This window comes from Solanum stenotomum, chromosome 9, assembly GCF_019186545.1.
Source record: "Solanum stenotomum isolate F172 chromosome 9, ASM1918654v1, whole genome shotgun sequence".
Lineage (NCBI taxonomy): Eukaryota > Viridiplantae > Streptophyta > Magnoliopsida > Solanales > Solanaceae > Solanum > Solanum stenotomum.
The window spans coordinates 13,765,615-13,837,703 of NC_064290.1; the positions used below are offsets into that span (position 1 = coordinate 13,765,615).

General features: G+C 34.3%; 4 protein-coding genes and 2 pseudogenes across 9 annotated transcripts; 3 read left to right on the forward strand and 3 right to left on the reverse strand.

Annotated features, from left to right (window-relative positions):
* The first annotated feature begins 17,271 nt into the window (after positions 1–17,271).
* LOC125876243 (UDP-glycosyltransferase 71K1-like) lies at positions 17,272–19,064 on the forward strand. The gene has a single exon (XM_049557375.1). It carries the CDS (start codon positions 17,441–17,443, stop codon positions 18,869–18,871), a length of 1,431 nt encoding a protein of 476 aa, XP_049413332.1. The 5' UTR covers positions 17,272–17,440; the 3' UTR covers positions 18,872–19,064.
* Positions 19,065–22,771: 3,707 nt separating this feature from the next.
* Positions 22,772–24,335, reverse strand: LOC125876239 (UDP-glycosyltransferase 71K1-like). The gene has a single exon (XM_049557372.1). It carries the CDS (start codon positions 24,318–24,320, stop codon positions 22,866–22,868), a length of 1,455 nt encoding a protein of 484 aa, XP_049413329.1. The 5' UTR covers positions 24,321–24,335; the 3' UTR covers positions 22,772–22,865.
* Positions 24,336–26,212: 1,877 nt separating this feature from the next.
* LOC125877293 (UDP-glycosyltransferase 71K1-like) lies at positions 26,213–27,074 on the reverse strand (annotated as a pseudogene).
* A 10,457-nt stretch (positions 27,075–37,531) lies between these two features.
* Positions 37,532–38,978, reverse strand: LOC125876245 (putative UDP-glucose flavonoid 3-O-glucosyltransferase 3; annotated as a pseudogene).
* Positions 38,979–52,196: 13,218 nt separating this feature from the next.
* On the forward strand, positions 52,197–54,331 carry LOC125876237 (36.4 kDa proline-rich protein-like). Of its 6 annotated transcripts, none has more exons than XM_049557368.1 (3): positions 52,197–53,124; positions 53,221–53,660; positions 54,009–54,331. In XM_049557368.1, exons 1-2 carry the CDS (start codon positions 52,197–52,199, stop codon positions 53,652–53,654), a joined length of 1,362 nt encoding a protein of 453 aa, XP_049413325.1. In that variant the 3' UTR covers positions 53,655–53,660; positions 54,009–54,331. The 6 variants fall into 6 exon arrangements, with proteins under 6 accessions (XP_049413325.1, XP_049413326.1, XP_049413327.1 ...); XM_049557369.1 differs by having other exon boundaries at positions 52,197–53,028; XM_049557370.1 differs by having other exon boundaries at positions 52,197–52,932.
* Positions 54,332–66,812: 12,481 nt separating this feature from the next.
* LOC125876248 (probably inactive leucine-rich repeat receptor-like protein kinase IMK2) lies at positions 66,813–68,440 on the forward strand. Its single transcript, XM_049557380.1, has one exon. It carries the CDS (start codon positions 67,070–67,072, stop codon positions 68,312–68,314), a length of 1,245 nt encoding a protein of 414 aa, XP_049413337.1. The 5' UTR covers positions 66,813–67,069; the 3' UTR covers positions 68,315–68,440.
* Positions 68,441–72,089: the final 3,649 nt, after the last annotated feature.

Consider the following 72,089-nt stretch of genomic DNA (forward strand, 5'->3'; position numbering starts at 1 on the left):
TTAAATAAATTATCAATTTTTTTTTAATATGCATGCTATCAAGATTATGTCGAAGAATATTATTCTTAATTCCAATATGGTAACTCCAATATATGCTTTGTTTTGTATAATTATGTGCAACACTGTATCCACCAAATTTGTACCGTTGTTCTTCTATATAACGTTTGTAAAGTGTTAAACACTCACAAATACCCTCTCCCAACGAGATGGTAGGTATACAATCTCGTTCAATTTTATTCTTTCTGAATGTATTTTTCATACACCTAAACTCATGATCTATTGGCAAGAATTGATAGTGACAATCAAATCGGTATTTTATCGGTCATGTTTTATAATAATTGATTTAATAGTTTTAATACAGTAAGGACAAGCTATTTTTTCAGTTGTCGTCCATTCAAACAATATAGTGTACACAAGTAAATCATTAATAGTCCACGTTAAGACATCCTACAAATTAAAATTGTGCGGCCTACCTTTGTGCATATTTATTTTGATTATATATTTTGGGTTGTGAGCTAATATTGTGTTATTACACTACTTTGCGTGGATGTTTGAGCTTGTGTTATTACACTGCTTTGCGTGGATGTTTGAGCTTGTGGCTCCTTTTATTTTAAATCTCTTATTTTAAATTGCAAAATGATTTTGACCCGTCCAAATTTTTTTGCCACCTCTTGTGTGTTGAATGTGGCTGTTCTTTTGCAAAATTAGAGTCTCGATTCCGATCAATATCGATGACTTGAATAATGCTCTCAATCGAACGAACATGAATGCATGGCTACGATAAGGCCAAATGAAGTTGCATAGACAATATGTGTAAATTGCAATTGATTATCAATGATCACCTTGCGGAAGATCTAGTGATTAATAAGGCTTTCCAAGTAGCTGCTATGATTGAGAAGTTACCTCATTTGTGGAAGGACTTCAAAAATTACTTAAAGCATAAAAGAAAGGAGATGTTCCTTGAAGATCTCATTGTAAGATTGAGAATTGAAGAGGACAATAAGGTTGCGGAGAAGAGGTCTCGTGGAAATTCAACAATATTAGGAGCCAATAGTGTTGAAGATGGAAGGTCAAAAAAGAGAAAGACAAACTCTTCATAACAAAGTAGTCAACCTAAGAAGAAATTCAAAGGTAGTTGCTTTAATTGTGGCAAAAATGGTCATGGGTTGCAGATTGTAAGGCTCCCAAGAAAGCAAAGAAGAAAGATCAAGCAAATGTTTCTGAATTTGAAAATGATGATCTATGTGCTATGCTTTCTGAATGCAATCTTGTTGGCAATCCAAGAGAGTGGTGGATAGATTCCGGTGCCACCCTCCATGTATGCGCCAACAAAGAACTTTTTGCATCGTATGAGTCCACTCAAGGTGATGAAATAATTTACATGGCAAACTCGGCAACTGCAAAGGTTGAAGGAACGAGCAAAGTTCTTTTGCAGATGACATCTGGCAAGGTGGTGACTCTCAAGAATGTGTTACATGTTCCAGAATTAAGAAAGAACTTAGTTTCTACTCCACTTCTTACTAAAAATGGATTCAAATGTGTATTTGTTTCTGACAAAGTTGTAATTAGTAAAAATGAAGTGTATGTTGGAAATGGCTACCTTTGCGAGGGCTTATTTAAGCTCAATGTAATAGCTATTGCTAATAATAAAAGTTCTTGTTCTGCTTACTTGCTTGAGTCGAGTGGTTTATGGCATAAACGTTTGAGACATGTCAATTATAAGACGTTGCGAAAACTGATTAGTTTTGAAGTATTGCCTAATTATAAAGGGCGAAACTGGTCGCTAGAAAACCCAAAAGTTGGTGGTTAAAGGCCCAAACTCTGGTCGCTAAAGAGGTGCACCAGATCTCAGCTTTGGCTAAATTCTTCAAAGTCTCCGACGGGGTGCTCGAAATTCGTTCAGAACCCGATAAAAATAAAACAGATTTGCTACCCTACTAAATACGACATTCCGGACTCAACGGGGTAGTCAAAATTTCCATCAAAGGTCATCTTGATAAAAAGTTGGTCCCACTTCCAAAAACCATTTTAACCAAAATCCACCGAGGGGCACATAATGAATTCAGAGGCCTTGGGAGTCAAACGAAAGGTCGTTCTAGCCCAAACTCAACATTTCGGAGCTAATCGAGCTGACAAAATTTTCATCCGAGCGCGTTTTTCAAGAAAGTTGACCAAAGTCAACCTTAAGCCAAATTCCAAAAGCTAAAACGCCTAATGATCCAAACTCATATCGAAGGCCTCGATACTCGTGCCAATTATGCTACTAGCCTAATTTGGCCATTTCGGAGCTGATGGAACCGTCAGAATTCTATTATGAGGTTGTCTTCTTGAAATTTTGAATGAAAATGATCGTTCAAGGTTCATAAGCTCCAAAACACTAAAACTCGCACCATAACCAAACGAACTACCAGGTGACCGAACTATCAGTCCCAACAAGTCATAAATAACTTGGGGTCGCTACAGGAACGCTCTAAACGACACACAGAAGGCAAGATGCAGAAATGACCAAGAGGGTCATTGCAATATCTACTACTAAAAATGACTTTCGTCCGCGAAAGAAAGGAAAAGGATATACCTGAGGGCTTAAATAAGCTGGGGAATTCCTCCCGCATCTCCTGCTCAGTCTTCCAGGTAGCCTCCTCGACTGAACGATGCCTCCAATGGACCTTAAGAACAGGAATGACTCTCGACCGCAACTGCCTGACATCTTTGGATAGAATGACAACCGGCTCCTCTATAAAAGCCAGATGATCATCCAACTCAACTGAATCATACTGGAGCACATGAGACTCATCTGGAACATACCGGTCCAACATCTCGATAAAAAATGGGTCCCACTTCCAGAAACCATTTTAACCAAAATCCACCGAGGGGCTCGAAATGAGTCTAGAGGCCTCAGGAGTCGAACGAAAGGTCGTTCTAGACCAAACTCAACATTTCGGAGCTAACCACGCTGACGAAATTTTCATCCGAGTGCATTTTCCAAGAATGTTGACCAAAGTCAACCTTAGGCCAAATTTCAAAGGCTAAAATGCCTAATGATCCAAACTCGTATCAAAGGCCTCGATACTTGTGTCAACTATGCTACTAACCTAATTTGGCCATTCCGGAGCTGATGGTATCATCATAATTCTATTATGAGGTCATCTTCTTGAACTTTTGATAAAAAATGATCGTTCAAGGTTCATAAGCTCCAAAACACTAAAACTCGCACCATAACCAAATGAATGACTAGGTGACCGAATTGTCAGTCCCAACAAGTCATAATGACTTGGGATCGCTACAGGAACGCTCTAAACAACACACAAAAGGCAAGATGCAAAAATGACTAAGAGGGTCATTACACTCTTTGGGTTGCTCTAACTCATAAGCTACATTACCAACCCTTTTGGATATTCTGTAAGGGCCAATATACCGGGGACTAAGCTTCCCTTCTTACCAAATCTCATAACACCCTTCTTGGGTGAAACTTTCAAGTATACCCAATCATCTACTTCAAACTCTAACTCCCTTCTCCTAACATCAATGTAGGATTTCTGACGACTCTGCGTTGTTTTCAAACTCTCTTGAATGACTTTTACTTTCTCCATAGCTTGATGAACTAAGTTTGGTCCTATCAACCCAATTTCACCAACTTCAAACCATCCAAAAAGAGATCTGCATCTTCTCCCATGAAGAGCTTCATAAGGAGCCATTTGGATGTTAGAGTGATAACTATTGCTATACGCAAACTCAATGAGAGGTAACTGATTATCCTAATTCCCCTTAAAATCAATCACACAGCCCCTCAACATATCTTCTAAAGTCTGAATAGTGCGCTCTGCTTGACCATCTGTCTGAGGGTGAAAAGCAATACTTAAGTTCATCTTTGAACCCAAGCCTTTCTGAAAAGATTTCCAAAACTGTGCAGTAAATTATGCACCTCTATCTGATATAATCTATACCGGAACCCCATGAAGTCTTACTACCTCTTGAATGTACAACTTGGCATAGTCCTATGTTGTACGGGTAGTGTTTACTGACAAAAAGTAGGTTGATTTCGTCATTCCATCGATAATCACCCAAATATAATCATGATGCCTGCGAGACCTTGGTAAACCTGTGATGAAATCCATATTGATCATCTCCCACTTCCATTCCTTAAGCTCTATATTCTAAGCCATACCACCGGGCTTTTGATGATCTACCTTAACTTGTTGGCAATTTAGACACTTAGCAACAAATTCTGCAATGCCCTTCTTCATACTACTCCACCAATAAACTTCTCTCAAATCACGGTACATCTTTGTGGAACCTGTATGAATGGAATATCTGGAGTTGTGAGCTTCCTCCATGATCCTCTATTGGAGTTTTTCCACCCTGAGTACACACAAACTACCTTGGTACCACAATACACCATCTCCCCCTTGTTCAAAAGCCAATACTTTTTGCTTATAAACATTTGCCTTCAATTCAAGTAAAATAGAGTCTTGGTCTTGTTTCTCTTTAACTTCAGACACCAATGATGATTTAGCCCCATTCATTACCACTACTCCTCCTTCTGTGAAATCCATTAGTCGAAGTCCCAATCGGGCAAGTCTATGCACATCTCTTGTTATCTCTTTCTTATCTTCCTCAAAATAGGCGGTACTACCCATAAACAACATGCTCAAGGCATCAGCAACAACATTAGCCTTACCTGAGTGGTAAATAATACTCATGTCATAATCCTTGAGTAATTCTAAACACCTTCATTGTCTAAGATTAAGCTCTTTTTGAGTAAACACATACTGAAGACTCTAGTGATTGGTGAACACATCCACATGGACACTATAAAGATAATGGCGTCATATTTTCAACGCAAATACTACGACAACCAATTCTAGATCATGGGTTAGGTAGTTCTTCTCATGAACTTTAAATTGTCTGTAGGCAAAAGCTACGACATTGTCATTCTGCATTAATACACAACCCAAACCAACTCTAGACTCATCATAATAGACCACAAAGCCTACGTACCTTCTGGTAAGGTCAACACTGGAGCAGTAGTCAACCTCTTTTTCAATTCCTGTAAGCTTTTCTCACAAGCTTCAGACCATTGAAACTTAATTGTCTTATGAGTCAACTTGGTCAAAGGGGATGAAATAGACGAGAACCCCTCTACGAACCTTCTATAATATCCAGCCAACCCTAAGAAACTCCTAATATCAGTTGGAGACGTAGGTCTAGGCCAATTCTACACTACCTCTATTTTCTGGGTATCAACTCTAATTCCATCACCGAAAACTATGTGGCCCAAGAATGCCACATACTTGAGCAAAAACTCACATTTAGAGAACTAAGCATATAACTCCTTATCTTTTAAAGTTTGGAGAACAATTTTGAGATAACTAGCTAGAATGATCTAACTCATTCCTAGAATAGATTAGAATGTCATCAATGAACACAATAACAAACATATCTAAATAAGGCTTGAATACTCTATTCATAAGGTCCATGAATGCTGCAGGCGCATTAGTTAAACCAAACAACATGACCAGAAACTCATAATGACCATAACGGGTCCTGAAAGATGTCTTTGGAATATCACATTCCCTTACTCTTAACTAATGGTAGCCAGATCTGAGGTCTATCTTAGAGAAACAAGTGGCACCCAGAATCTGACTAAATATATCATCAATTCTCGGAAGAGGGTACTTATTCTTGATGGTAACCTTGTTCAACTAACAGTAATCTATACACATCCTAATGGAACCATCTTTTTTCCTTACAAATAAGACCGAAGTTCCCCAAGGTGAGATACTTGGTCGAATGAAACCTTTCTCTAGGTTATCTTCCAACTACTCTTTTAACTTTTTTAACTATGTTGGAGCCATCCTATATGGCGGAATAGATATACGATGAGTATCTGGAAGAAGGTCTATATCGAAGTTTATTTCTCTCTCAGAAGGGACTCCGGGTAGGAAAGACTTCTGGAAACTCACTCATAACTAGAATTGACTCAATAAGAGGTGTCTTAAAACTAAAGTCATTAACTCGAACTAAGTGATAGACACAACCCTTGGAAACTAACTTTCTCGCCTTAAGGTACGAAATAAAATGACCCTTAGGCACTGCTGAACTGCTACTCCACTCTAAAACTGGCTCATTAGTGGAACCTAACAAATCGAGTTCTACAATTAATGGAGGCATAATAGACATGAAGTCAGTCCATACCTAGAATGCTATCAAAATCATGCTATCAAAATCCACCATGTCTAACTAATCAGCCATGGTGTTCTTGTGATTGATGGAAAGACACAATCACGATATACTCACTCAGCTAGAATAGACTCCCCAACAGGTGTAGAAATACAAAAGGGTTCACAAAGTTTCTCAGGAAGGATATCAAATTTCATTGCAACATAAGGAGTCACAAAAGATAAACTCGCTCCTGGGTCTAGGAAAGCATAAACATTAAGAGTAGAGACTTTGATCATACCAGTGACAGCATCTGGAGAGTTCTATTGCTTTTGACGACTAATGATCGTATAAAGGCGATTTGCTCCTCTGCTAGTACCGAAAGTAGCTCCTCTAGGTACAGCCCTGTCTAGTGGAGCAACTGATGAAGATTGGGTTTATTGCACTAATTCCCATTACCTTGCCGGTTCTTGGGGAACTCTTTCATAAAGTGACCCTCTTGTCCACACTTGAAACAACATGTGGAGCCATCGTGACACTTACTTGGGTGATTCTTACCACACTTAGCACATGCAGGAGCCCAGTAACCTCCTTGTGCCACACTACCCTGAGATTGGGCAGGTCTAGCCCTGAAGTGTTGGGAATATTGACTATTATACTCACCTTTGTTTCTGGGTACACGTGCACAAGCAGATGATGGAGTAGGTCCCTTTTGCTTCTACTGAAAGGACGAACGGTTCACATTATTTCTCTACTGCCAGGACTCATTCCCTGTTTTCGCTTTCTTGTTTCTAAACTCCTCCTTATCCATCATCTTCTCTTCCTCAACCTGCTGCACATAAACCATAAACCTTGATATATCTATATCACCTATTAGCATAGCAGCCTTACCTTTCTTACTCGACAAATGAGACATCCTAGCAAAAAACAAACTAATTCTACTATTCATAGCCGCAATCATCTCCGGAGCATATTAGGAAAGTTGGGTGAACTTCAAGCTATACTCATGAACACTAAGTGAATCCTGCTTAAAAGTAAGGAATTCTCGTACCTTGGCTTCTCTCAGTTCACAGGGGAAGAAACGCCCCAAGAAAGCCTCTTCAAACATTGCCCAAGTCAAAATTGGTGCACCCTCATCTCTACCCGTCTTCCACTTGTCAAACCAAGTCCTAGCAACATTCTTCGGTTAATATGCAGCTAGTTCAACTCGCTCAACATCGGCAACGTGCATGACCTCAAATATCTTTTGCGATTCCTCAACAAAGTTTTTCGAATCCTCAGTAGTGCTTGAACCAGTGAAACTTGGAGGATTCATCCTCAAGAACTCTCGGACCCTCGAAGTATCAACCTCTTCTTTTCGAGCTACTCTTTGCTTCCCAACTTGGTTGGTCACAACCTGACTTAGCATTCGGATTGCTTCGCGAAATTCAGCATTGATGACCTCTCCTTGAGCTTGCACTTCATGTGCATTTGGTACCCCTTGCTGCTTAATGTTACACCTAGCAGGACGACCTCTGACAGCTCTTCGTGGAGACATGATTATTGAAACACACGCGCAAGTACGAGTCAGAAAGAAACTTCATAGAGATTAACTCTAGCGTACGAAATGAATGTGAAAGAAGTGAAATAATTTTCTAAATGTTGCAGACTCCTAATTATAGATGTGGCGTGCTTCACACCAATAACTAGGACTCTACACACACGGCTTCATAGACTCCTGTCACAACCCAAGAGCACCCCCAAGTCGTAACATGCGTATTCGACCTCTCGGAGGTCTTATACAAGCCCTTAGTATTCATCATATTAGATATGTAAAATAATGCGGAATTAAGAACTCTTTAAAACAAAATCCATAAGACTCAAAGGTCATACTTTTTTTAAAGACATCTTTCAAAAGTACACAAGCGGAATACTAAGTCTCTTAGCCATCTTAGACATAAACCTGAAAACATACTAGGGATTAAAAGAAGTCTTGCCCTCGACATTAAATTAAAAGAAGTCTACTAAGTCTATTACAAGAACCTTATCATAAAACTAGAATAGAAAAGTCTTGCCCTCGACATATGAGGACATACCACAATATCTAGGAAGAACTTCAAATCCCAAGCTTACTATAAAACCCGCTCACTTGCCGGAACCTACACTTGTAGAAAAATAGAGAAAATATGGAATTAGCACAATTAAGTACTAAGTATGATGACCATGCAAAAACATGCTAAAACAGACATTTATTTGAGATATATGATTTCATGCCATTTTTGATAAAACCTTCATATCACAATTATAAGAGACACATTTCACGTCATCATCCACATATAAGACAATACCCACATAATAGACATACTCAACTAGTACCAATGTACAATACATGAACATAATCGACAAGTAAGCCTTTTCATCATTTCATGACCTCTATCTCAAGTTACCCAAAGCCACACTTAAGTGAAACATGAAGTGACCGCCCATACAATCTCTTTATATACACCTAAGTGTTCCTAAGGGTTACCATAGATAAGGAAAGTACCATTACAATATACATGCTAAGTCAAAATTCTTTAATGAACCACTTAGGAGACATTTAAGCATTCAGGGGACTTTCACATAATAGCCATTTAGACTTAGAGAACTCACTTTAGCATCTTTTAGGCCTACTCGTGCAATGTGTAGATAGCATCCCATACTACCACCTACACTTTGTAGAACCTATCCAATAACTAGAGTGCACATCCCGCATGATGGGAATAGGCATTAACCGACATAGACCATACTAGCTAGGCATGGAATCCGGAGTCTACCCTACTCCATGGAAGGTGTTCTACTTGCCAAAGGTAGAACTAATAAGCAACCTATGTAGGCACATGGTTTAGGGGATGTCCAAGGATGTTCATTGTGCCCTAGTCTCATACTTAAGTAGGGCCACCATCCTAACCACATCCACTCAGTGCTTAACCTTAGTTCCCATAGAGTAATTCATTCACATGTATGCACTAGAATGGACCCCATTTCTAAGTTCGGCCAACTCATAGTACTTCTACTAAGAAGGGCTCTATTTCTTAGTTCTAGCCAATCAAGGTTCATTCAAGGATAGCTCATTGACTTTCTTAGAGAGAGTTTGTTACCATTCCGGTCCACCATCTCTAAGTCTATCATTTTACACAAGAAGAAGGTCATTACCCCTAGGGTTCACCACTTCAAGGTTTAACATTCACATTTACGAGTCTAGACTTACTCATGAAAAGGGTACCATGCTAGGTCTAGCCTATTCAAGATATAATCTAGAAGTCCTCTTATCATTCATAGAAAGGGCAGCACCATGCTTAGGTCTACCGATCCTAGACATTCATTTATTCAAAGAGCTTTCAAGTAACAAGAAGGGACATCTAAGTCTACCAAGCAAGTCACAACATTTCCATATAGGAACTCTTCATAGTCCAACATCATCACATATGAACATTTCAAGAGAACATACTTTCAATTACACTACAATAACACTTTGTACAAGATCACCTTCTAACCATAAGAATACCTTCACATAGTACAATAACATTTAATAACTTGATAACACTTTAATTCAATAGATAATGCCTTCAAGTCCATGCTCATAATACATTCCATAATTAAACACCTCCACCATAAGTGGATCAAACTAAGAAAGAACAATTTTATCCATAATAAGAGATTAAGCAACTTACCATCCTCCAAAGCCATAATCAACAACACTCAAGTCCCAACCATTTTACTTACCACAAGAGAATTCATCCATAACTTGCCCATAAGGCCACAACTTTCAATTCATCCATTCATCATCAATTCATCATAGATAGATGTAGAAAATCATAAGAGTCACTAATACAATCCAATCCAAACACAATTTCATAAACTTTGAATCATAAGCAAAAGACCCAGTTCATAAGCAAATTTAGGAATTTAGGGAAAACACGGGTTCTTCAAGGAATTCCATACGAAATCATCTTAAAAACATTAATTCATCAATATAATGGCTTAGAAAATATTTTGCCAATGAACCCATGCTTAGATTAGAATTTGAGATTTTTGTTCTTTGAAACACTTTTGAAACCCTTTTGATTGGACTCCTTGAAAGAAAGATTGATCAAGGATCAAGGGTCACCATACCTCTAAGTTGAAAACCCACGAAAAATTGAAGAAGAAAGCACTCGAAATCTTCAACCCTAGCTCCAACTTGACCTTGGCCTTCAATGGTGTTCTAGAGAAAACCCTTTTTTTTTTTTTTTTTGAAAGAGGGGTTTTGATTTTTTTTTTTTTGAAGAATGAATTAAAACAATACCTTTTTAAAAGTTTTAATACCATATATAGAAATTAGAAATAATATAAAATGTACCCACTTCTTAATTTAACTAAAATTAATATTTACGAAAATGCCCCTTGCCCACATGGACTTACCAAATAAAACTAAGGCAACGTCCAATTTTTTTGGAAAATTTCATATCTCCAATTTATCCTTAAACTTTTAAAATTCATACATTAGGCTCTAGTTTCACCTATCAATTTTTAGGGTCGCTACAACTCCCTAGGACTCTTGAACGCAAGGATCTGATACCAAGTTTGTCACACCCTGAGCCTACACCCTGGGCGGGACTGGCACTCGAGAACCATTTCTGGCCCCAAGCGAACCATTGGTCTGGCTAGACTCTCAGCGGAAGACTTTAAGCATTATTACAAGGATCAAATGCATTTAATAAACATATGTCTCAAATTAAACTTAGAACATTTAAGGATAAAACATTCAAACTATCCATAGATGGCAACTTAAGTCTTATAGAAAAACATCTGAAATACAAGACTAAAGAACTCTGACTACTCATCTATGAAGCCTCTAAAACAAAAAGGAATGTCGGGACAAGACCACCGATAATCCTAACAACTGAAACTAAAGCAATGTAGAAGGAATCCTTCGAAAAGCAAAGAGGCTCACCAACTGACTCTGAGTGCTCAATTGGATCAACGAGGCACTGGATGCTAATCTTGGTTATCTATGTCTGCATCATAAAATGACGCAGGACAAATGGCATTGGTACATTGAATGTACGATTATGCGAGGGGAATACTAAATAAGACATAAGCTTGAAAGGAATCTGATAAGAACACTTACCTTGGCTTTACTCAACTCATGAATAACTCAACTCAAATGCAAAGTAAAAACAACAACAATGGTGCAGTTTATACAAAGCATTTAAAATAATAAGTGGTAACTCAATATATTAAAGAGATACAATAACAATTTAGTTTACTCATATAATAAAGTAATATAATACTGTGGGAGTTTCTCTAACTGACAAATCACTATGAGCCTAAGTGATGATACAACGTCTCGCCCACACTGCCAGAACTGTCTTATACTTTGCTGTCATATAGAACACCTCAACTAAGTGGATCCACTAGTCTATGCTAAAAAGCACTAAGGAGTCATCTAAAAAGTATGATCATTTTCACCCATGATAACTACATGGTTTATGAAGACTTGAGTTATTATGAACTCGTCCCTATTTTGGTGCTCAATACTACTCCCAAAATATACTCAACTCATATGTTTTAAAAACAAAACTCTTTCTTTGGTTTGAGATAATTACTCAAAAACTAGCTCAAAAGCTGTCTTGGAAATCAGTGTTCCTCTCTTGTTTAAATGTGAAAACATTTACTCTTTGGGAATACATAGTTCCCATATACTCTTTTTGAAGAAATGAACTTCATTTGTTATTCTTACTTAACTCAAAACTCAAGTCTTAAAACAAGATTAAAACATTTGTAAATGACTTCTTGGAAAGACTCTATGAACTTTCTAGACTTGGCTCTTAACTTTTCTTGAATTTGAATTTATGGATTCAAGGTTATGATTCAAGTTTATGAATGATTTCTAAGTGTTTAGAAGTCATTTAGAGTAGTTAGAATCAATAGGAAGTGTTAGCACACTTTAGAAGGACTTAAACGGGCTAAACGGCGATAAATGGGTGGGGGCAGATGACCCGGGCGAGTTTCTAGCGCGCCGCGCCAGCCTCTAAGTTATTGGGGCTCATTTCTGGTGCGCCGCCCCAGCCTTCCTGGCACTATGGGGGCGCGCCGCACCAGCACCTCCCCAGGCAAGCCGTACGAACTTTTCAACTCGTTTTCTAATCTAAATTCGACTAAACTCGATCCATTTTCTCAAATTCTCTTTAAAATCAGATACCTAAAATATATACACAAAACTCTAACTCAAACAACTCAAGGAATCAACATTTTAATCTCAAGAAACTCCTCAATCTCAACCCAAATTCAAGAACGAAAGCAATTCACGAACACTCATCAAGAACATTCAAACTTTCAATCTTTTTAGAACGAATTCTAGTTGAATTAAACATGTTTGGCACGTGGGTGAACGAACCCAAAGTTATGAAAGTCTCACACACCTCGTAGGATCAAATCCTTAATGAAATCCGCAATCAATTCCTTATGGAGACGACGAATCTTGATTTTCCTCTTCTCTTCTCTCTTGAGTTCTTCTCTCTAAAGCCCTAGTGTGAATTTTCAATTGTGCAAACTGAACCAATTCAGTTTTGACCCTAATTAATTCATTAAAAACGAATTAAATTAAGTGGGTATGGAAAAGACCAAAATACCCCTTAAAAATTCGGATTAGACTTTCCTTATTTGAACAACCCAACTTCAAATGGGCATATCTCACTCATACAAAATCGGAATCGTGCAAACTCGGCGGCGTTGGAAAGATAATTCCAAGATCTTTCCTATGGTATCTGGAAGCACACCTTAATGATCTAAGCTAGGAGTTATGATCGTTTGAAATTTACCCAAAAACTAAACTTAGCTTAACTTAACAAATTTCCAGATTTTTCATTCTTTTCTAAAATGACTCTTTCCAATTCTAAATCTTTCTAGTTCTTTCAAATAGAGAGATGTTACAGATATGGAATCATGATATGATATCATAATATGAAATCATGAGATGAAATTGAAGTTTTGTTTGGACGTGCTATATGAAATTTTTGTGTTGTATATTTTCTCATAAACATAAGAATCTCATAAGTTGTAAAACTATTAAAATAGCCCCAATTGTTTATTCATTCTTACCAAATAAACAAAAAAATTATAAAATTGCATTACAAAGCTATTTGTTCTCACTTAAGTAATTGTTTCATCTAACTTTAATTGATCAAACTTTAAGTCAATAAAAATAATTGAACATGAATTGTAGTGTACTAGTTTTTAATATATTCCACTACATAGTACAAACAATCTCCTCACGTTGAACTTGCATTTGTCGATCATATAACCGAGAAGACAAACCAACATTGTTACTTTGTGTCATTTGTTGGTCAACATCATTCACAACTATATTTTCATGTTCATAGACCATACATATTTCATCACTCCTTTGGTATTCTTACAAATAATTATGTAACATTGCACAAGTTATGACAATTTTTACTTGCGTGTCAATATCATAATAGTTCATGTCTTGTTTCACTTGTGCGCAATTACACATTTTTAGTGCATTAATTTCGTGCTAAAATTAAACATATTGGAAGTAGTGATTATCAAACATACATCACCAATTTTGTCATTTTTCATATTAAATTGCTTTAAACATTTTCATAAGTAGCCAAAAGAGAAGATTTTTTTAATTATGAAAAACAAAAAAATATTACTCCCTCCGTTCTTATTTATATTCACCAAATTAATTCCTACTTTATCATTTATATTCATCAAATTTAAAGTAATAATAAATTTTATGTTGGTGAGAATAATAAATTTTAAAAAGTAATGATGTGATTATAAATTTTATTTACATATGAAATAAATGGTTAGTAAATATAAATGTGGGTTGTTTTAACAAAATATAAACTTATGGATCAATTTTTGTATTTAAAAATCCTAAATCATGATATGGAATTTCCATATCATGGTTTTTGGAGAATATGGAATCACATCTCATGATATGAAATTATGAGATGGAATCAGCGTAAAATCGCATGTCCAAACGCTGATTCCATCTCACGATTTCATATCGTGATATGGTATCGCATGGCCAAACGCCTACTAAGTCTATAACCTTACTTAACAATGGATCCTACTTTAATTTAAAAATTAGAATACTAACAAAATTATGCTAATGAAAAATAAACATGGCATAAAAATTGATAATATGAAAAATTGCATGGAATCAGATAAAGTAAATGTTGAGAATGAGAAGGAAATAAAATATAAATAATATTAAATAAAAACAAATTTTTAGAATAATAATCAAAAAAAGAATTTAAAATAATAGAAATAAAAAATAAATTAAAACAAAAAAAATAAAAAGAAGAAATTCAAAAGGAATCAGCTTGTAATTACACCCTGTTATTAGCAACAATTCACAACCCCTCTCTAAGAATTAAAGAGTGTAATTACCTCATACCAATTAGACTCAATTATCTGTTGACCAAGTAAATACATGGTCATCCAAGCATACCACATAGTGTAATTGCACCCAATTACACCAAATCCAATTTTCAGGGTGACTTTCCAAATTGGCTCTTAAGGTTTAAACTTTAAAGAAACCCAAAAATTCCGCAGATGAATGAAAAATGGGTATATTATGAAAATATGCATGAAAAACTGTGTGATATATAATTAAGGATTAATCACATTTGGGTAAGTAGATTTTTCTTTGAATTCTCCATAGTGAACATACATTGAGTATACTTGGTCAGTTGGTTAATTAGATATATTTGAACCGTTGAACTTTAATGTATACCTCGATAACATATGTTACACAATCAACCCTTAATTGTTCTTGGTTCTCATTATTGTGTTTTTTTTTTCAACCATGAACATCGCCTGATTTTATAAGTGCCTTGAGAATATTAATTGACCTTACACTAATTCTGCTTGAACCTTACATTAATTCTGCGTGAGGCGGCTTACATCTCACACTCACATATATGATTTCTAAATGCATAATCCATAAATACATTGTTTGATCATGTCTAAACTTAAAAATTATTAAACATATCTTAATACTTCACCTTATTCCTGACCATTATCTTATCATAAGAATAGATTTAGTTTAGCGATATTCCTAACTCTGTTTGATACCTTGAACGTACATTTTAGGATCTCCAGTTAGTTATGTAGAATTATCATTATGATGACTTCTTTTTTGTCATAATCTCATTATATTTGATAATTTATCAATCACCTCTCTAGTTAGGCCTTTTGGAAGTCTATCCAACACATTTACTTTTGACTTTCCAAATCAATAAGAAAACTGAATCTGACAAAAGTACTCTTTCCGTTCATTTTTTCTTGTTCAGTATTTCAAAAATATATTTTTATTTTTACTTACTATTGTTAACCTATCAAGAAAGGATGGTTAACTTTTTCATTTTCTTTACCCTTAATATTAATTACTACTTATTTTCCAAATTATTTCTTAAAATGTAACAGTATACATCAATTAATATGAATATTATGAGGAAATATTTATACTAATTATTATTCTTAAGGGACATACAAAATTTAAAGTGTACAAGTAAGAGTCTGTTTGACATTACTGTTGGGAGGCCAAAAGTGCTTTTTTTGAGAAAAAACATTTGTTATTGAAAAATGAACCGGTTGACAAATCCTTAAAACTGTTTTTAAGTGGAAGCAAAAACAATTTTTTTTGTCGTTGGAAAGAAGTTAAAAATTTATGTTTCTTAAATAAAGCAGAAGCAAAAGCAAAAAATATTTTCTTGAAGACTAAAATATCTCTTCCATACATGGGAGTAGCTACATAGTCTTTAGGGTGTCCAATTGGACACCCTTTGTCGGAAAATTATAACGTACATACAAGTAAATAATATACAAAGTGGTTAAATAACATATTCTGGACATCCTTGACACAACAAGGTGTTGTAGCCTAGTGGTTTAAGGTGTCTTGAAAGAGCCAAGTCTTTAAGTGTTTGTGAGTTCGAATCGAACCTTGCTAGCAACAGCTTTAGGCTTCTTCTTTTTTTCAAATTTTTTCATGTATATTACGTACTTTTTTTCAAAAAAAATCATGTATATTACGTAAACATCCTTCGTGAAATTTCTATGCCACTACTTCATATATACATCCCTTATTAGTTAACTAACATATCTTATAAGTTTGGTTTAAGTTTCATTAAAGAATAATATTTTTTTTATATAATAATTTTTTTTTGCGTTTATATATAATTATTTTACATAATTAGAATTAAAGGTAACAACAATATTTTTGCAGGACTAAATTTTTTTTTATGTAGAATGATTTTAAAGAAAACAATATTATTTTTCATATGTAGTGATTTAATTTGTGGAATGATTTTAAATTTATTTTAATCGATATTTTTAGTTATATTTAAATCATCATGTAAATATTATATTAATATTTGATTTATTTGTTTATCTTTGTATAATATTGATTGAAAATTTCAGTATATTCATTTTAATCTAATTAAAACTTTTGTAATAGATATTTAAGTAGTTCTCTCTATAAAATCTAACCAATCTTGCTTAAAATCATATATGAATACTTTTCATTATTTGAAAAATCAAAATATTACCTATTGACAATTTTTAACCTTCACCTAATATTGTTGAGTGAATAGTAGACAAAAGGCAAACGACAAATTGCATTCCCTATCTTATACCGACACCCATACCCCATTCAATAAGGTAACAATCTAGTAAAAGATGAAACGTCTCTTTCCTAATTTCTGCTATATATCTACTTATTCATTTTTCCATTTATTATTCTCCTTAATTATTTGTCAATTTTGACAAATCAAGAAAGAATAAAAAAAAAATTTACCTATTATATCCTCAATTAATTACTTTGAAAAAGGTAGAACGTTTTGAAAATCTTAAATTTTTAATTCATGCACTTCATAATTAATAGGGGTAAAATGGTCACTATGTCAATAATTATTTTCTTAATAAGTGTGTCAATTTCAAAGTAGACAAGTAATTAGGAACGGAGTATCAGATAGCCAGCAGTCTTTAGTGGACAAGATTGAAGAACATTTTGGTATTCTATTTCTATATATATATATATATATATTTTTATATTTGCTAACAAATCAGATAAATAAATTGAAATAGGTAGGCTAATATCTTATCTTTCTCAATGTGTGGTCCAATTAATATCAGATCAGCCCATCATAAAAGGCAAAACGACCCCTACAAAAAACATCACACATCCATTCTTATAGCATCAAACATTTTCATCTTGTGATTGATTAATTAGGTAGTTCTAAAGATGAGCAAATTTGAGCTGGTATGTGTGCCTACCCCATCCATCGGTCACCTTGTTCCATTTTGCAAGTTTGCAGAGAAGTTGGTTGACAGAGATGAAAGGCTATATGTAACAATTCTCATTATAAGACCACCAACACCATGGGGTTCTACCATAGATGCCTTCATCAAACGAATCTCCTCTGCTCCCGAGGGCAATCGAATTAGATATATCACACTTGCTCAAATCGAACCGCCATCTTCAGAAGAACTAGCAAAGTCTGTTGAGAAATACATCTCTCTTTTGATAGCAAGCTATCGACCCATTGTTAAAGATGCAATTATCAGCAACAAGTCATGGCCTGATACTGATTCGAACCCAAAAATTATTGGACTAGTCATTGATATGTTTTGCACTTCAATGATTGATGTAGCAAATGAACTTGACATTCCTTCCTATCTTTTCTTCACTTCTGGTGCTGCTTTTCTTGGTTTCCTGCTTTATCTGTCCGTTTGGCATGACCGATTTGGGAGAGAATTTAATCGATCTGATGGCGATTTAAATATCGCAGCCTATGCTCATCCAGTACCCTCAAAAGTCTTGCCTACTTTTGCATCTGTCAAGGAAGGTTACGACTCATTCCGCAACCATGGGGTCAGGTTCAAAGAAACCAAAGGATTTCTCATCAATACAGTGGAGGAATTCGAAAGTTACGCTGTCAATAGCTTAGCATCTAATCCTGAATTACCTCCAGTTTACACAGTAGGATTTCTTCTTGACCTTGAGGCACAAAATGGTAAAGGGAATTCAAAGTCTGAAGATGAAGAAATCATGAAATGGCTAGACCAGCAACCATCTTCCTCTGTTCTTTTTCTGTGCTTTGGAAGCGCAGGTATTTTTGAGCCACCACAGCTTATCGAGATGTCAATTGCACTTGAACGAAGTGGGGTTAGGTTCTTATGGTCAATACGTCTGCCTGTGGATGCTGAAACAACAAAATTAGAGGAGATATTGCCGGAAGGGTTCTTGGAGAGGACAAAAAACAGAGGAATAGTATGTGGATGGGCACCCCAAGTCGATATCTTGGCACACAAAGCCACTGGAGCATTCGTATCTCATTGTGGATGGAATTCGACCATAGAGAGTCTATGGCATGGAGTACCAATTGTGACATGGCCCCTTTATGCAGAACAACACATTAATGCGTTTCAATTGGTGAAAGATCTCGAGATGGCAGTAAAACTGACATTGGATTACAGGATGCACGATAGTGATCATCGCGAAATTGTGAAGGCAGAGGAGATGGAGAAAGCAATAAGACACATAATGGACAGGGAAAACCCCCTGAGGAAGAGCGTCAAGGACATGGGAGAGGTTTGCAGGAATGCATTGATGGAAGGTGGATCTTCTTTCATTTCTCTAGGAAGATTCATTGAAACTATTCTTGATTCCTAGAATTTTTACATTCACTACTCTTTGTAGTAGCAGAGTCTTGTTTCACATCAGTATGCTACTGGATCAAATAAACGGTATTATTAAGGTATGGGATTACCTAGTTCATGATGCTTATGAGATGCATTACGATTTTGAATTAGGTGATCATGTTGAAGAAGCTCCTGCTGATGAATCTTGGATTTTCTTTGAACAATTAGAAGCTGCTAGTCTGTCTTTATATGAAGGGAGTCTGTACTTCTGCTTTTATATTGTTATTAGATTATTAAGTATCAAATTGGATTGGAATACTCCTCAAGGAGCAGTGGACTTTATGATTGACCTTATGCATGAATTAGTTGATCCAAATATAGAGATACCTGATAATTTTTATAAGGCAAAGAAGTTGGTGTTAAAGTTAGGACTATCGTCGATGAGAATTGATAGTTTTGGAAATGACTTCATGTTATACTATAAGGATTCCTTTTGTTGATCTAAAATTTAGTAAGTTTTGTGTAAGAGCTTTGTTTTAAGCAGGCTTCTAGCAGAAACAAAGTTATTGTTGGGGTGATGCATTACTTATATCTTTAATCTTATAACAAGGTTAAATAGGTTATACAGATCAAATAGCTCTGCTACTTATTTGAGATGACACCATGAAAATAGAAGACCACCTGAGTTATGTGTCATCCATCAGATGGAGAGGCTTGGAAGCATTTAATAGAACATATCCACAACTCACAGTTTTACCATCATGAAACATTAGATTGGATTCAACACTCCACATTCTGTTATTTGTTTGCACCATATTCTTGCTGGCCTATCTCATGTGCAAACAAATGAAGATGAGAACTTTTGTGCTAATTTATAGAAGGACTTCATCTAGCTCTTCACGAGTTGAGAAGAGAATCTCCCCTCGTGCCGCATCATTGCTTGCTCGGCTCAACTGGACTTTAGCAAATGACTTGATTGATAAATTTTATAGATAATTATTTTTTTTCATTTGTCACTTATTCATTTTCTTTTAACTGAAATTAATTTGTGTGAAATTATTTAATTAAAATTTTGGAGATACTTTTTCCAACCGGAACAACCACCTGTTTTCTTGAACAGGTATTCACACTTGATAGACTGTAAAGTTTTTAGAGGAATCTATGATGACCCATCACATTATCGCGCTACATAGGCTTCACATGGCATAAAGTTGTCTATGTAGAGGGTTTACATAGGAAAAATGCTAGTTTATAGTGGAAGGTTCTAGAGATATGTGGATAATTTCCTTGGAAGACCTTAGAATTTCATTGATTTACATGGAAGGTCCTTGAAATATTCTAGTTGCGTAGAGTATTCTAGAAATGTGACTTATTTGTAAATATGTAAAAAACTTGTTTAAGAATTATTATTTACATAATATATATTACATATTAGCTCCTAAGTGAGTAGTATAAATAAAGGGGCATCCATTTGTAAAATCATCATGAAAAATCAATCAAAAGTTCTCTACAACACGAATCTTCCTAGCAATTCTCTTGTGTTCTATCTATCATTCTCTTAGCGATTTCTAGTGACTTAGGCTGACTATGCAGAGCAAGATCGTGAGCAAGTTATCAAGTACCGCATGTGTACTTAGTAAAACACTAAGGGCGTGAAACGTAGTATTAGAGCAAGGTTGCAACAAGAGAATGACAAACGATAGAGAAATCAACACTACTAAAACCCAAACAAACATCACCTAGGATGCCGCTAGAAATAAGAGTTATAACAAAAAGGGGAATGTCGCCAATAAGAACCAGGATGTGCCACCCGATGTTGAGTCAAATGAATGGCTTATATCCCAAGAACTTTCTACCACTGAAGCAAGTGATGATAATGTAGAGGTCATGCCTGAGAATATTTTGTTGAGGACGTCTTGATTGGTAGAAAGTGGACTACGAAGATTAAGGCATGGATGGACTCAATCAAGATATTTGACCAACGCTCGGGAAAGGTAGAAGGCACTTTAAGCATACTTGAGGGACATACTCTTGAAGAAATCGAAAACATACGAAATGATTTGGATGGGCGTAGCAGTCTGAGATAAAGACGAGGTAGACCATCACTACATGAGAGTGTTGACTCATGGAGGCGTTGAGCACTATCGATGCCATGAAGGTAAAGATAGAGGCACTCAAAGGACAGGTTGATGTTGGCTTGACAGAGATCACTAGAAAGGTCATCGTGATGAGGGAGGCTAAAATCGAGGTTCCCAAATCACCAATGTTCAAAGGGGTTCGTGATGCACAAGAAGTAAAGAACTTTCTTTGGCACTAGGAGAATTATTTCCAATATGAAAATGTAAGGGTCGACGATGCCAAGATCAACACCATAATATTGTTCTTTTCAGAGACTGACATGACATGGTGGAGATGAAAATCGGTTGATGCTGAGAGAGGTTTGTGCACAATTAGCACGTGGGACCACTTTAAGCAGAAGTTCTTTCCAAATAATGTCTTGTACAAGGCAAGATGTAAACTTCGAGATTTGAAGAAGACATGAAACACATGGGATTATAACAAGCATACGACATTTCTTGAATGATTTCACCTTCCTTCATTATGAAGTTTTCGTACTCAGCTGAGAGCATGTCCACTTTGGATTCTTTGAGTTGACTCGTTACTTCGTGATCCATCATCAAAGTTACCCAAATCTCTTTAGCACATTCATACACTAAGATTCGGTTATACTCATTGAGTCCTATTTCGTAGACAAACAGATTTTTTGCTTTGTAGCTTTTTTCGATCTTCTTGCGATCGACTTCTAAGTACTCTCGTGTCTTTGGAACCAATCTAGTAATCTCTAATTTCTTGACTTCCTTCATGGTCACGTGAGGGTCCTTCCAATATGATGTCCCAGAGACTATCCTTCCATCATTATGAAGTCATGCATACGAGTCTTTCATCACCCATAGTACTTTCCATTGAACCTAGGGGGTCGGGTGGTTGACTGACCTTCTTCTAAATTCAGTGGAGCAGTCATATAAACATGATCCTCTCTAGGTATTAATTGTATGAGAGTACTCCCTCTTATATCAATTATTGGCTTGTATGAGTCCCCCACGAGTCAAGAGATCAGAGCCTTCAACAAAATCAGTTAACGGAGATATTTAAGACAGGAACGGAAGGTAAAAAACACAATATGTTTACATGGAATCCCCCTTGCTCGAAAATAAATTTGACTTGTCTTACAGGATTTTTCAAGGCTCCACTATCTCCAAGCAAAACGTAAATACAAACTCGAGTACTTACAATGGATTAAACTCTTAATTCTACACACCTTGTAATACCACTATTACAAGACACAAAACGATAACTCTATTCCCCACTATAGCAACTAACTCTAGTTGATATAGACTTCAATAAGACACCACGGTTAACTCTAGCCACACACTCAAATCTCAACAACGAGAGAATAAATGATGTACTTCCCTTTGTAACATAGGAGTAGATCTACACATAAGAGCACAAAACACTAAACTTAAAATACAACTAAAGACACTGCGACACTCGATTAGGTCCCTAGTTGAGTATAAGCAAAGTTCTTCTTTGAAATGACTTGCTTTGTCAATAATCTTGATTGCTGAAACTAGGTTTTTATCTTGTGAACATGTTATTTTATAAGAGAGACAAAACCTAGAAGCATTCCATTGATCGAGGACGACTGTCATTTCAACGCCTACATTGCAGTGCCCACCAACCACTACAGAAACTGCAACTTTACAGCTGCATACAGTTGACTTGTTCTGTCGTTCGGAAACTCTACGGACCAGTCCCTCTGCGCTATAGTTTGTTAAATCATCAAAACTCAAAATACAATATTTTTTAAACTATAATTTACTTTAATTTATGGTATATATATTATACACACACACCAACAAATACCCTCACACCTTAGAAACAACTCTTATTTGATTCAGTCACATACTGAAATGAAACAAAACCCTGCTACCATAAAGAGTACATAATGTAAGAAATTTCTTATCTCAATTACAGGAATCAAGAATAGTTTCAACAAACCGTCCTAGAGATATGAAAGAAGATCCACCCTCCGTCAACGCCTTCTTGCAGATCTCTCCCATGTCTTTGACTCTCTTCCTCAGGAGATTTTCGCTATCCATTATGCTTCTTATAACTTTCTCCATCTCCTCCGCCTTCACAATTTCGCGATGATCACTATCGTGCATCCTGTAATCCAATGTCAGTTTTACTGCCATCTCGAGATCTTTCACCAATTGAAACGCGTTAATGTGTTGTTCTGCATAAAGGGGCCATGTCACAATTGGTACTCCATGCCATAGACTCTCTATGGTCGAATTCCATCCACAATGAGATACGAATGCTCCAGTGGCTTTGTGAGCCAAAATATCGACTTGGGGTGCCCATCCACATACTATTCCTCTGTTTTTTGTCCTCTCCAAGAACCCTTCCGGCAATGTCTCCTCTAATTTTGTTGTTTCAGCATCCAAAGGCAGACGTATTGACCACAAGAACCTAACCCCACTTCGTTCAAGTGCAATTGCCATCTCGATAAGCTGTGGTGGCTCAAAAATACCCGCGCTTCCAAAGCACAGAAAAAGAACAGAGGAAGGTGGTTGCTGGTCTAGCCATTTCATGATTTCTGCATCTTCAGACTTGGAATTCCCTTTAGCATTTTGTGCCTCAATGTCAAGAAGAAATCCTACTGTGTAAACTGGAGGTAATTCAGGATCAGATGCTAAGCTATTGACAGCGTAACTTTCGAATTCCTCCACTGTATTGATGAGAAATCCTTTGGTTTCTTTGAACCTGACCCCATGGTTGCGGAATGAGTCGTAACCTTCCTTGACAGATGCAAAAGTAGGCAAGACTTTTGAGGGTACTGGATGAGCATAGGCTGCGATATTTAAATCGCCATCAGATCGATTAAATTCTCTCCCAAATTGGTCATGCCAAACGGACAGGTAAAGCAGGAAACCAAGAAAAGCAGCACCAGAAGTGAAGAAAAGATAGGAAGGAATGTCAAGTTCATTTGCTACATCAATCAATGAAGTGCAAAACATATCAATGACTAGTCCAATAATTTTTGGGTTCGAATCAGTACCAGGCCATGACTTGTTGCTGATAATTGCATCTTTAACAATGGGTCGATAACTTGCTATCAAAAGAGAGATGTAATTCTCAATAGACTTTGCTAGTTCTTCTGAAGATGGCGGTTCGATTTGAGCAAGTGTAATATATCTAATTCGACTGGCCCATACATCAAGGGAAGTTCCGCCAGAAGCAGAGGCGGAACATCGCTTGATGTAAGCATCTATTCTAGCATCCCATGGTGGTCTTATAATGAGAATTGTTACATATAGCCTTTCGTCTCTACTAACCAAATTCTCTGCAAACTTGCATATTGAAACAAGGTGACCAATGGATGGGACAGGCACAAATACCAGCTCTAATTTGCTCATCTTTTGAACTACCTTACTAATAAGAACATGAAAGTATGTTTAATGATATAAGAATGGATTTGTGATGTTTTTCTGGTGGTGGTTTAGTTGGAGTACACGTTATGAGATATTATAAGATATGATACTATTTTATTTATGTTTGGTATATTCTATTAGATATATAACATATAAACGGTCAATCTCTTTCTTTCTCCACCAACTTTGCTGGCTCAGAGTTGTTATCACGTTAACAAATGTCAATATATGATAGTTTAATTATGGGTAAAAATCAAATAATTGTATCTTTAACAAATGGTCGATAACTTGCTATCAAAAGAGAGATGTAGTTCTTAATAGATTTTATTCATTTCAGTTGTGTTAGTTTTCACGCAGTTCGGAGTCTTGTCCTGATAAATCATTTTATATAGTTTAGAGGCTTTCAAACTTTAGTATTTACTTGTAATAGACTTATTCTTGAACTTTATTTCAATTATGCTTTTGTTTATAGCTTCCGCTTCAGTTTTCATATGAAATATTTAAATATGCTATGTCAAAGATTAGCTTGGGATCACTTGTAATTCCAAGTATTGTGTCTTGACTGGGGTGTAGACCCAAGTCGTGACTTGTGATAGAGGCTTGAAGCTTTGATCCCTTGTTCTTGCCTTGAGAGAAGAAACTTTGATTTAGGAGAATTATTAGGAATGAGGAGTTAGGGTTTTTAAGCATCACTTAAACCCACTTAGAATAGGTCAAAACGACATAGTACAAAAATTAAAAGAGTGGAAAAAAACCAAATAATCCCTATTAAAATCTGTCGGAGGCCATCTACGGACCATAGAACAATCTACAAACCGTGAAATGATTTGTAGAAGACAGAGGGAAATTTCTAGGTTTCTGGAGTCAACTTGAACGGACCAGTCTACGGTACGTAAAACTTTCTACGACCCGTCCTGATCGTCCGTAGAAGTTAGGAAAGATTTGAATTCTGAGTACTTTGGTCTATGAGGCCTTTCCACGATCTGTGAAACATTGTAGGACTCGTAAACCTATTCGTCCTATTCAAGTCCCAAATTCCAACTTTCTTAAGTCTTATCTATGACCAAGTCCACGAACCGTAGAAAAGTTTATGGCTCGTAAAATCCAAACCAAAATATTTATCTCTAAAGCCTTATCTACGAGACTCATCTACGACTCGTACTTTCTTCTACGATCTGTGAATGGTGCCCGTGAAACACAAATTTTGCAGACTTCACATTTTTCTGCACTATCATGTCTGATTTTGAGCTAGGCACTTTTGAGGTGTTACACTTGTGTAACCTCTAGGTCACTTATTTATCTAATTTACTATTGCACATTCTTTCTATTCAATATAATAACAAAGAATTTCTCAGCTAAAAATAATGGTGTTTTTTTCCAATGTGAAGAGTATGCAATAAAGATGAGAATTGTGGAGAAATATTGTAGTAGTAAGGTTAGTGTAGTGAAAGAGAGATTTGAGACAAAGAAATTATTTTAAGTCTTCACTTAATTCACCGTTTAAAAAAGAGTAATTTTATATTGAAGAAAGTTTTTCTAATGGTGGAGTTTTGTTATCTTCAACTAATCCGAAGTTGTTTAAGTTGTATGACGTTATTGAGTGTGTGTATCCTGAAGAGTACATGTCAAGAGAAATACTGTTGGATCAGTGTAGATTATACACAGTAGACTTGAATTCCCTTAAAGAGCGAATTTTTCACGCCTCAACCTAAATATTTATTTATTCATTTTTTTGTCTTTTTTTTTTTTTTGTTTAAATTTATTCATTTTTGTCTCTCTCTTTTTTAACTATTATTTACTCTAATTTGTAGTATACACCAATAAATACACTCACACCTTAGAAACAACTCTTATTTGATTCAGTGGCATACTGATTATGAAACAAAACTCTGCTACATCTCAATTACAGTAATCAAGAATAGTTTCAATGAATCGTCCTAGAGAAATGTAAGAAGATCCACCCTCCATCAACGCCATCCTGAAAATCTCTCCCATGTCTTTGACCTTTTTCCTTGTAGGATTTTCACTGTACATTATGCATGTTATAGCTTTCTCCATCTCCTCTGCCTTCAAAATTTCGCGATGATCAATATGGTGCATCCTATAATTCAATGTTATCTCCACTGCCACTTCAATATCTCTCACCAATTGAAATGCATTAATGTGTTGTTCTGCATAAATGGGACATGTCACAATTGGTACTCCATGCCATAGACTCTCTAGGGTCGAATTCCATCCACAATGAAAAATGAATGCTCAAAAGTGGCTTTGTGAGCCAAGATATCGACTTGGGGTGCCCATCCACATACTATTCCCCTGTTTTTTGTCCTCTCCAAGAACCCTTCCGGCAATTTCTCCTCTAATTTTGTAGTTTCAGCGTCCACAGGCAGACGTATTGACCACAAGAACCTAACTCCACTTTGTTCCAGTCCAATTGCCATCTCGATAAGCTGTGATGGCTCAAAAAATACCCGCGCTTCCAAAGCACAGAAAAAGAACAGAGGAAGGTGGCTGCTGGTCTAGCCATTTCATGATTTCTTCATCTTCACTTCAGACTTTGAATTCCCTTTACCATTTCTTAATAATTGCATCTTTAACAATGGGTCGATAGTTTGCTATCGAAAGAGAAATGTAGTTCTCAACAGACTTTGCTAGTTCTTCTGAAGATGGCGGTTCGATTTTAGCAAGTGTGATAAATCTAATTCGACTGCCCTCTGGAGCAGAGGAGCTTCGCTCCATGTATGCATCTATTCTGGAATCCCATGTTGGTCTTATAATGAAAATTGTTACATATAGCCTTTCATTTCTATCAACTAACTTCTCTGCAAACTTGCAAAACGAAACAAGGTGACCGATGGATGGGGTAGGTACAAATATCAGTTCAAATTTGCTTATCTTTGAACTACCTAATTAATTAATCAGAAGATGAAATGTTTGATGCTATAAGAATGGAAGTGTGATATTTTTGTAGTGGACTGGTGGTTCTGCCTTTTTCGATGTTAATTGGAGTACACATCGAGAAGGATTATTAGATATTGCTCTTTCCGTTTCAATTTGTTTGTCTAATTTTAATATACGAGAACACCAAAATATTCTCTGTTCTCTTATGGAATGGGTATGGGTGCCTGCATAATTTGTCGTTTCCCTTTTGTTTCCGATTCACTCAACATGATTACACTACTTACCAAGCAATATTAGGTGAAGGTTAAAAATGTCAATAGGTAATATTTTGATTTTTCAACTAATGAAAATTATTCATAGTTGATTTTCAGCAAAATTGGTTAGTGACTGGACAGAAGTTGGACACAGCTTAATTAGGGAGCTTCGGAAATCAGAATCACATTTTAGAAAGGCATACTACGTAAATGTATCATTTAACTTATCTCTATTCACATTTATGTTCTCCTACTTTTGATGTGCACAAGTAGACATTTAAACTAATATAAAGTTGAACAAGTATACACACGAGTCCTATGTGGAATAATACACGTAGGACACCACAAAAGACTCAAATTATCATGTAAGATATCATGCAGGATGTGTGTGTCTATTTGTTCAATTTTATAAAAGCTTAAGGGTTTACTTAAGCACACCCGAAATTGGAAGACAAAAATGTGAGTTGAGGCCAAGCTAAAAGGGCATATTTATATATTATGTCTTTTAGAAACACATGCATTGAGAAGTAATTGAAGAAAGTTGGCAAATCTTTTGTTCACTTTGACTTGCACACTTTGAACTTTGCACGTACCTTTAGAATAATAATTAATATAAATATTTCTCCGCAACATTCATAGTAATTGATGTATAGTCTTAGATTTTATTAAATAATTTGAAACTTAAATAATTAATATGGAGGGTAAAACATGAAAAAGACAATCGTCTTTTCTTGATATGTTAATAGTAGCAAGTAACAGTAAAAAACTATTTTTGAAATACTGAACAAGAAAAAGTGAATAGAGAAAGTACTTCTGCCAGATTCAGTTTTCTTATTGATTTGGAAAGTAAAAAAAAATGTGTCGGATTCATTTAGAAAAGACCTAACTAGAGAGGTGGTTGATAAATTATCAAACATAATGAGATTATGATCGAGAAGAAGTCATCATAATGATATCTATACCTAATTGACTGGAGATCCTAAAATGTAGGTTCAAGGTATCAAAAAAAATTATGAATAACAGTTCAACATCATCACGCCTAAACTAAATCAAGTCTTATGATAAGACAATGTTCACGAATAAGGTAAATGTTATGCTCCGAGCCTACATCCTGAATGTGGCCGACATTCGAAAATCATTATTGGCTCCCAAGCAAACTCTCAGTCTGGTTGACTACTTAGCGGAAGATTTGACTCAAGCAAATTAAAAGCTTTAAAAAGAAAATATAACTCATTTGTCTCAAATACTCATTTACGCATAATATAATATTTGCAAAACACTTTAAAGAAAGAACAAGACCCTCGAAGCCAAAAAGTGAATACTGAAATGAAAATAGGGCCCTCTGAAATGCAAGGAGGACTCACCAAAATTCTCAAATAGGAAGTGCAAAGTGATCTCAACAAAGCAATGATTCTGAACACATGTATCTGCATCATAAAAAGATGCAGGACACATGACATTAGTACATTGAATGTACGAGTATGTAATATAGTCGAAGCGAAACGACTAAATGAAAGGACTGCAGTAGATATAAATATATACTCAACCGAATGTAAAGAAATAAAGGAGTGAAATCATTTAAACTTTACAAAGTACTTATTCATCTCTGAACTCAACATTTTAAGTGATATGATAAAAATACACTTTTAACTCTATTTGAGAGATTTTCTAACCGAAAATCATCACTATGTGCAACGTGATGATACAGCGTCTCGCCCACGCTTTCAGAACTGTCATATACCTTGCCGATATATAGAATATCTCAACTAAGTGGATCCACTAAAGTTCTGCTCAAAAGTAATAAGGAAACGTCTAAAAAGTATGATCATTTACTATGTTGACTACATGGTTTATGAGGAATGTGAGTTATCTGAACACATCTTCGTATCGGTGTTCAATACTAGTGCCAATAAATATATATACTCATGCTCAAATGTATAAATTAAACATATATTTGGTAATTTGAGGTAATTGATCAAAATCTTTTCTTAAAAGATGTAATTGCTCTGATATCTCTGAACTCATTAACTCATTTAAAAATCAAAATTTCTCTTTTCTCAATGTAAAAAGTGATACATTTGGAAATACTTAGTTCCCTTATACTCTTACTCAAATCATGTTAAAACTCTTTCTCAAAACTCATCTTTGCTTTATCAGAAAATTAGTTTAAGACAAAAATGTTTGATTTGAAAGATCTAAAAAATTCTAACTCAAAATAGGGTTCATGCTGAAATATAGACATGAACAAATCAACTCAAGGATCTCAATAATAATATAGAAAACTCAATACTCAGAAATCAAAAACTTCGAACTCAACGATACTACTCGTCTCAAGAATACTTAAAATTCGGGATAAAACCATAGATTACTCTTTTACTAAATTTAGATAGATGTAGGGCGTGAGGAAAAACTTAGTCCATCACTATGATAGCCTTACATACCTGGAAGAATAAAGTTTTTGGCGAAACTGGAAGAACTCTTGAATACTCTAGTTTTCTCCTCTTGGATCCTTGCTCTATGACTTGAAAGCATTAATGAACACAAAAAGATTGATTAAAATTGTTTTAACTCTTAACTATGTATAAAAACATCATGGTTTAGGCTTAAAAGAGGTGGGAAAAGTTTGTACTAGCCCTCTTAAAAGCTGACTAAAACCTATATGTGTCCATCTACAGTTCATGATTTATTCTATGGACTGTAGATCCCATCTGTGAAATTCAGATTATATCTTAAGGCTCCAAAATTTCATTCTACGGCTCCAAACTATGAACCATAAAAGTTTCTACGAACCGTAGATCCAATCCGTAGAATTCATATTGAATTTTAAGGTTCAAAGGTTTATTATACGAGTCCAAACTACAATCTGTATAAGTTTGCACGACCTGTAGATGGATCCGTAGGAATGGGACCCCAATTTTTGACTTCTTGAAGTTTTCTACGAGTTGACAGTACGGGTCGTAGAAATTTTTATGGTCAGTAGAAATGATTCGTAGGAACTGACTCAGGAAACTCTGTTGCATTAGTCTCTGGTAAAATGGTCATAACCTTTTACTCTCAACTCAAAATGAGGCAAACTTGGTGGCACTAGAAAGAAGACTCATAAACCTTCAATTTTATAGGTTATGGGTCACCTAATGTATTTTATGCTGAGAGATATGATTGTTTAGAGTAAACGGTAAGGAAGCTTTCAACTCAACTTTGTTCTAGGGGTTCTGTGATCTTAATTCATATTCAAATGCATTCCCACCCTAAAGAGTTAACATTTACTCATAAGATCAATTAAGGAATCACTCGATGCGACCTTACATGTAAATAAAGAATTGTTTGGACCTTAGCTTAGAAATTTTGGGGGGTTATAGTAAAGTATTGGGATTTTTTTAATGATTTTTAAGTTTATCATGACATAATCAAACAGTGTTTCTATGGGTTACACATTTAGAAATCACATATATAAGTGTGAGGTGTAAGTCGCCTCAAGTAGAGTTAGTGTAAGGTCAATTCTCTATGCACTCATGACATCAAGCGGTGTTCGTGATTGAATCGAACACAATGAAGAGAACCAAGAACAATTAAGGTTAATTGTGTGACATATGTTGTCGAGGTAACATTAAAGCTCGACGGTTCAAAGATAACAAATTAACCAGTTGACCAAGTATACCCGATGATGTTTACTATGGAGAATTTTTATAAAAAAAACTACTTACCCAAATGCGATTAATCTTTATTTACATGCATAATACATAAATATGTCATTTAACTTGGCCTCATTTCACATTGATGCCCTCCAACTTTGAGTGTGTACAAGTAGACATTTAAACTTGTATAAAGTTAAATAAAAAAATAAACATACACGTCCTACATGGCATCCTACATGGAAATTTGCATCCTACGTGGTATCCTACGTGTATTATGCCGCATAAGACTCATGTGCGTACTTATTTAACTTTGTACAAGTTTAAGTGTCTACTGGTGCACACCTAAAGTTGAAGGGCATAAAATATGAAATGAGACCAAGTTAAATTGCACATTTATGTATTATATCACTACATAATTTTTTCATGCATATTTATATAATATAGCCATTTTTCATTTATCTGGGGGATTTTTGAGTTTCTTTAAAGATTAATCCTTAAATGATAAGGTGTAATATGAATTGAAAATGAAGGAAAAATAAATTTTGAAGAACGTTCATTTCTCCCTCATTGGTAATAAAGATGAGAACTTTTGTGCTAGTATATATAAGCACTTCTTTTAGCTCTTCACAAGTTGACAAGAGAATCTCCCCTCGCGTCATTATCATCGCTCATTTGGCTCAACTCAACTTTAGAAAATGATTTGATTGATAAGCATTTTCGATAAAAACAATTCATTTTCCACTTATTCATTTTCTTTTAACTAAAATTAATTTGCATGAAATTATTTAATTAAAATCTGGGAATTACTCTTTCCAACAGAAACAATCACCTGATCATTTCTCAAATACGCACTAGTTAGTGGCTGTAAAATTTTTTGAGGCTTCTAAGATTACCCGCCAAGTCATCATGCCACATAGGTGCCACATGACATAAAATTGTCTATGTGGAAGACTTACATAGTAGAAGACTAGTACATAGTGGAAGGTTCTAGAGATATGTGGGGAATTCTATTGAAAGACCTTCGAATATCATGGATATATATGGAAGATCCTTGGAATATTCTAATTGTGTAGAGTATTCTAGAAAAGTGTACTTGTAAATTTGTATAACCTTGTTTAAGAATTATTATTTACATATTATCCCATAAGTGAGTAGTACAAATAGAGGGGCGTCCATTTGTAAAATCATCAAGCAAAATCAATCTAAGTTCTCTACAACACAAATCTTCCTAGCAATTCTCTTGTGTTCTCTCTACCATTATCTTAGCAATTTCTAGTGTCTTAGACTCACTTGGCATAGAAAATCGTGAGCAAGTGGTGCAAGAACGTGAGCAAGTTGTCAAGTGTTGCGCGTGTGCTCAGTAGAAGACAGAGAAATCAACTATGCTAACACCCAAGCCAACCTCACCCAGGATGCCATTGAAAAGAAGGGCCATAAAAAAAAAAGAATGTCGCCAACAAGAACTAGGAAGCGTCGCCCGAGGTTGAGTTAAACAAAGGTCTTATATCCCAAGAACCTTCTACCACTGAGGCGAGCAAGGATAATGTAAAGGTCCTTCCTGAGGACATCTTGCTCGGTAGAGAGTGGGTTACAATGGTTAATGCAGAGATGGACGTAGTTGAGATATAATTTGGCCAATGCTTGGAGAAGGTAGAAGGCACATTTAGCGTTCTTGAGGGAAATACTCTTGAAGAGATCAAAAGCATCCAAAATGATTTGGATGGGTGTATTCAGACTGATATAGACACGAGGCAGACCATCACTGCATTAGAGTGTCAGCTCATAGAGCCGTTAAGCACTATCGATGCCATGAAGGAAAAGATATAAGCACTCGAGGGATAGGTCGATGTTGGCTTGATAAAGATCGCTAGGAATGTCGTTGTGATGAGGGAGGCTAAAATAGAGGCTCCCAAACCACTTGTGTTTAAAGGGATTCGTGATGTACAAGAAGTATAGAACTTTCTTTGGAACTTGGAGATCTATTTCTGACATGGAAATGTAAGGGACGATGAGGCCAAGATCAGCACCAAAGTGATGTACTTGTCAGAGACTACCATGCTATGGTGGAAACAAAAATTGTTTGATGTTGAGAGAGGTAAAAATAGGGGTTGAACATGGGGGCTCTGTGCACAATTAACACGTTGGACCAGTTCAAGGCCAAGTTAAAGAGGTGGTTATTTCTAAATAATGCCTTGCATGAGGTAAGACGTAAAATTTTGAGATTTGAAGCAGACATGAAGCATACGGGTCTATATCAAGCATACGACATTTCTCAAATAGTTTCACCTTCCTTCATTGTGAAGTTTTCGTACGGAGTTGTGAGCATGTCCACTTTGAATTCTTTGACTTGACTCGTTCCTTTTTTATCTGTCATCAAACTTTCCAAGATCTATTTAGAGGATTTACACACCGAGATTCGATTGTACTCGTCAGAATCTTTTCTACAGACAAGCAACTTCTTTGTTTTGTATCTTTATTCGATCTTCTTACATTCGACTTCATTGTACTCCCTTCGCGCCTTTGGAACCAATCTGGTAGTCTCTCATTCTTGACTTCCTTCATGGTCACATGTGGTTCATCTAAGATGATGTCCCACAAACTATCCCCCACCATTATGAAGTCATGCATACGAGTCTTCCACCACCCATAGTATTATCCGTTGAAGCGAGAGGGTTTGGTGGTTGAATGACCTTCTTCTAAATTTGGTAGACCGGCCATCTAAACATGATCCTCTCTAGGGGTTAACTGTATGAGAGTACTCACTTCAATTTCAATAATTGGTTTGTATGAGTCGTGATACAAATTATTGGCTTGTATGGGTCCACCACGAGTCAAGAGATCATGTCCCTTGACAAAATCAGTGAACAAAGATATTGAAGATAACAACGAAAGGTAAAGAACACAATATGTTTATGTGGAAACCCCTTGCTCAAGGGAGGAAAAATCTACGACTTGTCTCACAGAATTTCTCAAGGCTGCACTATCTTCAAGCAAAACTTAAATACAAATTTGAGTACTTACGATGGATTTAACTTTTAATCCTGCACACCTTGTAACACCTCTATTACAAGACACGGAGAAGTAGCTCTATTTCCCACTATATCAAATAATTCTAGCTGATATAGACTTCAACAATACACCACGGCTAACTCTAACCACACACTAAAATTTAAACAACAAGAGAAGAAATGATCTACTGTCCTTTGTAACATAGGAGTAGTTATACATATAAGAGCACAAGACACTAAACTCAAAATACAATTAAAGGCATTTCAAAACATGATTAGGTCTCTTGAGTATAAGCAAAGTTTTTCTTTGAAATGGCTTTTGCTTTTGTGAATAATCTTGATCATCAAAACTATGTTTTGATCTTGTCGAGATGTTTTTTTATTTTATAAGAGATACAAAACCTAGTATCATACCATTAGTCGAGGGCGGGTGTCATTTCAACGCTCTGATGCAATGCCCAACAACCAAAATAGAAATTGCAGTTTTATAGCTGCATAGAGTTGACTTGTCCTGTAGGTTGAAAACTGGGCCACGTCCTTCTGTGCTATAGTTCGTTAAATCATCAAAACTCAAAATACAAAATTTTTACTTTAATTTATGGTATAAACACCAACAAATACACTCACACCTTAGAAACAACTCTTATTTGATTCAGTCACATATTGATATGAAACAAAACTCTACTACTTTCAGAGTGTGACACCCCGCAACTAGAAAGAGTTAGAATTAGAAAGAGTCATTTTTGGAAAGAATGAAAATTTTTGGAAAGTTTGACAAAGTTAAGTGAAGTATGAGTTTTTTGTCACCTTCAAACGATCATAACTCCTAGATCAGGATGACTTAAGTGTGCTACAAGATACCTTATGAAATATATTTGAATTAAATTTCCAACGCCACCGAGTTTGATCAGTTTCGAGTTCATATGAGGGAGATATACCCATTTGAAGTTGGGCTGTCAAGATAAGGAAAGTCAAAACCGGATTTTTAAAGGGTATTATGGTCTTTTTACTGCCCAATTAATTAATTTCATTTTTGATAATTAAGTTGGGGTCTAAACTGATTGGATTCAGTTTACGCTTTATCAAAACAAGTTAGGGTTTGAGAGTAGAGAAAAGAAGAGGAGAAGGAGCAAGGAATCACCAAGTTCTTGAAGAATTGCTTGTGGATTTCGTCAAGGGGTGATCCCTACGAGGTATGTGAGATCATATAGCGTTGGGTTAGTTCACCCACGCGCCAAACATGATTTATTTCAGCGAATTTAGATTCTTGAAGGTTTAGAAATTGAGTTCTTAATGGATTTGTTTGAAGTTCTATTGGGTTCTTGATTGTTGAAGTTGTTGAGGAGTTCTTGATTTTGATTCATGAAATTAGGTGTCGTTTTGAGTAGATTTTTGCATATTTTGATTATGTAGTCAAATCTAAGTATTTGGGGAAAGACCCAATTGAGCTTAGAGGGTTTAGAGTTGAAAAACGAGCAAGAAAAATCGTCAAACACCTGGGCAGAGGGGTGGGGCGCCGCGCCACTCAGAGCGCCCCACAAAATTCTCTGAAGTTTTGACCCTGGGGCGTAGTACCAGCCAGCGCGCCCCAACTTCAGTTCTGAAGTTTTGAGTCTAGCGCCCCGCGCCATTCAGAGCACCAGGGACGCCAGGTCTTCTACTTCTTCCCACTTCTTTCCGTATGAGTTTCCTTGAAACATACCTATGTTTGCTAGTTGATTCCTACACTCTAAGGTACGTCTAAACAACATGAAATCATCAATACCATGAGATCATGAACCTTGAATCCATAATTCAATTCAAGGAAAGTTAAGAGTCAAGTCAAGAGAAGTTAAGAATCAAGTCAAGAGAAGTTCTTAGAGTCTTCCAAAAGTCTTTTACAAACGTTTCAACTTTGTTTTAAGACTTGAGTTTTGAGTTGAGTAAAGAGTAAAGAGTAAAGTTCATTTCTTCAAAGAGTATATGGGGACTATGTATTCCCAAATAGTTTAAAATGTTTTCACATTTAAATAAGAAAGGAAACTGAGATTTCCAAAGAGCCTTTGAACTAGTTTTCAGAAAAGAATAAATGCTTTCACAATTAAGTATGAGAGGAAACTTTGATCTCCAAGAGGAGCCTTTGAGCTAAGTTTTGAGCAATTATCTCAAACCACAGAAAGAAGTATGTTTTTAAACATAAGAGCTAGTATTATATTTTGGGAGTAGTATTGAGCACCGATATGGGAGAAAGTTTAGACAACTCCCAGCCCCCATAAACCATGTAGCCACCATGGGTAGAAAAGGGTCATACTTTTTAGATGATTCCTTAGTGCTTTTAAGCATAGACTAGTGGATCCATTTAGTAGTCAAGTTCTATACCCTCGGCAAGTATGAGACAGCTCTGGCAGCGTGAGGCAAACCGTTGTATTATCACAATAGCTCTTATGTAATGGTTGTCGGTTAGAGAAACTCCCACAACATTATTTTATATTTTTATATACATTTCAGAGTTTATATTGTACCTTTTCATACACAAAGAGTATTATTGTATTTCTAAATACACAGAGTTGGCATCCATGATTTAAAAGTTTTTCTTTATATTGCATTTATATTATTGTTTTATATTGAAATGAGTTCAGTTCAATTGAGTTAAGACCAGGTTTGGTCTTTCAGTTCCTTTCAAGCTTATGTTTTGTTTTAAAATTCCCCTCGCATACTCGTACATTCAATGTACTGATGACATTTGGCCTGCATCTTTTAATGATGCAGATACATGTAACCAGGATCAGCACCTAGCGCATCGTTGATTCTAGTTGAGCTTCAGAGTTTGTTGGTGCCCCTCCTTGCTTCCGGAGGATCCCCTTTTTTTCGCTTTCAGTATGTTTAGTTCTTTAGGATGTCGTGGGTCTTGTCCCAACGTCCATCTTAGATATTTAGAGGTTTCATAGACAGTTAGTGATGTTAGTTCTTGAGACTTTCTATTCCCTGTTTTGATGGTTGAGACTTGAGTTGCCACATTGGCCAGTGAATGTTATTTTAATACATTCTAAGTTTTCTATTGAGCAGTTCAGTTTACTTTTTAAAGTATTTATATCATAAGTAAGTCTTCCGTGGAGTAAGTAAGCCAGGACAAGGGTTCGTTTGGGGCCAGCAATGGTTCTCGAGTGTCAGTCCTGCCCAGGGTGTAGGCTTGGGGCGTGGCACAGAGCCTCTGCTGCAGCGCCCACCAACCACTGCAGAAACTGCAGCTTTACAGTTGAATACAGTTGACTTGTCATGTAGGTCAAAAACTTTGTCGATCAGGTCCTTCTGCGTGTTATTTCATCAAAACTCAAAATACAACAATTTTTTAACTTTAATTTATGATACATACACACCAACAAATACACTCCCGCGGTCACACCTTAGAAACATTATTTGATTCAGTCGCATACTGATATGAAACAAAACTCCACTACCATAAAGAGTACATAATGTAAGAAATTTCTCATCTCAATTACAAGAATCAAGAAAAGTTGCAACGAATCGTCCTAGAGAAATGAAAGAAGATCCACCTTCCATCAATGACTTCCTGGAAATCTCTCCCATGTCCTTGACTCTCTTCCTCGGGGGATTTTCATTGTTCATTATGCATCTTATAGCTTTCTCCATCTCCTCTGCCTTCACAATGTCATGGTGATCGCTATTGTGCATCCTGTAATCCAATGCCAGCTCCACTGCCACCTCAAGATCTCTCACCAATTGAAATGCATTCATGCGTTGTTCTGCATACAGGGGCCATGTCACAATTGGAACTCCATGCCATAGACTCTCTATGGTCGAATTCCATCCACAATGAGATATGAATGCTCTAGTGGCTTTGTGAGCCAAGATATTGACTTGGGGTGCCCATTCACATACTATTCCTCTGTTTTTTGTCCTTCCCAAGAACTCTTCCGGTAATATCTCTTCTAATTTTGTAGTTTCAGCGTCCACAGGTCGATGTATTGACCACAAGAACCTAACACCACTTCGTCCAAGTCTAGTTGCCATCTCGATAAGCTGTGGTGGCTCAAAACTACCCGCGCTTCCAAAGCACAGAAAATGAACAGAGGAAGGTGGCTGCTGGTCTAGCCATTTCATGATTTCTTCATCTTCAGACTTGGAATCCCCTTTACCATCAAGAAGAAATCCTACTGTGTAAACTGGAGGTAATTTAGGATCAGATACTAAGCTTTTGACAGCGTGACTTTCGAATTGTGTTGATGAGAATTCCTTTGGTTTCTTTGAACCTGACACCATGGTTGCGGAATAGAGTCGTAACCTTCCTTGACGAATGCAAACTTAGGCAAGACTTTTGAAGGTACTGCATGAGCATAGACTGCTATATTTAAATCGCCATCAGATGGGTTAAATTCTCTCCCAACTTGATCATTCCAAACGGACAGGTATGTCAAGTTCATTTGATACATCAATCGTTGAAGTGCAAAACATATCAATGACAAGTCCAATATTTTTGGGGTTCGAATCAGGCCATTTTTTGCTTACAATTGCTTCCTTGACTATGGGTCGATAATTTGCTGTCAAAAGAGAGATGTAGTTCTCAAAAGACTTGGATAGTTCTTCTGAAGATGGCAGTTCGACTTGAGCAAGTGTGACATATCTTATTCGACTCCCCTCGGGAGCAGAGGCAGAGGCAGAGGCAGAGGCGAAACTTCGCTTGATGTAGGCATCTATGCAGGCATCCCATGGTGGGGGTGGCCTTATAATGAGAATTGTTACATATAGCCTTTCATCTCTGTTAACCAACTTCTCTGCAAATTTGCATATCGAAACAAGGTGACCGATGGATGGGGTAGGTACAAATACTAGCTCAAATTTGCTCATCTTTGGAACTACCTAATTAATCACAAGATGAAAATGTTGGATGCTATAAAAATGGATTTGTTATGTCTTTTGTAGGGGTGGTTTATAAGCTATAATCAAATTTTGATCATATTATAAGATTTGGTTGGAGCCACACGTTATAAGATATGATGAATTGATGATCATATTATAAGATTTGGTTGGAGCACAATATTCATTTGCCGCAGTGGCCATTATCTTTAAATAGCCGTTAGGCCATTATGACAGGTTGCCGTTATCTTTAAGTAGGAGTCAACACTCGTTAATTTTCTAGTTGTCATAATAATAACTGAGGCACCAACATGAGTTGTGGTGTAGTAATGCATAAAATTTTGTTGGAAACGTCATCTTCGAATAGACCTTGTAGTGCGCAATCTCAATTTAGTTGGGGTTCTAATGCGGGCTCCGAACACCTAATGAAAAACAAAAAAATTAACTACTCATTTCTATCAATTTTTTTGGTGTTGAGATCTAGAACATCTATTGTCGATTTTGATCCGTGAATCACCATTAAATCATCAGTAAACCAAATGATATATCAATTAGTCAAATAGGTATTTTGCTATTTTATGTGCATTCCTCTATCTATTTTCAAATTTATCGTTAGGATTTATTATATGAATTTGTTTTGCTCAATGTGGGTAGAGTGTCGTGAATTGGTTATGTCACTACAAATATTTCTAGCATATTGTAAATTCAAAAGTCATATTAGTACAATGATATATTAGTGTTTAATTTTGTTATTACAGATGTTCTAGAATATAGTACTATTGTAGACATTGAAATTTTATGGGATTCTACAAATTGTGTTCAATTCCTCAAAGAGACATCTCAAATATTCTGCAAATTCATGCTATATTTATAAAGAGATCAAATCCAAATCATCTTAATTCGAGAAATATGTCACTAACAGCCCTCGAATTATGAAGATCAAGTTCAAATCATCCTAGTTCGAGAAATACACCACTAACGACCCTCGAATTATGAAAATCAAGTTCAAATCATCCAAGTTCGAAAAATATGAAGATCAAGTCCAAATCATCCTAATTCTAGAAATACGCCACTAACTGCCCTCGAATTATGAAAATTAAGTTCAAATCATCCAAGTTCCGAAAATACACCACTAACGGCCCTCAGATCATGAATAAATCTTATGGGAGAAGAATCAAGGGAGAAACAGAATTGTACTCGATCAATAAAATTATGTTTCTTCATATTTTATTTGTGATTGCAATTTTTTATGTGTCACTTTAAAATTTGTTGCAAAAGGATATCTAAAAGGTATATTAGTATTTTAAATTATGAAGATCAAGTCCAAATCATCCTAATTTTAAATATTGATTTACGACTTGTATATATGTCCGAGAAAAATTATTTCATACGATTTCATTATTTATGATATCAAGAGTAAATATCAGTTTTTCATGTCCATTGGAGAATTTACGACTTGCGATTTTTTTATGAGTCTCACCTCACAGCATGCTACAGTAGAGGGAGTGTATATCGATAGATTCATTGGGCATTGAATCATAATGCATCATGATATTGTTGGTATATATATTATTAACCATATGTTTAGATATAATATTTATTATAAAATAAATATTTATTCAGTTTTAATAGATCATATATTCGTTTATGGCGTCTATTTATTTATATAGTAGATGATTTAGTGTATAGAGTTTTAGATTATACACAGAATATTAAATTATCGGTTCTTATAAGTATAAAAAATAATTTGTTCACAATCTAGGATGGAAATTGGACATGTCATCGGTACGATTGTAGCACAAGATTATATATAATTTATCTTGATTATGGAAATGGTATTATTCCAACTTCTTGTGCTAGTGCATTTTGTATGTATTGAACGGGACTGAGTAGAGATAGTTGTTTTAGACTGTCTTTCAAAAGCATATTCTCTAAACTGTAACTGTTGAATGGACATATATTCTTAATTCTAATATAACTATTATGATATGTATATATTAATTATCGTTTTGATTTATTAAAAGGTGAGATTCTGAGATAGGTCGATATGTCTGGTAGATTGGATGATAATAATATACATTGGTAAAATAATAAGTTAGTTGATAGAATCCATGTCTCGTTATAGAGATTTATTGATATGAATTTTTGAGAAGCTTATAAGTTTTCATCGTGTCAAACCTTGCAAGTGGATTTATGAATCCGACACATTAAATAAGTTAAGCAGTGCTCTAAAGGAAATTAATCATTCAATTAAATTCATTAGTAATTTAATTTATTGATTAGTATCTCTAATCTTAACATGGGGAATAACATAAGTGTTTAATGGGGAATTTCGAAATATAAATAGAGGAGTGCAAATTTCTAGTGGAATGATTTGTAATTTATTATGGTAAGAATAATTCAAATTATTTATTTGGAATTATTTCCATAATAGGAAGCTCAGTAATTAATTATGTGGTCCCTACAGTGCCCATATTTAACTAGAACGCAAAGTCCTATTTTCTAAGGGAGAAGGAGGAAAGTAAAGCGTTAGTTTTGTTAAAAGAAAACAAATGTATATTTTTCTTCTCTTTGTTGGAGTGGGAAGAAATCTCTATAAGTAGAGATTCTCCTAACCTAGAAAAAGATTGAAGGTTTCTATTCACATTTGTCCACCCAAATATTGAGAGAGTTCCGATGTGAACTTGGGATCTTTGTAGAAGACCATAGTTGTTGTCTATCTTGTGGATTCGCTTGAAGGTCTGTCTAATTCGCTTGAAGGTATCTGTTCACGCTTCGAAAGGTAATTCTTGAATTAAATTTCAGCGAGTTTATGTATTCTAGCATGACTATGTGTTCTAGCATAAACATTATTGGTTATATACTATTCATGTAAGCAGTATAATTTTGGGTATGCTTCCGCTATGGCATATAGTTTTTCTAACAGATACATATTCATACTTTTTTATGCATTTATCATGATATGTTGATATTAATTAATTATTGTTCGGATTTTTTCTCCGTGCAGAGTTAAAATTTAGCATTTTCTTATTCAATATTGAAAATCACCTCTTACACTGAGGAACGTGAAGAGGTGAGCTTCACCATCATATTATGACTTGTTTTGTAAAGCTAGATGTGAGTTTCTCTAAGAAGATGAGTTTGAGGATCAGTGAAAAGAAAAAATTGGATTAGACATCTCAACTTGTCTAGATCAAGATCTGTATGATGTTGAATGAGTAAAAGAATGAGACACACATATCAATATAATGTGATAATTATACTATAACATGTATGTTATACCACGTATGATTAGCGACTAGTGGGTTGATAGTATAAGTCCCTACTTTTCATTGTGTACAACCCCGAAAAAGTATATTAACTTTTTATTGAAATGCTTTTTGACCTTTAACTGTTTCTTGAAGTTTCAATTAGTGTGACCACTTTAACATGTCACTTATAGTCATGAGTGATTCGAAAATGCAATTAGAAAAGCAGTTGATCCGAAACAGATAAATTCGAATAGAAAGAAAAGACAATTATAATTAATAATTTAACTTGTATTCACCAATCGATCATTGCACTTACCATGTAAATATCAAGTGTAATTGTGGATAAAAAGAAATTTAAACTCGAGTCTAAAAGATTAGATAAGTAATTAATGAAGTAGTGATGATGTCTTGGTTATTGCAAGTAATAAGATCCTCAAGTTAGTAGTGAATTCTTCATGTATATGTGATTGAATTCCTACGAAGAGCTCTTGTAAAATCTTAAAGGTATATCTCTTAATACTCGCTGACGCACAAATTATTTATATATGTTATATTAGCATGGTACTATATATTTTAGGTCTAGCCCAAAATGAAGTAGAAGATATTGGATATGGAATTTGATTCATGAATCACTCATGTTGATTGACCCTATCTGACCAATGATGAAGTTGAAAGAGCTGGTTACTTGAAAATAATAAATATCATCCTAAGTTTTTTCAGTTTTCTGGGAAACTAACTCCCTCCCACGCACATAACTTCTCATGTTTTTAATTCTCTTTTCTATTAAAAGAGCAGAAGATCTTTTCTTCTAAAGTAAGTTTATGACATAACAAAGTTTATCTTCTCTTTTCTCACAAAAGAAAAATACACAAGAGTTTTATTTATATACAGAAAAACAAAAAGTTTACCAAAGGAATAATCTATTTTCTATTTACAGAAAAAATAGCCCAAAAGGGTCATAGTCTCAATAGAGCTCGGCCCAAGGCCATTAGTATTTTTCTGGGTAACAACACAAATCCTACTAGTTTAGGAGCTAATAACCTTCTTTCCTACGAGTTTGTAATATTAGCAAGCCTACCATAATTCGCACTTCAGATACATGTATCTAACGCGTCCAGATACGTGTATCTCGAATACATGCTAATCAGATAACATATAATTAATTGTATCTAAATAAGGAATGTAAATGATACATGTATCTCGAATACATGCTAATTAATCAGATACATATAATTAAATGTATTTGAATAAGAAATGTAACTTAAAGACATAAATTAAGGAGGAAATCACGCGTATAACATCTTTGGAGTATCTACAGGTCTTAAAAAAATATTTAAAAGTTTGAATTTTTGTGTATCTGATTTGTTCATTATATGTATCTAAACTATTCTTTTATGTGTCTGATGTTTCTACTATGTATCTGATATATAATTAATGATTAGATGTATTTGATCTGTTCATATGTCTAATTTCAGCGGCTATGAAATGACTCTCTTCTTCGACTTCCTCGATGCTGGAGAGCCTTAGATTTCTCCTGTATGGGAGCTGTTTAGACGGGGTAGCGTCAATGGGTATGTTGAGCTCATAGTTGGTAATGAAATCAACTATTTTATGTTAATTTTAATGAGTGATCGATCTCAATGTATTTTACTTCAAATCTGGTATTAAAAATCCTAGTTTTAAAGGATGTGCTTATTTGATTGTATCTTTAAAAATATAGGGTATAAAATATTAAAAGTGGTAATATATATAAAATTGTTTAAAAGTAGGGATAAAATTGATATATATGACAGTGATGTATGTCTAGTTAGGTAGTTTCTCCTATTATTTTAAAAAATATATATATATTTTGTTTGTTTTTTTCTGTGTTTTTTTTTTAAAATTAAAAAAAATATTTTTCATGTATCAATATTTTATTAATGGTGTAAAAACAAGTATATATGATGTACAAATAGTTATGTAGTGTATATGTAATGTATTTATATTTTACAAATAGTTATGTAGTGTATATGTAATGTATCAGTATTGTATAAATGTGAATCAATATTGTATAAATAATGTATAAACATGTATATGATGTACAAATAGTTATGTTGTATATATGTAATTTATCAATACTATATAAATAGATATGTAATGTATTGACATTATATAAATAACGTATAATGGTGTATCAATATTATATAAGCAATTATGTAATATATCGAATTCAGTATTTATTTGCCCATCATGCATTCCCAACTTAAAAAATAGAAAAATAAACAAAAATAATAAAACAACATAAATATTCATTTTTCCCACAAAAAGAGCGAAACAATTAGAAAAAGAAAACGTTTTTTAAAATAGTAAAAATAATAATAATAATAATAATAATAACACAGCAAAAATACCATAATTCTTTTTTGAAAAAGAAAATGACCAAACTAACGTGACCGTCAAATATGGCAATATGGCAATTTCCCACTCTCTTTTTTTTTTTGGAAATTAAACTGCCGAGTGGTAATATTTGGTTAAAAGCAATGGCCAATTGGCCATTTTAAACAAAAAAAAAACTAGACTATTTCTTGTGTAAACAATTTTCTCAATGAACATTTTACATAATTTTTCAAAAAAAATAAAAAAACATTCTTATAATTCGTGTGATTCTTCATGACATTATCAATAAAAGTACTAAAGATTAACCAAACAACATTAACATCAAAGATAAATTAAGATGATTGAGAGAGTCTCAAAAAATTGACTTGTAGTAATTATATAAATAAGAATAACCACTTTTTTAATTATAATATATATATTTAATAATAAAGTAATCAGTACATGTGACTATCATTGATTAGTCATAATAGTGTCTGGGAATTTTAGAGAGTATCCAACAGTAACTTCATCCCGTGATTGCACGAAATCCTAGAGATAGAATCATGCATGCACTTGTTTAATTAATTACTAGTAATATTTTATACTCTAGATAATGCAAAATATTGCAAGTTGAGAAATAAAATATCAACTTCTTGGCTTTTTTCTATCAGAAAAAATCAGATGAATCTGTCTGCATGACTCTACACCTTTTGTTCGTGTAATTTACCATAAATACAAATATATAATAAATTATAGTTAAAAATAAAATAATAAAAATGAATAAGCAATTTTTTAGATTGAGGCACAGATATCTCGCTCTCTTTAAAGAGATTCAAGCTCACTACGACATAATCTACACTGATCCAGCAGTATCACTCTTGACTTATCCCCTTCAGGATACAACAGTCCAACAACGTCATACAACTCAAGCAACTACAGATTAGTTGAAGAGTTCAAAGCTCCACAAAAAGAACACCTTCTTCAACATATAATTACTCTCTTTTAAATAGTGAATATAGTTGAAGACTTAGAATATTTTCTTTGTCTCAACTCTCTCTTTCAGTACACTAACTCAATATACACAATATAATACTACTCATATTTTACCTTTATATTTTCTTTCATCTCTTATTCTCTACAACCCAAAGGAAGATCATCACTATTTATAGGAAAGGAAATCTTTCTTGTAATGAATAGGAAGATAATGGGAAAGTTAATAGGAATGACCTATAGGTTACAAGAATAAAGAGGTAAAATAATGAGTAAAATGAAGAGTTGGTGGTTACATAAATTACTATCAACTAATGATCACTTTCTTCCACAGTTGATGAGAGTAAAGAGACACAAATGTAATGTCCACCAGTGAACATAACATGATACATTATGTGACATATGATATATTTTTATTAATATTAAAATGTCACACTAACACCTTTATTTTCAAGAAAAAGTTTAATTGGATGATGAGTCATAATTTGAACTATTATTTAATTTTAAAATAACTAAGATTTTTAAGGTTGCTTGGATAGTCTACGAAAATGAATGTTGAATCCTTCTAAAGTCATCTATTTTGGAGGAGCACAATATATAGGTCAAGATCAATAAAAATCTACTTTACGCCTAATCAATAGATTTACTATATATTGGGTTACCAACGATCTGAATGACTCAAATTTCGAGTTACTTCAAGAAAGAAAACAGTGATTTGACCTTACATAAAAAAAGAATTAAAAAAAATAGATTTTGCTTCTTACTTATGTATTTTAAGCAAATGAGAGATTTTATTATTTAATATTATCTTTAAGGTTAACTAATTATATAAAGTGATAGTAAATAAATTTAGATTTTTAAAATATAATTAATAAAAATAATTTAATAAAACAGCTCTAATGAAATAAGATAATTACCAGCATTAATTGTGATGCAGTGATTGAGCTTTGGATATAGAGAAAATCATATATATTAGGAGTGTCACTCTCAAAATAGACTGTCAATATATGATCCAAATTTCATCGAAACTCCAATACAAACACCAAATATCTAATGAAAATAAATTTAAAGAAAGGTAACTAGTCCGGTAAAACAAAATGTAGGGAGTACATATTTGAGAAAGCCTTGCTATGACCAATGAAAACAGCAGCTTCTTACAATTAATTGCCAACAATCACAATAATATTAATTTTAAAGAATCTATATATTCTCTGCACGGCATGATTTTACTTGTCACATTTTTTATTTATAAAAGTGTTTTAACTAATTTGTTATTTATTACTCTATCTTTAATAATTTAAGATATCAATCATTGCTCAATAAATATTCTCTCTTTAACTCTATTTAATAAATAGAAAAAATGTTTAATTTAAGTAATCACAATATTGGAGTATGAGTATCTGTTCTTCACTTAGATTTTTCATGCTAAATACGACAAAATGAAAGTATGTACTCAATTATATTTTAATTTTTTTAAAATAACAATTATTTTAGACCATTCATTTTAATAAGTACAATAAATAAAATGATCCGGAATGAGTAATTTCCCGAGTAAAAAAGGAAAGCTATATTTGCCCAACGTTTCCCTAAAAAACGAATTAGTACCTTCAAAAGGGGGAAAAAACACAGGTAAAAGCCCAGAAAACTTTAAAAGTTGTCTGAAAACCCAGCTTCGTGCAATGTGATCTTTTAATTTAGGATAAATCACGTAATTAGATATACTCTACTATCATTATAATATATAATGTTATTGTTTATATTTTTAAAATATTACGTATTTTATCATTAATTAAGAGTTGTTTATTATATAATGAGAAAGATACATATAGATACATGTATTTGCTACCAAATACGCTAAAATAGGGAGAGAAACAACCCAGATGGGGAGACGAGCAAGATAGTCACGTATCATAGATATATGCGAATCACACTAGATACACACAAGATATATATATGTATGTATGTATTTGGTATGATTCGCATGTACTTGGGATACCAGTTGCATAAGAGAGTGGCGAGTGAGATGGAAGGAGGTGAAGAAGGCGACGAGATTTGTTATGTATCCAAGATGCCTACGAATTCACTTGGATACAGTGTGTCTAGAACAAATTACACCTAATTTTGACTTTATGTATCTGAATGCACCAAAATCTGATAAAATTTATCATATTACAAACTGAAGTATATCTAAGTAATAAATTTCTAAACTAGTGAAATTTACTAAGTTTCACTTTAATTTAATTAATACCATTATGTAACCTAAGCAAATTACTCCTTCGAATCAAAATATATTAGTGGTTTTAATTAGGGTTGTTCATAGTTATGATTAAAAATTCAAATCGAACCGCAATTCAAATCAAATCGGTTAAAAAATTGATATTTGGTTTGGTTTGATTAGGTTTGATTTTAAATTTTGAAAATCGATACTATTTGGTTTGGTTTTGATTTTACTAAAAAACAACAGCAAAAATAACCAAACCGAACTGATAAATTACATATATAAATTTTATAATTATATATATATTATTCATAATAAAATATAAATATTTTGTTAAATTTTAATTAACTTAAATCTTTAACTTTATCATTTTCACAAGTCCAACACTTTAGCCCAACTATAACAATCCTAAGTCCAAGTTCATCAAAATCTATTTTAGTCTTCACCTACCCTACTTCACATAAAATAGTCACACTTTCTCTTGATTGAATCACTTTGTTCATGTAATGATAACTTTAGTATTGCTTAATTGAACCGACAATAGTTTTTTTGTGGATTGTTCATGCACTAGGTGTTTGTGTCTATCGAGATACGCACGTCCTCAAAAAAATTATTTATTTCAAATTGAATAAATCAAAAAAACTGAACCAAACCGACGATTATTTTTTTCATTTAGTTTGGTTTTAGAAATTTAAAAAACCGACTTTTGATTTTAATCAATAACCGATCCAAAACAAATCACGAACACCCCTAGTTTTAATATACCAAAATTCATTTTAAAATATTTAATGTTCCAAAATAAGTCATTTTGTTACTTCTATTCCAAACTTATTGTTCCAATTAACAGAGTACGTATTAATTAAAACAGTTAAATAGAGGATAGAAAGTTATTTAGATATCTTATTCAGAAATAGTAAATAGGGAAAAGGGTCTGATATACTCCTCAACTTTGTTATTTGGAGTTGATATGCCCCTCGTTATGAAAGTGGCTCATATATACTTTTACCGTTATACAAACGGCTCACATATATCCCTACCGTTACAAAATGAGCTCACATATACCCTTTATTTAACGGGAGTGAAAAAATTAGTTTTAAATTTATATATTTAACCTTTCATTTTTTTTAAAATCATTTAGGGGTATATATGTTCCTTCTAGCAAAGTTCAAGGTATATTTTAATCTTTTCCATATATAAATTATTTTTTGACTTCTTTGATTATCATTATTTGAGTTTCTTATTCTTATTTTATTTTTTTCTTTTATTCCTTATTGTAAGAAAAAAATTTAAAACAATTTTTTTGTGGCTATATTATAATTTAAAACTATTTTTCGGCTATATTGTAATTTAGTTTTTGTATTTGGAAAAAAAAATTGGGTCATCTATAATAAATTTTACAAGAATATTAGTGAAACATAAATAAATTTGACCATCAAAATAATAAATCTAAATTAGTCATTGAAAAAAAAAGTCAAAACAATATATGTTTGAGTAGGATTAAGTATTCCCATATGGGATTATACTTTGTTTTAAAAAATTATTAAAAAATTAAACGAAAATTAATTTTTTCACTTCCGTTAGAGAAAAGGGTATATGTGAGCCATTTGTATAACAGTGGGATATATATGAGCCATTTTTATAATGAGGGGTATATCAGCTCTAATGACAAAGTGAATGGGTATATCAGACCCTTTTCCCTAGTAAATATAATAGATATAATAAAGTTTTATAGCTATAATTTTGATAATTTGCGCTTCATAGTTATGTTTGCTATGGAACTGTGATTTGTATATTGTATTTCTGCTCGTTGATATATTTGTGAATATACAAATAGAGTAAGTATATACAAATTTTGTATTTATACATTTAGGAATTTTTAGAACTCTGTTTGTATATTTCGCTTGTCAATATACAAACAAGATAATTTATAATATTTTTTTCATAAATCGTAAACAAATAACTAGGGTAAGCATATACAAAATTCTAGATTTATACAATCAAGACCGAATTATATGAATTATGAATTTATACAAATCAAGCGAATAGCAAGAATTGGGTAAATTGTAGCCGCAAATTATAATTTTCTTAAATTGTAGCTATAGTACCTTTTTTTTTTTACCCTCCCTAGGAGCTCCCACCCCTTTTGCTCCCTTGGTGATTCAAACTCGCAACCTTCGGGTTGGAAGTGAGGGGTGCTTACCATCCGAGCAACTCCCTCTTACGCTAATATACGCTAAATGTTTGTTATTCTACATAGTTATCCCAATGTTATATATGCATAGTGACATTGACGTTTAAATCTCATCTAGTTGTTATCAATAAAAGTACACAAAAAAATAGTTTAATAATTTTGTATTCCAAGAAAAAAGAATATATTTGTTAACCAATAAAAACAAATATAAAGAGTATGAATGATAAATAACAAATATCAGTAGTCTTTCCTCGTGAAGCTGCAACCATAACTAATAATGAAAATATTTTTGTCATGACATTAATTATTATTACCATAATTACTTTAATATTTTATTTGTATACATGATATATTTTTTATAAAATATTATTACACAATAATTGAATATGACTATTATAGAAGAGTAATTTGACCAAAAAAATCACCACGCGCTATGATAAATGTCATTGTTATTATACGTACAATATTATTACGTAAAAGTAAAATACAACATGAAAATTGATTCTGAAAAAAAAATCAGATTTTAGTGAAATATTGTTCAAGAGAGAAGTATTAAAAACACCTCTAAACTTGGCACAATTAATTATTAATTTCATCTCCAAACTATTGACAGCCTTAAAAATACTCTCTGCTTGACTAACTAAACTTAGCTACACCTTCGACCTGCCACATGACACAACAAATGGTCTCAAACTTTTATGGGAGCATAAAACTCTTAATAAACAGCCAAGAGAAGTGTTGATAACACCCCTAAACTTGGCGAGAATTTACAGGTATATTTCACTCATGTTGCAAGATTAGAGGTGAGATTCTTAAAATTCAAATTCATAAAATCTAATTAATATCAAAATAATCTCATCCATTGAAAGAGCAAATCTGCTCTCGAGCTTTCCCTCTCGGCTTCGTTAACTAGACTTGAGAACAGCGCCCATCACATTCTCGGGGGTGATGGTAGTGATAATTACATTGATTGGAGCCACATGGACCACTACTTTTTAAAAAGGATGAAGCCTTGGAATGTAGTGATGTTGAGTCTCAATAGCTCAATCACGGACTCAACAGCAAAGTAAGTGCCAAAAATCTGTCCTCTTTTTCCCTTCTCCAATTCACATACTGTCACTTGGACAAATAATGTTTAAAAATTTTGGCCAAAAAGTTAGGTTTGGAGCCGTATGGGAATTTGATACACAAATTATAATTAATAAATCAAGTATATCCAAGTTGTTGTACTCTCCGTTTCAATTTGTTTCTCTTGCTAAATTCTTAAATTCGATTTAAAAGAATTGACAACTCTTTAATATAATTTCACATAGCACAATTAAGACTACAGAAATAAATGACATTTTTATATACTTATCTTTAATGTAAAACTGAAATCTTTTAAAAAACTAAACAAATAAATTAAAACAGAGAAGATATATAGTGGCCTATGTATCTTTGTATACATATGCCTCTCAAGAGCTACCTAATGAGTCTATATATCTTTGCTGATAGTGATTTAACAATTTATGTATGTACGTACTAAGACCTAGAGAAGATTTTTGGAAAGGTGAAAACAACAATAAAGAAAAGTCATTTAAACACTTTCCAACAAACCCTCCGTAATCGATTTTAATTACCCACTTAAACAAAACTATTTGTACGTAAAATGTTTAAGAAGAAAAAAGATAAAAAGGGAAAAGTATATATCTTGACAGTTGACACTTGTTGGTACGTAGTATCTTCTGTGTAAGAATGCCCGTGTTAGAGCTAGTGGCATAGTTGAACATTTATGCGTTCCAATAATGGTAAACGTTGTTGTCATATGATCAGGAGGTATATCTGATCCTTTCTTAAATCCCTGTGTATAACACATTTTTTTTTATGTGTGTATTCAATAATATTTATGTTTTCTATCAGAAAATTCTCATAACTCAAACTCGAAATCTTTAAGTTAGGGTAGGAGGAGATCTCATTGAACCCCACTTGATGGATTCCTAAACATTTTCTATCAAATAGTACAAAATTTTTAATTTTACATATTACATACCTAACCCAAGCATCTTGTCGGTAAAAATCATTTGAAAAGAATAGCAAATAGGAAAATTAATAGACATTTTTTGGTTAGTATCATTCTCTATAAGAAAGGGTGTGTTAGAGAGCTAGTGCCATAGTGTACCATTCTATTGGTAGCATTTGGCAAGACTTTCCCTCTCTCCTTACCAATGGAGAAGTTTAATGTTGCTAGAGTCTTATTGTTGCTTCTTCAACTTGGAACTTTGTTCATTGCCCATGCATGTCCTTATTGTCCATATCCTCCTTCCACCCCAAAACACCCAAAATTGCCTCCTAAGGTAAAACCACCTTCTACACAACCTCCACATGTAAAGCCACCTTCTACCCCTAAACACCCTAAAGATCCTCCACATGTGAAACCACCTTCTACCCCTAAACACCCTAAACAACCACCATATGTGAAACCACCTACTACCCCTAAACACCCTAAATACCCTCCACATGTTAAACCACCTTCTACCCCTAAACACCCACAAAAACCATGCCCTCCTCCATCTCATCATGGCCCTAAGCCACCAATTGTAAAACCTCCACATGTACCAAGACCTCCTATAGTGCATCCTCCTCCCATTGTCTCTCCACCCTCCACCCCTAAACCACCAACAACACCACCATTCACTCCAAAACCACCATCACCAACACCACCTATTGTTTCACCCCCTATTGTTTATCCACCAATCACTCCAACACCACCTATTGTCCATCCACCAGTCACTCCAAAACCACCATCACCAACACCCCCTATTGTTTCACCCCCTATTGTTTATCCACCAATCACTCCAACACCACCTATTGTCCATCCACCAATCACTCCAAAACCACCATCACCAACACCACCTATTGTTTCACCCCCTATTGTTTATCCACCAATCACTCCAACACCACCTATTGTCCATCCACCAGTCACTCCAAAACCACCATCACCAACACCCCCTATTGTTTCACCCCCTATTGTTTATCCACCAATCACTCCAACACCACCTATTGTCCATCCACCAATCACTCCAAAACCACCATCACCAACACCACCTATTGTTTCACCCCCTATTGTTTATCCACCAATCACTCCAACACCACCTATTGTCCATCCACCAATCACTCCAAAACCACCATCACCAACACCACCTATTGTTTCACCCCCTATTGTTTATCCACCAATCACACCAACACCACCTATTGTGTCACCTCCAATCATTCCAACACCACCTATTGTTTCTCCACCTTTTGTCCCCAATCCTCCGGTGGTAATACCACCACCCTACGTGCCAAGTCCTCCGGTTGTTACTCCACCCATAGTTCCAACACCCCCTACACCATGCCCACCGCCACCACCAGCACAACCAACTTGTCCCATTGATGCTCTCAAGCTAGGTGCTTGTGTGGACGTGTTAGGAGGACTAATCCACATTGGAATCGGTGGAAGTGCCAAGCAAACATGTTGTCCACTTCTAGGAGGACTTGTAGACTTGGATGCAGCCATTTGTCTTTGCACAACCATTAGACTCAAACTCTTAAACATAAACATCATTCTTCCCATTGCTCTACAAGTTCTTATTGATGACTGTGGCAAGTATCCACCCAAAGACTTCAAGTGTCCTTCAACCTAAATCAAGGTTTCCACTTTTTCTCACTTTTAGTTTTTACTCACTCCTACTCAATTTATATGGTATAGTTGAAATTTCAAGTATTAGGCCCAATTTTCTTTGATTGGAATTTCTTTAAATCTCTTAGAATATTTTGATTTATAGTACTTTCTACGTAGTGTTCATAAATATATATTTTATTTCAACAAACTTAAAGATTCTATATACGAATTCACAGTCAAAGTTTAAAAGTTTGAACCTCAAATTTTCAACTGTGCCACATAACTTAGAACATAAGAAATATTTTTTTGATCAAGATTTGGAAATTCTTATACAATAATCTTTAGCAAGTATATAACATTATGTAATATGATGCAGGATATTAAACAGGACATTTGATTGATTCTGCCGCACTGTCATAGTTGAAGGCACATTAAATGTGTGAAAGTGCAATTTCCATTTATCATGGCAATAAATTGAGAAAAAAGGGAGGGATATTAATTAAGCTTTGATTTGACGTGTTTAATTAGCTTTTGATTAATGTACTGAATGTTGTATTTTCATTATTGTTTTAGGGAAATACTAATGGTGTTTAATATAGTGGAGTATTCCTGATTTGATTGTATGAAGTATGTATGAACATGAATGAATGAGGAAAGAATCACGTAATTTATCATGTGTTTCTCTCACGATTTATATTAGTTATCACATTTCTCTTTCACGCATTCTTTAGAAAATCATTATATAAATTTCTTTTTTTTAAAATTAATTTATCCTCAATTACTTTTTTCAATATGATTTACTTTTAGTTTTAAAAGCAAAATTAAAACATATAAATTAATTTTATAAATTAATAAATAATGAGAATGATCATGAATGTCAATGTTGATAACTAAATACTAATACGAGAGAGTACAAAAAACAAAACATAGCCATAAAATTGACACCTTAATACTATATCCGTCCATTTTTAATTGTCATGGTTTATTTTTTAGACTCAAAAGAAATGTACTTTGACTAAAATTTTATGATGTATTTTTTCATCATATTGATATGCATAAAATTGCAATTTATTAGTACTTTTCGTATAGTTTTTCAATATCTAATTTTTTTAATTAAATATTGCATAATTATAAATAGTAACGTGTCCACGTGGACACATATATACATTTAAAATACACTATTAAATAATGCAGGGGGTAAAAGGTCCTCCATAAAGTTTGGTATCGTAACATCAATTTCAGCCAAAGTTGAAGTATTTTTTAAACATTTTTCCCTTAAAAGAATGTTTGTGGGATACACGATGGAAGCCCACTCTACTCCATTTTACATTTGGTTTCAGATGAATTATCTGAAGAAGAAGGTATGTGAAAGAAAGAAGAGAGAGAATTAAATGTGGAAGAGGAGAATGAGGAGAGAGTTGGATTGGATTGGATTGATTTGATATGCTGCAAATATGAATTGTTTCAAATGAATAATATATCAAAAGATTTTGAGATATCGAGAAGAGCTCATATTTAAAGTTTAATTTGAGACTATTTAGAGGAGATTTAAGTTGGTAAAAAATCAACTCAAGAAGATGAACTACTACAAAATGTATAAGTAGTATATGAATATATACATCTATGATATATATATAATTATACAATATTAATACTTTATATATATAGTCATTTTTTATCGAGATAAAAAACCTTTTTTTTCTATACAATTACGTAAGGAGCCCTTACAAAACTCAATCAAAACTATAGTGGCTCTCATCAATCATATACTCCCAAAAATCCAATCTTGGTCTAGAGGCCCTTCACCAAAGTGATTGTTGAATTGCCCCAAGGGCCAAATGTTCTTGTCCACATATGCTATTGAATTTGTTTGGAGTACAAAACTAAAGGGAAACATTCATAAATACAAGCCCTAAAAGATTAATTAACATTATATATACAACTTATTTCATTATTACACTTAGCAGTTAGCACTATAAAATAAGATGGGGAAATTATACAAAAATATCTATTTAGTCAAAATTTCTTATTCAAAGAAGGTGAATGTTAGTATTGTAGTATTGGGAAGATTCGCATGGTGAATGTGATTTTCTTTCTCTGTAAACGTGAGAAGTTCAACATACTATTATTTGCTTGATAAATAAAACTCTTGAATATTTAGTGCCATTGAAAAGTGTCGACACTCAATTTTAAAATTTGATACGTCGTAAATGTGTATCGTTTAGAGTGAATAATATATTAAAAGAAACGAAACAACGAAGGGAGCTCATATTTGAAATTTGAAATTGTTTAGAAGAGTTTTGTGTTGGTTGGAATTGAAAAATAAATTCAGCTCGTTGTGAAAGATGAAAAACTCCATTGTATAATTTATAAATATTATGTAACAGTGTATATGAATGTATATAGATCTTTGATACATAGTTATATGTCATATATACACAATATACACTATTTATCTAATATCGGTGCATTACATATACATGCGACTATTTTAGTTGAAACTTACAAAATTTCTCCAATTCTTATACAATCTTACCAAATGAGCAAACCATAGTTCATAAAAAAAGATATCAGAATATCCTTAGGTATCGTATTGATAAATCACATATATCCATATTTTTATATAAATAAATGTTTGTGATTACTAAATAGTAGTAACTAATTATTCTTTGATATAATCACTTTCACACGGTACAAACAATCTTTACACACCGAGTATGAGCCTTTTTTTGTAAAATTTAAAATGGTAAATCCTTTTTTTTACACAAAACATAAACTTATGAATCAAGTTTTATGTTTAAAATAATTTGAAATCATGATTTCAAATTGTATATAATCTAAACGTTAATTTAAAATGATAACTTCAATTTATGATGAAATTGCATATTCAAATGCATGCTAAAGACTATCAAATAGGTAAATTCAGAGAGGTAACTAAGACGATTGATAGTTTAGGGAGTAGTTGGAAAAAAAATCAAGTTTAGTATAATAGGTATTACTTCTTTCTTCTTTTCTATTTCTACGTTTGTGAACTTCCAATTATTAGTTTTTGTATTTCAAGTTAATTTTTACTAGATTATTTGTTGGGTTCATGTTAAGATATATGTGTCTACTACGAATGGCCCAGGTCCCTTGACACAGTAAGAACAGTAATGTAAGCACAAGCAATAGTACGCGTCCACTATATGTCAACGGACCAGGTCCCTCGACTCAGCAAGAACAGTAACTGAAATTAATGTAGAAAGTAAATGGCTGAAAGTAAAATCTGCACAAGGATTTTACGTGGAAACCCCCTTGCTCAAGGGCGGTGAAAACCACGACCTGTCCTCACAGGATTTCAACCCAAACTCCATTTCACCAATTCAAATTACAAACTCTTGCAACCTAGGAATTTAACACTAAATCCCTTCCCCCTCAATGTAGCACATCTACTACAAAGAAAGCAATTAAGCAATAACATTATTGCCCACTAAGCTACCTACCTCTTAGATAACTTAGACTTCAACTAAGCAACACACAGGTTGCCCACTAAACCACCACCCTCTGGACGATTTAGACTTTGACTAAGCAACAACAATGTTGCCCACTAAACCACCTAACTCTTAGATGATTTAGAATTCAACTAAGCAACAACAATGTTGCTCACTAAACTACTCAACCTGGCTGATTTAGACTTTTTGTATGAACTGAACAAAAATCTAATTCCTTTATAGATTAGGAATAGATTTACAATTTAAGCACATAAGACACAAAGTTCAACATACAACAAAGACGTTTCAGCACTTCATCAGGTCCTTTTGTTGAGCATGAGCAATGTTCTTCCTTGAAGATGACCTTTTTTTATAGCTTATGAATTTTCAGAAATTCACAACTTTGTTTGCCAAAACTTAGGTTTGTGTTTGGAGAAGAGACTATTATCAAAGTGGACACAAACCCTTAGGACAAGGTTATTGGCTGAAAGTTTGCTGTCATGAAAGGTTGTGCACCAACCACATCAGAGTTGGCAGCCTTTTGACAACTGTATTTTCGTCCTTTTCTCGTTCGTAGATATTCCGGAACCAGGTCCTTTATTGCGTTCTTTGATGCTTGAGTTCATGAAAAAGACTTTCTAGCTTTCTCTCTTCTTGAATGAATAATGTTGTTTGTTTATTGTTGTGTATATATATCAGTTACCAACAAGGGTTTTGACCACTTAAACAAACAACTTCGTCCGCCCTTCCTATTGGTGAAGTACGTTGCACATCTCACCAACCAACCTGACAAGACAGCTGTAAAACTAACTTTACAGCTTTGCACCACTTTGAATCTGGATGAAAGTACTCTGCCAAGGACCAGGTCCCTACATTTGTGAGGATCATCAAAACACTAGAATATAACATTTTACCTCTTTTTGATGAAGACACACAAATATTCCTCATGTTGAGTCTATTCATTCATTTCCCTTTCATCAGTCCCAATACCAGAATACCCTTTCATGGATCTGGTCCCTTGTTAGATCCCTAATTTTGTTAAATCATCAAAACTTAACATTAGCTCCAAAGTAACATTTTCCCCCTTTTTGATGATGACAGACTTCATTCACCTTCTTCCCCCTTTCACCAGTTCCCCTTATTAGCAAGCCTCTTCAGATAATTGGATTGGTCCCCTTTTTGCATCATTCCCAAAGTTTGTCAAATTTAATCATCAAAACTTCACATCAACAACAAAATAGCATTTTCCTCCTTTTTGATGATGACAAACATTTTCAACTTCTTCTCCCTATCGGCATGATCATATAATCTTCAAGTAGCACTTCTTCCCCCTATTGGCAAGACCATGTCATCATAGTTCTCATAACATCGTTGATCACCATCATTGATCTCATACCATAACAATCTTCCCCTTTTTTACATCATAAAAAAAAGTTAAAGCAGTAAACCAAGTTGCCAGAAATGTAGTTCAAGCAAATTCATGGCCACTTGGGCAACAACGAGCATGAGTAAAAATGCATAAAGATGAGACAAGTCAGAAGAAATAAGACATTTTTCATTCACAAATAAAAGATCAACCATCAAAGAATTGCAGACATCATTATGGGAATACCTACTGAGTTTCGATAGAAAAGAGGAATGAGGACTGACATGGGAATTTAGGGAGAGGGGGGATGACTTAGGAGCAAGGGATGGAAAGAATAGAATTAGTAAAACATATTCCTTACATTAATTTTTTAGAAGCTTCTCTTAAAGTTCAGCATGCTTGGCTGCCAATTTTTTTTTCAACCTGGTCCTTCTAATTGTTCCTCCAGAAGCTGAACCTTCAAACAAACTATTTTAGTATCCCTACTAGCAGGAGCAGCAGTCATAGCTTCCATATCAAGCCTGAGTTTCTCATGACAGAAGATTAGTAAGATTAAACTTACTCAAGGCCTACGAGATGAATAGATCAATAATTAAGGAACCATTTCAATTTTTCATTTCATTTTTTTTTGTTCAGACACCCTCCTATTCAGAATACTTTGAGCTCCAGAATATCACCCTCATTTTTTTTTTGTCGGACCTGATCCCTCATCACACTCAAAAATTTCTCCATCCAGAAATTCTTTAGTAGGAATAAAGGGTTTGAACATTTAAAGTGTTTTTGAGAGAGGAGAAAAGAGGGTTTTGAAAGACTCTAATTTTTGGTAAGGGATTTTAATTTTCTGGGGAGATGGAAAAAAAGGTGAAGTATGAAGGAAGTGAAAGGGTGTATTATGTGGAAAAAAAAGTATCATTTTGGTATTCAAAAGATGGGACAACGGTCAAATACCTGAATGACAGACATGTGACAATTGCAACGGTTCTCATGCATAATTCAAACTGCAATGTTAAAAGTGCTAACCTTCGAGAATGGATCGGGTCCTTCTCTGTAGTTTGAATGTGATTGCCTAGATCTGTCTTGACCTCCTTTTTCCTTCAGCCCTTTTGCCATGTGTGTATACCTACAAAAGGTATGAGATTGAATTTGCTAAAATATACATAACTGTAAAGAAAGGATACCTGCTCCCTTTGCATAGTTATGAGAGAGTTGATTGCTCAGGTAGGATCCGTTCAAGAAGGTTTCAGCATTCCCAACTTCAATTTGATTATCTCAGCCAGGTCTTCTAAGAGCTTCTAGATGTTGCTTGATCTACAGGGGTTGAGCACTTCAAGCTTTACCTGCTACATACTCTGCCTCAGTTGTTGAAAGAGCAACTGAATCTTGCCTTTTAGTTCCCCTTGAGTGAGAGATCAGCCTAGAACATAAGCCAATCATGAGGTACTATTTCTATCAACTTGATACCCAGCATAATCAACATCATATGTTCCTCCAATCAAAAAGTCTCCTCATGGACAGAATAAAACTAGGTCCATGTTTCCTTCAAGTTTCTTCGAATTCTCTTAGCAGCCCTCAAATGTGATTCCTTTGTACAAGAATGAAGTCTATGAACCAGGTTCATCAGCATCCAGCTTCAAGTTAGTGCCCATGAGAATATGAATTGTCTAGGCATCCACATCATGAAACTTTTTTCAGCAGCATCTCTGAACTGGTACTAGGTACATGTCTTTGATCAGACATTAATTGCCCTGAACGCTGTCTTATCTTCTTCTATGTAGCTAAGTTCCTATGAGAGTATACAACTGGTCCTTGCTTAGGGATTCAGTGAAGATGTCAGCCACTTGATCTTCCATTTTGCAAAACTTCATGATGACATTACCCCTCTTTATCATTGTCTTGACTTCAGGTATGTTAAGCCATTTGAGCAGCTCATTGATATACTTTTCTGGACAACCGAGGGTACCTTTAGAGGTTTGCTGAATTTGTAGCTCTAAGAAAAAATTTCCATCGTGCTCATTTAGAACTCACTACCCATGAATGCGACAAACTCTTCACACAACAATTCAAAAGGTTGCTCCAAAGATGACATTATCGATATACACTTGAATGATCAACAATTCCTTTCATTGTGAATTCAAAAATAGGGTTTTTGACAATTTTACCTCTTTTGAAGCCATTGTTGAACAGGAACTTGGACAACCTATCAGCTTGTTTGGGAACCGAGTGTCATACTTTGTTTCTTTCAAACTGAGCTTGATCGGCTTCTTCATTCTCACCTCCAGAATTCACATTATTAGCTTAAATTGCATCATCTTTGTTCAGCACTGTCTACAGGACCGAGTCCCACATCAGGTTCATAATCTGCATCAACTTCCTTGAGATTGCTGGATTCATGAAGAGGATGTTCTTCAACAAGCTCATTGTTTAGATCATCTCTCTGAATCTGAAACATCTCTTCCATCTCAGACTCTTCTTTGTTTTTGCAACTTACTTCTAAATTTTTCCAGACTCATCAAAAATCACATGAACATATTTTTCAATGCACACATTTTTTATACACCGAATAAGTCTTGTTGGAGGAAGAGTACCCCACAAATACTCTTTCAATATCATTGAGATTACATTTCTCAATATCATCATTTTGGTCACAAAACATGTACTATTCACCATTTCAGCCCGAAAGTCCTTTGGAAAATTAACAGCCTGCATATTCCACTTGAAGAATGCTTTAATCTGCTTCATTTTAACACAAGCATCACAAACTTTGTCATCTGCAAATTTTATTTTGAGCAGATCGAGGACCAGGTCCCTTGACACAAGTTTGTGTAGTAGAAAAGAACACACATGAGCACATCTCTTGTGTCATACCTCAGCATTCTCACCTTGAGCACTAAGGCAAGTGAGACTGTCACTACGAGCAGTATTCAATTTAGCAATATACATGTTCTTACATCTCTTTTCTATGAGATCATCACCCGAGAGAGCAAGTTTTGTGACACTTATTTATCTGATAAGAGCTTCACTCAATTTTCTTTATCACAAATCCGGGAAACACTTAGAATATTGTACTTCAACCCATTGACATAATACACAACTTAAAAAGAGTGTTCCACGGACTTTTAAGTCCTCCTACACCAAAAAATGTACTTTCTTGTCATTGCTAAAAGAGACACCTCCACCTTGAAGTGTCTTGAGAGAGAGGAAGTTTTTAGTTTTCTCAATCGTGTTCTTTGGAAATCCCTATTCATAAACCAACACCGACTGATGCTACCTCCTCTCACTTGCATAGCAAATCACTTGTTAGCCTTGGAAATCCATTTGAGACGGAGTTCCCAATAAGGAGCTAACAGAGTGATAAGAAAATATTTTGTCCAATGATGCAAATTGGTTTTCTTCAACTTAGGACCAGGAGCACGACCAGGTCCCTTCTTCTGCATGTTCCTCTGTTGAGCAAGTTCCTTCTTCTTCCTGTTCCTCTGTTTAGAATAGTTTGAGAGGGTATCTTGGGTGCTTTTCCAAGCTGGACAGTCCTTCTTCAAATGAATTTGCTATGGAGATTGTAAGAAGGACTTTTGCTTGAATTTCCTAACCCCTTCCCATCATTTTGACCCTGACTGGTAAGATTGGCAAGCAATTTTGAAGTGGTGGTCCATTTGAGAGATTTGTTCAGTTCTTCTTTGACACGGACCAGGGCACTCTCTAACTGATTATTTCTCTCCAAGGCCATAACAAGTTTTGTTTCAGCAGTATTCAAACTGGTTTCTAGATCGATTTGCAAGCTGCTAGCCTCTCCCTTTCCTCTGCCACATTTCTCACTCAACATCTTTAATTTTTCCCTAAGTTCTAGATTTTTAGCTTCTAGAACTATCAATTATTCTTCCTCAACAGACATTTGGTCAACCAAGGCTACCTTTTCTTCAAGAAGGATATCTAGGTTGTTGTTCATTAGATCCTTTTCAGTTGTTAACTCAATGATAGAGTCAATCAAAACAACGGCTAGATTCCTTAACCCTTTAACAAAATAAACATGCAAATTTTGTTTAAGGTCAGAAAGGGTTACCTCTTCTTCAGCTTCTTCACCATCAGATTTTGCCATAAAGGCAAATATTTCATCGAATCTAACATCATCATCTTTCATTGCAAGCATGGAGGCATCTTCGGGATGGTCAGACTCTTTTGAGTCACTTAAGGTATCCCTCCAGACTCCAAGGGCCTTTTTCTCACCATAGTACGCAGTTGGTTTTCTTCCGCTCTTATCAGGAACCAGATCCCTTTTCTTGTCCTTTTTTCCTCCCTTTTGAGAACCTTCATATTTCTTCACTATTTTCTAAAATTTCATAGTGAGGTATACTATGTCCTCATCTTCATCAGAGGTTTCACCTGATGACACTTTAATAGCTAGTGACTTGTCCCAGACCTGGTCTCTTCCTTTGTTTTTGCTTTGGAGAGTGAGATTGTCCATCCTTCTGTGCATCTCATGAACTTGAAGATGTTCAAATAGAGCATCCAACGATAGTACTTCAGGATTCTCAGCCTCATAGATAATATCTAGTTTATCAGTCCAAGATCTGGGAAGAATCTCCAATATCTTAGTGACTTGCTTCTACGCAGTGACAGGTTCTTCTAGGAACATGAGCTCATTTGTAATGGTGGAGAATCTAGTACACATGATGAATAGATTCACTTTCTTCCAAGGTGAAGCTTTCAAACTAAGTAGTTAAGAGATCTAACTTAGATTTCTTTGTTTGCTCAATACCTTCGTACATTATTCTCAAGTTATTTCAGATTTCCTTGGCTGATTCACAAGATAATATCAAGTCATATTCATTTGCTCCGATTCCACACATTAAGAACTTCCTAGCTTTGTGATTTTTCTCAACTTCCCTTTTGTCAAAGACATTATATTGCTGTCGAGTTTTGAGAATGACCCTTGTGACATCCCGATCTTTTACTTTTATAGTTGGCACATAGGGACCCTCACAAATAACATCCCACAACTCACAATCTTCAGCCATTATATAGTCAAGCATGCACTTTTTCCACCACCAATAGTAATGACCATTAAACAAAGGTGGCTTCGTTGGAGACCAACCTTCTTGCAAGCTTAGTGGAGCAGTCATTCTTCTACAAGAATCTCTCTTGGTGTTAATCAGCTAGAGAGCACCCGCTCTGATACCAATTGTTAAGATATATACGTCCACTAAGAGTCAATAGACCAGGTCCCTTGACACAGTAAGAACAGTAATGTAAGCACAAGCAGTAGTACGCGTCCACTATATGTCAACGGACCAGGTCCCTTGACTCAGCAAGAACAGTAACTGATATAAATGTAAAAAGTAAATAGCTGAAAGTAAAATCTGCATAAGGATTTTACGTGAAAACCCCCTTGCTCAAGGGCGTGGTGAAAACCATGACCTATCCTCACAGGATTTCAACCCAAACTCCATTTCACTCAAACAGAGCAACAATTCAGATTACAAACTCTTGCAACCTAGGAATTTAACACTAAATCCCTTCCCCCTCAATGTAGCACATCTACTACAAAGAAAGAAACTAAGCAATAACATTATTGCCCACTAAGCTACCTACCTCTTAGATAACTTAGACTTCAACTAAGCAACACACATGTTGCCCACTAATTAAACCACCACCCTCTGGACGATTTAGACTTTGACTAAGCAACAACAATGTTGCCCACTAAACCACCTAACTCTTAGATGATTTAGAATTCAACTACGCCACAACAATGTTGCCCACTAAACCACTCAACCTAACTGATCTAGATTTTTTGTATGAACTGAACAAAGATCTAATTCCTTTATAGCTTAGGAATAGATTTACAATTTAAGCACATAAGACACAAAGTTCAACATACAACAAAGACGCTTCAGCACTTCATCAGTTCTCTTTGTTGAGCATGAGCAATGTTCTTCCTTGAAGATGGCCTTTTCTTTTTGAGCTTATGAATTTTCAAAAATTCACAACTGTGTTTGCCAAAACTTAGGTTTGTGTTTGGAGAAGAGACTATTATCAAAGTGGACACAAACCCTTGGGACAAGGTCATTAGCTGAAAGTTTGCTGTCATGAAAGTTTGTGCACCAACCACATCAGAGTTGACAGCTGTCTTTTCGTCCTTTTCTCATTCGTAGACTTTCCGGGACCAGGTCCTTTGTTGCGTTCTTTGATGCTTGAGTTCTTGAAAAAGACTTTCTAGCTTTCGCTCTTCTTGAATGAATAATGTTGTTTGTTTATTGTTGTGTATATATATCAGTTACCAACAAGGGTTTTGACCACTTAAACAAACAACTTCGTCCGTCCTTCCTATTGGTGAAGTATGTTGCACATCTCACCAACCAACTTGACAAGACAGCTGTAAAGCTAACTTTATAGCTTTGCACCACTTTGAATCTGGACGGAAGTACTCTGTCAAAGATCAGATCCCTGCATTTGTGAGGTCTATCAAAACACTAGAATATAACAGTTCCCTTCTTTATCTTTTTGTCTTTAACAATTGACAAGTCAATAAAAACAAATTATACAAATATCATACGTTGATTAACTTAGATTGTTGGGAATTTAATTCCACTAAACACTAGATATTTCTTATTTTCTCATTGCTGCATGTTTGTTTTTTTTTTAAAAATAATAATAACTATTCAAATACCAAAAAAGAGCCGATCGTAACTAAATTGCAAAAAGAGAAAAGTATTTAAATACTTATGAATAAAATAATATTTTACTAAATTACGGGATTTGCCAAAAAAAAAAAACTAAAAGCAAATACATGGAAAATTTATCATTCTTAACCATGTCCATGACATACATCTTTCATCCAAGTAAGAGCTCGGAAAAATGGAGAAGAGGAGAGAATCCAATCAAAAGTATCCTTTTTTTTTTAATAATTCGTGGTATCTCAACTAATTTCACGCAATATCTATTACCTGAACCTCACACCAGTAATAGATACTAGGTAATTCTTGTCCACTAAAACTAGGACAAATGAAAAGAATCACCAAGTATGAGTTTTGAATTTGAGACCTCAAAATTCTCAATCACTTCATTGATCACTAGACCGTACCCTTAATGCCAAAAGTATCTTATATCTATCTAGCGGAGTACTTACGATTGGTTGAGGGACATATTGTAGGAGAGTGAGAATGGATGTGTACTCTCTGAGTTGTGTTAACTTTTGGCTGCATTGAACAATCTGTTTTTAGATATACTATATACTTTTTTATATATAAGTGGTCCAACACTCCACATGAAGTGACCAACCACTGGCAGTCATGAAATTGACTCACATACTAATTGGTTGGGTTTGGAATCTTAATAACATTTCTTCATGACATGACCCTATTCAATTCAAGTGCTCCAACTGTCTACATTATGCTTTTAACTCTGTCATCTGTGGTAACTAACTTTTACTAGTAGTTTTTTCTTTTCCTTGCTCACATCATTCGATATCTAGAGGTGGAATTACCTTTGTCCAAGTAGGTAGAGGTAAAAGATATTGTTTATATATAACCATACCTTTATTATATATAATATGCTCAAAATTCATTTTGGACTTTGCACATTCCTAAAGTAATGATGATTAATATTATTAGTATTTCACCACATATCCATATTATTTGATGTATATACTCTTAGGTCTTGAGAAATAATTTAGAAAACAAGTAGTTAATGTTGAGGATAAAATAGGAAAAATAAGTCTTTTTTTGATATGTTAAAAGTGAAAAAATCTAATTTTGAAAAGTGAACAAGTAAAAAAAAATTCAAATGAACAATGTTGTTATAGAGAGAATTGACTTATTTGTATGTGGTACATTTTTATATGCATAATGCATACACGTTTAACTTGGGCTTAGTTGATATTTATGTCCTTCAATTCTGGCTATGCATAAATAAGTACTTCACTATTACAGTATAAAATTAAACAAGTAGACACAAGCGTCCTAGATGACAAATCTCATCTCATGTGATTTCACATGTAGGACACGTGCATCTCATGCAATTTGACATATAAAATGAGTGTGTTTAATTGTTTAACTTTTAAGTGTTTATATATATACACCTAAAATTAGACGATATAAATATGAGGTAAAACTATAGAGTATGTAGTATGCTCATGTTTTGACTCCTCCAAGCAAATATTCTCTGCCACACACTGAGTATTTGAAGTCTACTAGGGGCTTGACTAAACTAGTTCATAAAGCAAAATGAAAGAATCTCAACGAACCTATTACACCTTTAGCTGATTTTACTAACGGATTATACCGTTGAGCCAGCTATAATAATATTGACACCTCTTTTCTTTCTCTTTCTAAAACTTAGTGCCCCACCTCAGTCACACCATTTTCAGTCTCTCTTTTCTCTCTCCTCTTGCCGGAGAAAAGTCACACTACTTGATTATTCAATCTGGGACCTCAGATTTCTTTTTCATTATCTCCATAGCGTGCACATGAGCACAAATAAAAGAGGAATCTGACAGCCCAGCCTTTTTGTATTTCTTACTTTTTTTCTATTTGACCTCACCCTCATTTCGCATTTTCAGATATCAAAAGGGCTACTAAAAGAAAGAAGAAAACAAGAAAGAAAGTAGCAATGAGGATGTTTCTTTTGTTGTTACCTCTTGTCCTTCTTTTGAGTGCAGTAGAAACACAAGGAATCAGTGTTGTTGATTTATCTGCTCTGCGTGAAATCAAAAACAGCCTCACCGACATTACTTCCTCTTCTCCAAATGCCTTTTTTACCAGTTGGGACTTCACTGCTCCCGACCCGTGCTCGTCTTTTGCTGGAATTACTTGCTCTCTGTTCATTCCTAAACGTGTTACTACACTCACACTTGGCACTGGCCTCTCTGATTCACCTGGCCTTGCAGGGATATTATCTCCGGCTATCTCTAACCTCTCCGAGCTAACTCAACTTGTTCTTTTCACTGGGATTGTAACTGGTCCCATTCCTGACCAAATCGGAACACTCAAAAAACTCAGCTTCATCTCTCTCACGAACAATCGCCTAACTGGATCCATACCTACTTCCATTTTTACACTCCCGAATCTCCATACTCTCGATTTGAGTCACAATCAACTCACTGGTACAATCCCTGGTTCGATTTCCGAGTTATCTTCGCTGAAGGTAGTAGTTCTGGGATCCAACAAAATCTCCGGCGAGATCCCAATTCTGCCGACGGAATTACTTCACTTGGATTTGAGTAACAATGAGCTATCGGGAATGTTGCCGAGGAAAATCAGAATGCCGTTAACGCTCCGTTATCTGTCAGTATCAGGAAATCGGTTGTGGGGACCACTGAGCGTCCTCGAATCACTCTCAGAGTTAGTGTACCTCGACTTAAGCATGAACCGTTTCAGTGGGACCATCCCTTCATCACTCTTCCGATCCACGTTGTCATCAATGTACCTCCAACGGAACAATTTAACCGGAAGGGTCCCAAAACCACCGCTATCCTCCCCTGCCGCCACCGTATACGGCCCTGGATCCACCGTGGATCTAAGTCACAACTCACTCACTGGGGAACTCACAAATACTCTCGCCGGAGTAGAAACACTCTTCCTTAACAACAATCGGTTCACCGGAGCAGTACCGAAGGATTACGTGGAGAGTGTTTACAGTGGAAACACGAGAACTCTGTATTTGCAACATAATTACATTGCGGAGTTTCCGGTGAAAGAAGGATTACCATTTCCGGATTCAGTAGCATTGTGTTTATCGTACAATTGCATGGTTCCACCGGTGCCGGTGGGGTTCATGGCTTGTCCGGCTAGCGCCGGCGAACAGAGATCGAGGCCAGTGAACCAGTGCTCTGCTTTTAATACTTCCATGGCATAAGTTTAAAAAATTGAGTTTAAGAAAGTTCAGTTTCTGTCAGCACAGCACATGATGATACATATAATACGTATACATATTTTGATTATTCAGTGTTCTCATTTTCTTTTTTTTTTGAGTTCAAATTAGTCTCTTGATTGATTGAGCATAATTTTGACAGTGTTTTTTGTATTAGTAGAAGTATTAATACACCATGATCCAACAAATTTATGAAATTTGATAAAATTCTCTTTTATCAATTCTAACATATAAAAGGGGACAAGACTGGCGGAATTGTGAGTTACACTCTAAATTATGTCAGAGTTTTATTAGCTCATGAACTTTATTTTTCTATATTTATTTAAATTCATGAATTATTTAATTCACTTTTTGCTTTGTTTTTTAATGCAACTTTGATCTAATTTCGTGCGTCACATCTTGCCCATATCTTCTATCAAAGAATGCCCTCTCACAGCCCCAATGCTCTGGCTGCAGCTGCAATTTTGGTGCAATTTTAGTCCAATTTTGATTCAATAAGATGAACACGACAATAACTCACAAGTTTTATACGCCAAATAAATAAAATATCAACGGTACAACTTACAAGTATAACAATTTCATAAATGAAGAAACGAGTGATGCATCTTCATAGATACAAAATTAGTGCAAAAACTTCACTTACTTGTGCAATTATATCATCTTAGTAAACAAAACAAGTTAAACATAAAAATCAGTACAATCTTAACAATAAGTTGAGAAAAAAAATAATAGAACCTCAAATAAGTTAAATATATAACAGCTAATTGTATCCCTACATATTGCAATTAGTGATTTTTTAATTGAGTACGAGAAATAGTGATATTTTGGGCCACAAGAAGAGACAACGTAACGTCTTAATAATAAAAGAAGTTAAAACTTTTTAATCTTTTTGAGTGTCAAACACTAAATAGTATAATTAAATTAGTCTCTTTTTTTTTGTCATTGTTGGGATTCGAGTTTGGTTAAATAAATGGATTGCTTGTGCATTTGAATGAAAAAGACTGCAATTGTGGGCGTCCTACTCTCTGTTGAAAGTAACTGGAGCAGATGTTTTTCTTTTTATAATATACTTGCTTTTGAGAACCACAATGGATTTGTTAGAATTCGGGTCAAATTTCACGGGTCATGAATCACCCATGTGAATCGACCCAATTCGATACATTTTGTTTTCTCTGGAAATAAGAGGATAAGTGAAATTAGTTATCTGCTTAAAAAAAAAAAAAAAAGGGATTGGAGGGAACAGTTTTTTTTTTAAAACTGTTGCTCTCCCTTTTAAGAAGGGAATGTTTTTCCATCAAGAAAAAAAAAAAAAAAAACTGAGAACGTAAAAAAACTTAGAAGCAGAAACAACAAAAGAGAGGAAAACAGAAAAGTCAGTTTTCTTTCTTCTTTACAAAAACACCAAAAAGCATTTAGCTTTGTGAAAACAGTCTTTGTCTCCTGATTCAAAGAAAGGATTTGGAGCAATACTTTAAGTTTGTAATTCCACCAAGAATTATAGTAAAATTATTATTTTTATAATAGTATTATTTGTTAAAAAATATATTTTATTGCTCTGACTAAATATTATTATAAAAATGCATAATGTAATATAGTATAATATAAAAAATTAATGTCAGGAATAAACATAGTTATTGTAGTGAAATGTTATTATAGAAGATGATCGTTACAAAGAGGTTTGATATCATGAGTTTTGAATTTTATAACAATGATTTTAAGTGTTATCAACTGAATTTTAAACTTAATATTTGTACATATTTAATAAACTTCTTAATATAAATATACTATTTGAATAAAAGTTACTGAATTCGAACCCGTACCCAAACTTCTAACTCTGCCCATATTGTAACAAGGATGAGAAATGAGTTAACCGACCAATAATATTAACATATTATTATATCCATGGTTTGGTGAGAACATAAGCGAAAACAAAAATAAGCATGGGCATTCGGAAAACAAGACTTCACAAAAAAAAAGAGTAACAAATAGACAAATGAGTATTGTCATAATATGAAAATTCATTTTAAAATAAATAATTTATTTAATACATTTTTAAATGGACGTCAGCTATTAAATCCATATTTTATGGGTCGCATCAAATAATTACTTTTTTAAAACAAAAAATTTTGCCATTCCTATGGACAACCAAAGTTGGACTCCAAAAAATTAGAAATGAATGGTATCAGTCACATCCCTGGTTAGTCGAATTGGAAGTGCTTAATTAGTTCTTAGGAGAAAATAACGGCTAATTTTTTTTTTTTATTTAATTATATCATTCTTAATTTGTATCGGTCATGGATAAACAAAAGAGTTTGAGAGCCTTTTTGACATTATTGTTGGGAGATTAGAAACGTTTATTTTGGGAAAAAACACTTAGTGATTTCAAATAGAAACAGAAACAGTTTTTTTGCTATTGAGAATTCGAATAAGCTAAAAATTTCTCTCTTAAAAAAGAAAAACAGAAGCAGAAACAAAAAAAGTTATTTTTCTCAAAGAGTAAAATATTCCTTTCATATATACATATTTATCAATATATCTTTTATTAATTAATAATATATCTCATAAGTTTGGTTAAATTTTATTTAAGAATTTTATTTTTTATTTTTATTTAATAAATTTTTTATTTTATTTTACGTTTAAATATTATTATTTAATATTTTACATATTATTTTACGTATAATTTATAGAATTAGAAAAAAAAAAGATAATAACAATAATTTTGTAAGGTTAGAAAAAAAAATAGAATTAAAGATTTCAACCCTTTCAAAAAAAAGGTATAATATTGATTGAAAATTTACATATGTACATCTTGATTTAATAAAAACAAATGTTAAATTATTTTTTTTTATAATAGATATTTAAAATAGTTTCTCTCTATAAAATAATTTTAATATTAAAAGTACATTAATAGTTGTTTTTTTCATAATTTGATTCTCAAATGCATTTTAAAAAAAAAAAGATTAATCAAACGCAATTTGCTTATGAAAAACACTTTTCAAATGAATTAGTCAAACATACATTGTTTTTTTTTTCAAAAGCAATTTTCTTAAAAGTTATTTTTAAAAAGTACTTCTAAAAATAAGTCATTTTTAACAATAATGCCAAACAGGCTCCGAGGCTCAGAACTTTCGGTTTTTCTCCAGATTTAGCATTGTCTAGAGTATAAATGAGTGATAATGATCCGACCCCTTTTATCTTCTTTTTATTTCTTTTGATAAATGCGTGTGTACAAACAATAACAAAGACTGATTTCTTTGAACTATCCATATGATATTCATCACTAAACTCAGGGGCAGGCGTAGCTACCCTTATGTCAGGGTGTTCAATTGGACATTTTTTGTCAAAAAATTATATCGTATATACGAGTAAAATGATAAATAAAGTGGCTAAATAACATATTTTGGACATCCTTGACATAACAATATGATGTAGCCTAGTGGTTTCGGACACCTTGAAAGAGTAAAGACACACAAATTTAAAGTGTTTGTTTGTTCGAATCTCACTAATAACAAAAAAAAATTTCACTTTAACTTAGACACCTTTCATGAAATTTTTTACTTCCGCCACCGACTAAACACAGCTTATTTTAAAGTTGACAGAATTATTTTAGCAGAAGGAAAAATTCATTTCAAATGAAACATTTGGCACTTTCAAGTTTCAACTACTACTTCTTTAAGTTATTATAACTAAAATTTAAATAGTGAATTAAAAAGTTGTCAACAGTACCAGGTTATTACAAGAATGTACCCAATTTTGGTCC

Bases quoted from the DNA above. Each gene is read 5' to 3' on its own strand.
- LOC125876243 (XM_049557375.1), top strand. From the start codon at position 17,441: ATGAGCAAATTTGAGCTGGTATGTGTGCCTACCCCATCCATCGGTCAC.
- LOC125876239 (XM_049557372.1), bottom strand. From the start codon at position 24,320: ATGAGCAAATTAGAGCTGGTATTTGTGCCTGTCCCATCCATTGGTCAC.
- LOC125876237 (XM_049557364.1), top strand. From the start codon at position 52,197: ATGGAGAAGTTTAATGTTGCTAGAGTCTTATTGTTGCTTCTTCAACTT.
- LOC125876248 (XM_049557380.1), top strand. From the start codon at position 67,070: ATGAGGATGTTTCTTTTGTTGTTACCTCTTGTCCTTCTTTTGAGTGCA.